This window comes from Suncus etruscus, chromosome 15, assembly GCF_024139225.1.
Source record: "Suncus etruscus isolate mSunEtr1 chromosome 15, mSunEtr1.pri.cur, whole genome shotgun sequence".
Lineage (NCBI taxonomy): Eukaryota > Metazoa > Chordata > Mammalia > Eulipotyphla > Soricidae > Suncus > Suncus etruscus.
Genome location: NC_064862.1, coordinates 85,110,485 through 85,175,072, shown reverse-complemented (window position 1 = coordinate 85,175,072; position 64,588 = coordinate 85,110,485). Strand labels below are relative to the sequence as shown.

At 47.4% G+C, this 64,588-nt stretch overlaps 2 protein-coding genes and 1 non-coding gene across 3 annotated transcripts; 1 reads left to right on the top strand and 2 right to left on the bottom strand.

The window, feature by feature from the left end:
- Nucleotides 1-20,858: 20,858 nt before the first annotated feature.
- LOC126031141 (zinc finger protein 883-like) lies at nt 20,859-37,286 on the top strand. The gene is made up of 4 exons (XM_049789425.1): nt 20,859-20,945; nt 22,099-22,225; nt 33,235-33,311; nt 35,426-37,286. The coding sequence occupies exons 1-4, from the start codon at nt 20,913-20,915 to the stop codon at nt 37,262-37,264; spliced, it is 2,076 nt and encodes a 691-aa protein (XP_049645382.1). The 5' UTR covers nt 20,859-20,912; the 3' UTR covers nt 37,265-37,286.
- Nucleotides 37,287-46,273: 8,987 nt separating this feature from the next.
- Nucleotides 46,274-47,695, bottom strand: LOC126030068 (zinc finger protein 85-like). The gene has a single exon (XM_049788268.1). The coding sequence runs from the start codon at nt 47,480-47,482 to the stop codon at nt 46,274-46,276; it is 1,209 nt and encodes a 402-aa protein (XP_049644225.1). The 5' UTR covers nt 47,483-47,695.
- Nucleotides 47,696-60,790: 13,095 nt separating this feature from the next.
- On the bottom strand, nt 60,791-60,916 carry LOC126031911 (small nucleolar RNA SNORA30/SNORA37 family). The gene has a single exon (XR_007503718.1). It is a non-coding gene; the product is annotated as a small nucleolar RNA SNORA30/SNORA37 family (small nucleolar RNA).
- Between the last annotated feature and the right edge of the window lie 3,672 nt (nt 60,917-64,588).

Below are 64,588 nucleotides of genomic sequence, written 5' to 3'. Positions count from 1 at the left end.
AAGAAACAAAACAGATACAAATACAATATGTGGCCCGCGGGCCATAGTTTGAGGACCACTGGCTGAGTTATCTGTACTTATTCTGTCCTTACTCCCTCACCTGCGGGTGGTCTCTGTACTCAATAAAAATGACCATCTGGGGGCCGGAGAGATAGCATGGAGGTAAGGCATTTGCCTTTCATGCAGGAGGTCATCGGTTCGAATCCCGGCGCCCCATATGGTCCCCCGTGCCTGCCAGGAGCAATTTCTGAGCCTGGAGCCAGGAATAACTCCTGAGCACTGCCGGGTGTGACCCAAAAACCACAAAAAAAAAAAAAAAAATGACCATCTGGCAGGCAACTGGCTCTCCATGAGAAAAAAAGTTTGCCAGATTGAATTTGTTTCACCCTCAGCCTGATCTGGATTAGTTTATGCAGTGACTCTGCTTCAGACTCTTTCACCTGGGGTTGGAGACACAGCACATAGTGTGATTTTATACTATCCAACTTCTAATACTTCTTGGTTTGGAAGCAACAGGCAGGCAGGGAACCGACACCCATGGCAATAATGTCTTGAGAAGCACTAAAACCCAGAGATGAGGGCCAGAGAGATAGCATGGAGGTAAAGCATTTGCCTTGTACGTAGAAGGACGGTGGTTTGAATCCCGGCATCTCATATGGTCCGGAGCCTGCCAGGAGTGATTTCTGAGTGTAGAGCCAGGAGGAACTCCTGAGTGCTGCCAGGTGTGACCCATAAACCAAAAATAATAAATAAATAAATAAATAAATAAAACCCAGAGATGAAATTGAAGTAAAGACCTTGACTTGGTGCCACAGCATGCCCAGAGAGCACTGAAAATACCCATACACCACTCAGAGAGAGGTTCCAGCAGAAACAAAGGCCAGGAGAGAGATATCAAAGACCATTAACTAGTCCAGCCCTTGCCCTGGAAATTACCCTACCAAAAGGAGAGGAATATCAAAGGTAAATTAAATACTTCACCTTGCCCATGGCAACCACCCTAGTAACAGGACTCTCACCCAAGGGGAAAGCCTGCATGAAGGCAGATTGGGAGAAACCCTAAAAAAGCCAACTCTGAACAAAGTGTTGACTGTGGCCATGGTGGCGGCAAAGGAGGCTCGAACCTGGGGACTTTTCAAACTTCAGTCCCTGGAATGTGTATTGTACTGTCATGGTCTCTCTCTCTCTCTCTCTCTCTCTCTCTCTCTCTCTCTCTCTCTCTCTCTCTCTCTCTCTCTCTCTCTCTCTCTCTCTCTCTCTCTCTCTCTCTCATGGACTCTCTTTCTCTCTCTCTCTTGGTCTCTCTCTCTCTCTCATGGTCATGGTCTCTCTCTCTCTACACACACACACACACACACACACACACACACACACTCTGTGGTGCTCAAAACTTACTCTTGGCTCTGCACTCAGGGAACACTACAGTCAAAGCTCAGGACCTTATATGGCCCGAGGCCTGATCCCATAACCCATGTGCAAGGCCAGTTTCCTCCTGCAGCCCAGCAATCCAAGCCTGCCTTTCCTTTCCAGCAAAGACAGCCAAGTCCTGGATCCCCCAGTCACTTCCCCGGAGCCAGAGCTGAAGAGAGCAAAGGGGGCAGATTCTCTCTAGGGCCGCAGCCTCTTCCCCCCAATACCCAGGAGCCACCCACCTGGGACCCCACCTGCACCATGTGGTTGCTTCTTTCTCTGTCTTTTCTGAAACTTCCTGCTTGAGATTGTTCAAGCCCAGGTTCTCCTCGATCACGTGCTTCCCCTCCCCACCCCGCAGCTAGTTCAGTTTTGGGGTGTCAGCACCGAACCCTCACCACGTGCATGACAAGCCCCCTGGGGTGCCCTATCCGGCCCTTTCTCGGTCTCTTCGGTCCATCGAGACGATCCTGGTTCATCCCCAGGAATCAATCAACAAGATCAAACTGTCATCTCTGGGGCTGTCACCCCCGGGGCTGTCACCCCCAAACCTCCACGGGGCGCCCCAGCCACTCACCTGGCCGAGATCCTGGAGTTCGGGGCCGCTCAGTGTGGCCCCTCGACGACCGGAGAGAGAATCGTCCCTCCAGACACCCCAGCGCCCGCCGGGACCCCCGACCCGCTCTTTGTTGGCTGCGAAAAGCGACCCAAGGGAACAAACCAGGAAAAGTGCTTGAAGGGGGTTCTGTGACTTCACAGAGCCGGCCAGCCCGTCTTAAAGGGCCAAACACCAGCTCCGCACCAGGCACTTCTTGGTTTGGAAGTTGAATTTTTGTTTCTTCTTGACTTGGATCAAGTGATCCAAAGTGCTGCGGTGTCCAGGCCAGGGAGAAATGGAGAGTGGGGGGCTGATTAGATAACATATGCAGTGCAGTAGAGATTTTTTTCTTTGTTCTTGCTATTTATTATTATTATTATTAATTATTATTATTATTATTGTTTGGTTGGTTTTTTGGGGGTAACACTGGCAGCGCTCAGGGGTTCCTCCTGGCTCTATTCTCAGAAATTGCTCCTGGCAGGCTACTTTTGAGCATTGCTGGTTGTGATCCAAAAACTTAAAAAGAAAACATGACAGGTCCGGAGAGATAGCGTGGAGGTAGAGTATTTGCCTTGCATGCAGAAGGACGGTAGTTTAAATCCCGGCATCCCATATGATCCCCAGAACCAGTCCTGGAACTGGTTAGGGATCCACCCTGGGTCAGCTGATTGCAAGGCCAGAGCACTTCCTGCTATACTAACTCCCTGACTTTGCCTTTTCTTCTTTATCTTTTTCCTTTTTGTTTTGGGGCCACACATGATGGTTTTCAGTGATTACTCCTGGATCTGAGCTTAGAAGTTATTCCTAGCAAAAATGAGGGGATCATTTGGATAAGGGATATTGAACTCTGGTGGGCAGTGTACAAGGTAAACACTCTAATTACTGTCCTATTTTCTTTTTTTTTTTTTTTTTTTGGTTTTTGGGCCACACCCTGTGACGCTCAGGGGTTACTCCTGGCTATGCGCTCAGAAGTTGCTCCTGGCTTGGGGGACCATATGGGATGCCGGGGGATCGAACCGCGGTCCGTCCTAGGCTAGCAGGCAAGGCAGGCACCTTACCTCCAGCGCCACCGCCCGGCCCCTACTGTCCTATTTTCCAGCCCCTTTTTGTTTGTTTGTTTTGGGGCCATATCTGGTGGCTCTCAGGGATTACTCCTGGCTCTGTGCTCAGAAATCGCTCTTGGCAGGCTCAGGGGACCATATGGGACACCGGGGATCGAATTCCTATCCGTCTCAGGTTGGCTGCATGCAAGGCAATGTCCTACTGCTGTGCTATGGCTCTGGCTCTCTCCAGCACATTTTTTATTTTTACTAGTAGGACAAGCAAATATTATGGATGTGGAGTGGCCTGAGTTGTGAGAATGTCTCTATTTCATCTATTCAGTCAACAAGCATGGAAGTAATAAATTAGTTGATTAATTAAAAAAAAAAACAAGCATGGAAGCGTAAATCTATTCCTCAGCAGAACATGAAGCACCAATTTAAACAAACATAAAACACATCCTCATTTGGATGTTGGTTAGAGCTTAGTGTGGGGCCTGTGAACACAGGAGTGAAGGTCAGGCGAGATCCCGCACAGAACAGAAAAGAAATGACCATATCTGCCACTAAAAATACCTCAGTAGATGAACTGGACTCATTGGGGTGGGACTTTAGTATAGAGGACCTCATCTTGCACAAGGCTGACCCAGGTTTGATTACTTGCACCCCAAGTGATCACAAATAATTCCAGGAGTAGTCCCTAAACTCCGTGGTCAAATTAATCTCTGAGCACTCCCATGTGTGGCCAAGAGCTTCCCCAAACTTACAAAAAGTAAATGACTTGTATTTGGGAAAATTTGGGGATGCACCCCACAGTGGACAGAGCTAATTCCTAGCTTTGTGCTCAGGGATGACCCTTGGAGGCTTAGATGATCAATATGGAGCCAGGATCAAACCTTGTGTCAAAGCAAAGGCAAATATCCAACACAATGTACTATCTTTCAAGACTGTAAAATGACTCGGTTTTATTTGTTGTTACTGTTGTTTGTTTTGTTTTTCTTTCGGGTCACACCCAGCAGTGCTCAGGGGTTACTCTTGCTCTATGCTCAGAAATCACTCCTGGCAGGCTCGGAAGACCAAATGGGATGCCGGGACTTGAACCACCATCCTTCTGCATGCAAGACAAATGCCTTACCTCCATGCTATCTCTCTAGCCCCTTGTTGTTGTTTTTTTGTTATGTTTTTTGGGCCATATCTGGCAGCCCTCAGGGGTTACTCCTGGCTCTGTGCTCAGAAGTTACTCCTGGTAAGCTCAGGGAACTATGTGGGATGCTGGAGATCGAACCCAAGTCCGTCCGGGTCAGCTGCATGCAAGGCAAACACCGTACTGCTGTGCTATTGCTCTGGCCCTGAAATGACATTTAAAACAATAAAGTTGGATTCATCTAAGAAATAAAGTCAGGGGCCGGTGAGGTGGCGCTAGAGGTAAGGTGTCTGCCTTGCAAGCACTAGCCAAGGAAGGACCATGGTTTGATCCCCTGGCGTCCCATATGATCCCCCCAAGCCAAGGGCAATTTCTGGGCACTTAGCAGGAGTAACCCCGAGCATCAAACGGGTGTGACCAAAAAATACAAAATAAATAAATAAATAAAGTCAGGGGCTGGTATGTTAGAACAATGGGGATGAGAATCTGCAAAGTTATATCCCCTGTTGAACCCTGACACATGACCCATATGTGGGGTCCCCAGGGCTGAGTCCCACATAGACAGCCTTAGGGGAGCTCTCACCTACTGGCCTCAGATACTGGTAGGTCTCCAGCATCACATCTCTGTAGAGCTTTCTCTGAGAAGAGTCCAGACATGGCCACTCCTCCAGGGAGAAATTCATGGCCACAGTGGGGAAGGTCACCACATTTTGAGCAGCATACACAGAAGCAGTTCAGGGCCCAGCCTGACCCTGGGCCCTGGGAGAAGTCTGAAGCCCCCAGGGTCCTAGAGGAACTTAGGGCCTCTTCTGAATGTTCTCCAAAGAAGCAGCCTCCACATCCTTCTCTCCATGTGCACCCCTAGATGAAGATCCCACGACTTCACGTTAGTGACCAGAATAGCCAACATGGCATGCAGACACTATTCTGGAGGTTCTTGGAGGTGCTACTTTGCACACAAATGTCCAAGGGCCAATCCCTGCTCTACCTGTCTCACTGAGCACGACTGGGAGTAACACCTGAGTACAGAGCCAGAAGAAGCTGAAAAAGCAATTCTGCGTGTGGCCCAAAACGCTAAACATACACCAGCCCTCCTGCCCCCAAAGCCCATCTTTGCACAGTGCAAGGTGGGGGGGGGGCAAGAAGGTAAATTCAGGGTCCAGTGAATGACTCAAACCTGTGTTATCAGCCTTCACAGTTCACTCCCAAACAAATTCCTCCTGGTGCAAGAACAAATAACCCGACTCTCAGAAACTATAATTTCTAGAAAGAAACTTTGCTCCTGTTTCCCAATTAGAACCACAAAGCCAAGGGACTACAGGCAAGGAGGATTTGAAAGTACAACTAGTTTACAGTGGAGAAATGTGGCTGCAGGGAGGAGGTGAGATTCTGCAGAGGGAAGGACAAAAGAGCTGAACTGCATGTCCTAGGGACAGAGCAACAGTGCCTGGAGGGTGCAGACAGGGTCAATTCCAGGGTCAATTCCAGGCACAGAGTCCCTTGATGTGACCAAGAGTGACTCCTGAGTGACCAGCCCAGAAGAAGCCCTGAGCACTGCCAATATGGCACAAAATTCAATACAAAACAATCAGAGATAGATAGTACAGCACAAAGTCATCAAAATTAAAACCAAACAAAATCCCACAGAGAGGGGCCGGAGCCGTGGTGCAAGTGGTAGGGCATTTGACTTCCACGAGACCAACCTAGGACAGACGAAGGTTCGATTCCCCAGTGTCCCATATGGTCCCCTAAGCCAGGGGTGATTGCTCAGTGCATAGCCAGGAGTAACCCCTGAGGGTCACTGGATGTGGCCCAAAAACAAACAAAAAAATTCCACAGGGAAATTCACATGCAGAAAAGGACACAGAAGTATTTTATGAGAAGAGTGGGAAGTTTGCCAGACTCCCATGGGGTGTCCAGAGTAAAGACAGGAAGGAGGCATAGGTGTGGACACCAGCCTTTATCTGGAAGCAGTAGAAAATACAAAAGAAATTTGTGCCAGACCCTCAAGTCAAGGGGGTGGGCGCTTGCCTTGGACTGGGCTGTCACAGGCTGTATCCCTGATACTCCATAAGGTCTCCAGGCCCCAGAAGGCATGACTCCTAAATGCAGAGCCAGGAGAATTCTCTTTCAGGTGTGGTGCCAAAAACTAGAAATCAATCAAAAGAAGTGAGGCAGGGATGATGCTTCATGGCAGAAATCCTGGGATCAAGGCCTCCTTCCTCACTGACATCGGGTCATATTATCAGTCTAGAATTGAAAGACAAGACTACACTATTGAAACAAAACAACAAAGTAAAGCTTTATTTCAGAGGACCACAGTCCCTGCTATCTTTGCCCTAAGAAGATATCTTTTATGGCCAAGCTGAGTGGGGTGGGGTGGAGTGGAGTGTTCTATCTACTTAAGGCCCTGAGAGAGCTGTGAGAGAGCCAAGAGATTTTTGCAAATGCAAATTTAGGCTTGTTACCCTTAAATCAACTCGATAGAGTCCCTTCTGCTCAAGGCTCCACACAAGGAGCTCAATGCTGGAAACTGCACCCTATAGGGCAGGGGTCTTCAAACTACGGCCCCCGCAGAGGAGTCTGATCCAGCCCCTCAGCAGTGAGCGCTGTTTGGTTGCCAAGATACCTGCCAGCATATTCACTCAGTGTATATCCAAATAGCAGGAACCATGCACTCAAAATGGTAACCATCTTTGGTAGCACTTATGCCTGTGAACAGACTTTTTCAAGAATGAAACCTCTGAAATCTCCAACCAGATCAAGATTAACTGATGCCCACTTGCATCACTTGTTACGGCTGGCAGTGACAAATATGGAACCGGACATTGACCATCTCTTTAGCCAAAAGCAGGCCCACAGTTCCCATTGAAATACTAGTGCATGATCTGTTTACTTTTAAATGGTTTTCATTTTATTTATATAAGATATGTGCAGTGTGAGTAGGAATTAGTAGCTCATATAGTCCGGCCCTCCAGCTCTCTAAGGGACCGTAATCCGGCCCCCACTTTAAAAAGTTTGAAGACGGCCCCGGAGAGATAGCACAGTGGTGTTTGCCTTGCAAACAGCCGATCCAGAACCAAAGGTGGTTGGTTCAAATCCCGGTGTCCCATATGGTCCCCCATGCCTGCCAGGAGCTATTTCTGAGCAGACAGCCAGGAGTAACCCCTGAGCACCGCTGGGTGTGACCTAAAAAAAAAAAAGTTTGAAGACTCCTGCTATAGGGTATTTATTAGACCTACCTGGGGTGACCCAAGAACACTGAGTCAGGAGTAAGGCCTGAGCACTACCTGCTGCGGCCCCAAGCCAAACACAAGACAACAAACAAGGACAAAAGTAGCTTCAAACTGGAGAGACCAGCATCCCGGCAGGGAACCACATCCCAGTCACAGATTTCTTCCTAAAGTATCTCTGGGTCCTAGTCCTAGTCTGGGATAGTCTTAGGGACCTGCATATGCTGTCCCCCCTCCCCTGTCCCTTTCTGAGCCCACAACTAGCCCCCTTACTTGGGTACAGAAAGTCATAAGGTGGGCCCAGAGAGATAGCACAGCGGCGTTTGCCTTGCAAGCAGCTGATCCAGCACCAAAGGTGGTTGGTTCGAATCCCGGTGTCCCATATGGTCCCCCGTGCCTGCCAGGAGTTATATCTGAGCAGACAGCCAGGAGTAACCCCTGAGCACCGCTGGGTATGGCCCAAAAACCAAAAAAACAAAACAAAACAAAACAAAAAAACAGAAAGTCGTAAGGTGAATCCCCATCATTTCCCCTTGGATTATTCCAGAGAGTAACAGCTAGGCCATTTTCAGGAAGCCCTGAAGGAAAGTCACAGCCCTGAAGAACAAAGAGGATCATAACCCCTGGCCCTGTTTGGCCCTGTTTGGCCCTGTTTGGCCCTGCACTAGGGCCAGAAACACCTTGATGGGCAGCACCTCCTGGCACCATCTCAGACCCAACATCGGAAATGAATCAGATGTTCCTTTCTCTCCTGGGGGCTGTGATGGGGACATAAGTTCTGGCCTCCTTCTACAGACCTGAGCACTGAATCCTCCCTGGGCCCCACACAGCCCCTGGAAGCCCAGGATAGGAGCTGACTCTGGGGCAGGAGCCCGCACACTTTTGCCCCTGCAGACTGGCAGTGGCTCTGCTACAGGGACTTGGGCACAAACCCTTTTGTCTGCCCATGCCCTCCCTGGGACCAGGGACAACTCAGATATAATGGACAAAGGCACCACCCACCTCCCTCCTAGAGGGTCCTGCTTGATTCTAACACCAATCAGCACATCTGAACCTGACATCCAACACCTGCTCCTTTGTGTTTTAGGGGCCAGAGCGATAGCACAGCGGTGGGGCGTTTGCCTTGCATGCGGTTGACCCAGGACCGACCTGGGTTCAATCCCATTCATCCCATATGGTCCCCCAAGCCAGGAGCGATTTCTGAGCACATAGTGAGGAATAACAACCCCTGAGCATCACTGGATGTGGCCCCAAAACAAAAACAAACAAAAAAAGAAGAAAAAAGTAAAGTGTGTTATACAGCAAAATTATCCTAATATCCCCAAAAACCAAAAAAAAATTATCCTAATATACCCAGAGCTTTTTTTTTTTTTTTTTTTTTGGTTTTTGGGTCACATCCTGCAGCACTCAAGGGTTACTCCTGGCTCTATGCCCAGAAATCGCCCCTGGCAGGCACAGGGGACCATATGGGATGCCTGGATTCAAACCACCATCCTTCTGCATGAAAGGCAAACGCCTTATCTCCATGCTATCTCTTCAGCCCCATCCCCAGTGCTTATGAAAGACCATGATGTGACCTGTGTCTGGCACTTGGAGCTTCTAGATAAAACCTACTTTTTACAATAAACAATTCTAGGGGGGAGGGACAATAGTACAGAGGGGAGGGTGTTTGCCCTGCAGATGGTTGATCCAAACTGTATACTTGGCTACATTCATTAGCCCTTGACTCCTGCTGGTTGTTGTCCAACTCTACCCTTGCAAATATAACAATTTTGCCACCGGATCACAGAGCAATGGAGAGTAGGAGGTGCTTTGCAACTTAACAGAAAGAAAATTTTTTTATCTGGAGGAAAAAATCCTATAGCCAGAACCAAATAATAGGAGAGCAGTGAGAGTACTTGCCTTACATAGGGTCCACTTGATTTGATCCCCTGCATCCTATAAGGGTCGGGTCCGGGGCCTGTCTGGAGTGATCTCTGGGTACAGAGCCAGGCATGGAGGCTGGAGCAACAGTACAGAGGGGAAAGTCACAGGCTAGCAGCCAAGCACCCTCGGCTACCCTGCTGATCCCAGGCAGACTTGCCTCTTTCTGTCCATCAAGAGGATTTTGGTACATCACAGGAATAAACATAACAAGATCCAACTGTCAGCAATCTCCTGTCTGGCCTGTCTCTGGGGCCACCACCTCTAAACTTTCCCAGGGTCCAACCACCGCTCACTTGGCCAAGACCCTGGAGCTGCAGGGCCCTCAGAGCGGCCCCTTGGCGACTGAAGAGAGACTGAAGAGGAAATCGTCCCTCCAGACCCTCCCTACACTCTTGGGACCTCCCCAAAACTGGCAGAGAATTGGGGGGGGGGGGGCGCGGTGTAGTCTCATACTGAGAAAAATACCAGCTCCTAGATGTCAAAGGACTTCAGGCCCCAGTCTTAAAGGGCCAGGCTCTTCTTGGACTAAAAGTGACTTTTATCCTTCTGGACTTGGATCAGTTGACTGGAACTGCCAGGTGTGCCCCAGTCATAGACAGAGGGTGAGTAGAAGGCTAAAGAGATGAGGAGTAGAAAAATTTTTAATTAAAAAGTTTAATTTTGGGGGCCAGAGAGATAGCATGGAGGTAAGGCATTTGCCTTTCATGCAGGAGGTCATCGGTTTGAATCCCGGCGTCCCATATGGTCCCCCGTGCCTGCCAGGAGCAATTTCTGAGCGTGAAGCCAGGAATAACCCCTGAGCACTGCCGGGTGTGACCCAAAAACCACACACACAAAAAAAATTAATTTTGCAAACCTAAACAGCCTCCTAGACTGTAGACAAGGAAGCTTTGAAAGTGTGGGCCTGGAGAGATAGCACAGCGGCGTTTGCCTTGCAAGCAGCCAATCCAGGACCAAAGGTGGTTGGTTCGAATCCCAGTGTCCCATATGGTCCCCCCTCCCCCCACCCTGTGCCTGCCAGGAGCTATTTCTGAGCAGACAGCCAGGAGTAACTCCTGAGCAACGCCGGGTGTGGCCCAAAAACCAAAAAAAAAAAAAAAAAAAAAGTGTAATAGGTTCAGTGAGGAGACATGTGGCTGCTGGGAGGAGGTGACACTGTAGAGTGAAGGACAAAAGAGCTGAACTGCCTGTCCTGGGGCTACACCAACAGTGCCAGGGAGGGCACAGACAGGGTCAACCTGGGTCAATCCCAGGCACACTAGGGTCCCCTAATGTGGCCAGAAAAGACTCCTGAGTGCACAGCCCAGAAGAAGCCCTGAGCAGTGCCAATGAGACACAAAATTGGGTGGATGGTGGGCCATCTCCACAGACGTTCACATAGTGGAGAATTGTGTTTCTGTGATGGAAAAAGTAGGAAAAAATAAACAACTTTTTCTTAGTCTTTCTTGTCATATGAGATAGTTTGGAGCAGTAGACTCCTTCTATTTCTCCTTCGAGAAATATCTACACTGGATCCTCACACCCATCTCTTACCAGGAAAGCCAAACTGGAGAGAAAGCTTACTTTTATTGTGTAGTGAGCACATCTTGCACAGCTGAGGATATTCTCCCGGCTATGCACAGTAGGATACTCTCCCTAGGGTACCCCCTGGGAAAATACAGGTGCACAGGATGTAATGGGTAAGCGTCCAAACCAGCACCAGACCTGCTGCATTTTTCTCTGTGCCCAATATGCATTTTTTGTTTTGCTTTTGGATCAGAACTCTCTACCCTGTGACAGCATTTAGTTCCTTTGTTTGGGCCCCACCAATCAGCTGGTATAGCTGCAAACCCTGAGGGTCCCTAAGGGGCCTGAAGGGACCTAGAGGAATGATTTTCTCTCCAGCTGTTAAGGGCCACTTTGCTCTCTCCCGCTTTGTGTGTGTGTGTGTGTGTGTGTGTGTGTGTGTGTGTGTGTGTGCATGTGCGTGTGTGTGTGAGAGAGAGAGAGAGAAAGAGAGAGAGAGAGAAAGAGAGAGAGAGAGAGAGAGAGAGAGAGAGAGAGAGAGAGAGAGAGAGAAACAGGCAGACAGACAGAGATAAAGAGAAAAAGCAAGCTCATATTTCTCCAAGGACAGACCAGTCTCCAATGCACATTCCAAAATGAAAGTTTGAAAGTCCCTAGGTCAGAGTGCAGATGCTGCCATCATGTCCCCAGGCAACAAGCGTCCTTGGTTCCAAATTGGCTTTTCTAGGGTTTCTCCCAACCTACCCCCTTAAGGCTTTCCACCTGGTGAGAGTCCTTTTGCTAGGGAGGTTGCCAAGGACAGGGTGGGGGTAATTGTTGGTCCTGGAGATTCCTCTTCTGGCCTTTGTTTCTGCTGGAGCCCCTCTGGGAGGGAAGAAGGTCCAGTACTCTCTGATCCAAGTCTTGTCTTCACCCCATCTCTGGGTTTTAATGCATCAAAATGCCCTGGGAATCCTTCCCTCCCGGCCCTGCCACCTTCTAAACCAAGTAGAGAACATTTTAGAAGGGGGATTGGTTAGCCCAGTGTGGCATGAGCTCCAAACACAGATCCAAACCGGGCAGGACCCATAGTACACTTCGAAGTCTGATGAGGATGGGAAGTGAGAAAGGCAGCAGGAGGGAAAAAGCAGAGTCTGGAATGCCTTTGTTTTTTTTTTGGGTTTTTTTGTTTGTTTGGTTGGTTTTTTTTTTTGGTTTTTGGGCCACACACGGGGGTGCTCAGGGGTTACTCCTGGCTGTCTGCTCAGAAATAGCTCCTGGCAGGCACGGGGGACCATATGGGACACCGGGATTTGAACCAACCACCTTTGGTCCTGGGTCGGCTGCTTGCAAGGCAAATGCCGCTGTGCTATCTCTCCGGGCCCTGGAATGCCTTTGTTTGCTTGTTTTTATGTCACACCCATCCATGCTGAGGGCTAACTCCTGAGTTTGGTATCTAGGATAACTCCAGGTGGCCTCAGATGTCTAACCCAATTTATAAGACAAATGGCCACTAATCTCCCTTGCACTATCTGGGATTCCAGAGCATGGTGCAGTGTGAGATCCAAAGTATGAGCACTTTTGCAGGGACACTGGCTGCCCAGGTTCAATTGTGCTGTGCAGGATCTGTCTAAAACAGGACTCAGGGAGCCCCAGGCCAGCAGGATAGATCTGGGGTGGTAGCCTGTGTTCGCCAGGCCCTGAGGTGACCCTGGTCCCTGGGAGGGTGTGCCCAGACCATCACTGGGTTAATTTGTGAACCAGAGAGGTAGGTCCCATTACACAGTTCAGGCCTGATCCTAGTAAAACAATAGAGACTACACCAAGCCAGTACCAAGAATGAGATTAGGAAAGTTCCCCTTTCCCCCAGTGGTCCCTTGGAGGGCAGAATGAACTAGAATAAGCAAACAGGGATCGTAAGACAGAATCATGGCATAATCTAACATCTGCCTTGCTTACATAAGAATAAGGAATAAGGATATGTACTTTAGTGTGTGGGTTGAAAATGTATAAATTGTGTGTCTACCCCATGTTCTGGCCTCCTATCTCTCTGACTTGCAGGGCCTTAGTCCTGAGTCTTAAAAAATTTATTTCTGGTGGTGCTAAGGGTACCATTTGGTATAGTGGGGATTGAACCTTGGGGGGCCATGTGCATGTAGGTGCACCCTACAGGCCCATTTGCACTGGCCATTTTAAAATTTTAGTAGTAGGACAAGCAAAAAAAATTTTTTTTTTTTAGGACAAGCAAATTTTATGGAAGTGGAGCAGGCTGAGTTGTGCAAATGTCTATTTTTATCAATTCAAAGAACAGGCATGGAAGTATTCATTTTTTTTTTCAAAACCTGTACTTCTTTACTTGAAGCAACAGCCCAAGATTGTGAAAAAACAACATGTATCAGAGAGTTGGGGCTCAGGCCTGCCTCATGGATACAACTTTTACTCCAAGAGGGAGGGTGCTCACTGCCCCGGGGCTGCAGGGAAGTATAAATTTATTCCTCTGCAGAAGTTGAAGTGCCAAACCCCCACCCCACCCCACCCCAGCCTGCCAGAAGTGATTCCTGGGCAGAGCCAGGAATAACCTCTGAGCAAAACCGGGTGTGGTCCAAAAGCTCAAAAATAAAAAATATAAAATAAATAAATAAAGAGAAAACACCTCAATAGGGCCAGAGTGATAAGTCAGCAGAGAGCACAAGCATTGCAGTTGGCCAGCTCTGTTTCAACCTCTGACATCATACTAGATCCCTGTGCCAGTGAAACCCCTAAAAATTGCCTGGTATGGCCCAAAACATAACAAAAGACCATTTATAGGCATATTTATCCCAAACATCAAGGAGTTCACTTTCAGTTTTTTTGTTTGTTTGTTTTTTAAATATCCTATTGGGGTCTCCACCAGGCAGTGCTTATGTTTACTCTGGTTGTGTGCTCCCTGATTGTACTTGGCAGGGCTCGGGGACCCACATACAGTGGCAGGATGAAACTCAGGCTTCCATCCCCACACACAGTGGGAAGAGATCTTCCCCTAGAATAAGAATCCAGCTGACAAATAAGGGAGTTTAAACACCCGAACTATGGAGGCCAGAGAGATAGCACAGCAGACAGGGTGTTTGCCTACCCAATCAAACCAACCCAGTTTCCATCCCTGGCGTCCCATATAGTTCTAGAGCCTGCCAGTAGCAATTTCTGAGCTCAGAGCCAGGAGTAACCCCTAAATACTGCTGGGTGTGGCCCAGAAACAACAACAACAACAAAAAAAAAAAAAAAAAAAAAAAGGAGAGAGAAGAGGAGGCTACTCCTGGCTCTATGCTCAGAAATCGCTCCTGGCAGGCTCAGGGCACCATATGGTCCCCTGAGCCAGCCAGGAGTGATTTCTGAGTGTAGAGCCAGGAGTAACCCCTGAGCGCTACCAGGTGTGACACCCCCCCCCAAAAAAAAAGTGACCTAAAAGAACAGAGTCCACAGCCTCTGCTGGAAACACTCCCTGACATGGGGCCTGCACACTCCTGTCCCCTTCTTGGCCCTCTGAGCTGACAGTCCTGCTAGGGGGAAAGGACTTCAGAGGTAGATCCCCAAGTTCTCCTGCCTGAATTATTCCTGAGGAGCAGCAGGAAGCCCTAGAAGAAAATCACAGCTGTGAGCACTAGAGATGAGCACAACCCCTTGCCCTGACAGGAAGTAACTGCACTGAGGCCTGAGAGCCCTGCTGAACTGTACCCCTGAGAACTAGCTCAGACTCACTCACATGGGGAGATGTGGCCAGGGTCTCCTTCCTCTCCAGGGGACTCAAAATTGAATTCAGGGCCAGAGAGATAGCATGGAGGTAAAGCGTTTGCCTTGCATGCACAAGGATGGTGGTTTGAATCCGGCATCCCATATGGTTCCCTGAGCCTGCCAGAAGTGATATCTGAGGGCCTGGAGAGATAGCACAGCGGCGTTTGCCTTGCAAGTAGCCGATCAGGACCAAAGGTGGTTGGTTCGAATCCCAGTGTCCCATATGGTCCCCCGTGCCTGCCAGGAGCTATTTCTGAGCTGACAGCCAGGAGTAACCCCTGAGCACCACCGGGTGTGGCCCAAAAAAAAAACCAAAAAAAAAAAAAAAAAAAAAAAGAAGTGATATCTGAGTGAAGAGCCAGGAGTAACCCCTGAGCGCTGCCGGGTGTGACCCAAACCCCCCCCCAAAAAAAAAAGTGGGTTCAGATCTGGGCTGAGCTGGTGTCAGGAGTGTTGTTCTTGCTCTACAGGGGGAAAACTGCTGCCCTGAAGATCAGAGTTGGAACAACAACATCCCATATGGTGCCTTGGAGTTATTCTGCCAAGAGTTATTCCTGAGCACGGAGCCAGGAGTAACCCTGGTTTGGCCAAACTGGGATTGGCCAAAAATCAAAACTAAACTCCCCCCTTAACTTCTAAGTTTTTTTTTTTTTTTTTTTTTTGGTTTTTGGGCCACACCCGGTAACACTCAGGGGTTACTCCTGGCTATGCGCTCAGAAGTCGCTCCTGGCTTGGGGGACCATATGGGACGCCGGGGGATCGAACCGCGGTCCGTCTCCTAGGCTAGCGCAGGTAAGGCAGGCACCTTACCTCCAGCGCCACCGCCCGGCCCCAACTTCTAAGTTTTGAAGCAGACAGGCAATAAAGCCTTGAGATAAATTAAAACCCAAATAGGGGATTAAACAAAAGACCTTTACCTGGGGCCACTGCAGGCCCAGAGAAGGCAGGACCCTCCCCGCTCTCAGAGAGGCTCCAGGAGGAACAAAGGCCAGGAGGGGAAGGTCAAAGACCTTCAACTATCCCCAACTGTTCTCTGGACAACCACCATAGCAACAGGACTCATACCCAAGTGGAAAGCCTAAAGAGGGCAGATGGTGGTGGTGGGGGGGAATATAGAACTGGGGATTTTTTCAAGCTTTCCAAGTTCCTTTCTGGAATTGGACTTCCCGCTGTGTGTTTGGAGAAGCCTGAACTCTAGAGCACAGTCCTGGTCTCTGTCTCTGTGTCTGTCTGTGTCTCTCTCTTTGTCTCTGTCTCAGTTTACTATATGGAGAAGGAATCTCTCCCCCTCCCTCCCTGTCCCTCCTTCCCCTCTCTTCCCCCTCTCTTCTTCCTTCTCTCTCCCTCCCCCTCTCTCCCTCCCCTTCTCTCTCCCCCTTCTCCCTCCCTCCCTCCCTCTCTTCTCTCTCCTCTCTCCTCTCTCTCTCCTCTTCCCTCTCTCTCCTCTCTTCTCTCTCTCCTCTCTCCTCTTCCCTCTCTCTCCTCTCTCCCTCTCCTCTCTCTTCTCTCTCTCTTCTTCCCTCTCTCTCCTCTCCTTTTCCCTCTCTCTCCTCTCTCCTCTCTTGTCTCTCTCCTCTCTCCTCTCTCTCCTCTCTCCTCTTCCCTCTCTCTCCTCTCTCCTCTTCCCTATCTCCTCTCTCCCTCTCCTCTCTCTTCTCTCTCCTCTCTCCTCTTCCCTCTCTCTTCTCTCTCCCTCTCTCTTCTCTCTCTTTCCTCTCTCTCTTCCCTCTCTCTCTCCTCCCTCCTCTTCCCTCTCCCTCCCCTCTCCCGCCCTCTCTCCCTCCATCCCCCTCCTCCTGGCAATGCTCAGAGGACTTCGTAAGATGCAAGGATTGAACTCCCTGAAGGCAGCTAAAGGGGCAGGTTCCCTTCTCTGGCTGCAGCCCCTTCGCCCCAATTCACACAACCCCCCCCCCCCATCAGCATCACTTGGTCTGTTCCTCCCTCCTTCCTCTCTGAAACTTCCAGCACGACTTTGTTCAAGCCCGTGTTCCCCCTCGACCGCGTCTTCCCCTTCGCACCCCAGCCTTGTTCAATTAGGGGTGCTGGGCCCCGGATCCCGCTCGCTCCCCACGCTGCCCTTAGGCCCTGGGAGCCCCGACTCGTAACTTTGCGCGTAACTTTTGTCCCATAAAATCGATCCTGGTTCACCCACGGGAATCCACGCAACGAGATCCGACTGTCCCGGCTCGGTCCGGCCCATCTCGGGGGACGCCGTACCCCCGAACCTCCCCGGGCGCCCCAACCGTTCACCTGGCCCAGACTCTGGAGCTGCTCCGGGGCGCTCAGAGCGGCCGAAGAGAAAATCGTCCCTCCAGAGCCTCCTAAAGCAGCGGGGACCCCCTCACCCGCTCTCAGGTCCAGGGCTTGGCTAAGGCGGCAGAAGGGACGAACGTGGAAACAGACCAAGAAAAAAAAATTAATTAAACTGACAGTTCCGTGACGTCACTGTGATGTCATGCTGGAGTCATAGAGGGTCAGGCTCTATTCTCTGTACCAGGCACTTCAGGGCCTGGTGAGTGAATTTTATCTACTTTTGTTTTGTTTTGTTTTGGGGCCACACCCGGCGGTGCTCAGGGGCTACTCCTGGGTGTCTGCTCAGAAATAGCTCCTGGCAGACTCGGGATTCGAACCAACCACCTTTGGTCCTGGATAGGCTGCTTGCAAGGCAAACACCCACCGCTGTGCTATCTCTCCGGGGCCCTTTATCTACTTTTTGATTTGGACCTAGAGAGATGGTGGATGGGACGACAGGGAGTTGATCCGATGACATGTGCAGTAGAGATTTTTCTTTTTTCTTTTTTGTTCTTTTCATTTATTTATTTTGATTTTTTTTGCCCCACAGCCAGGGGGTCTCAGATGTTATTCTTGTCTCTGTGCTCAGGAATTACTCCTGGCGATGGTCTGTAGATTCTATGAAAGTCAGGCATCGAATCCTGTTTGGTTACTTGTAAAGTAAACATCCTATTCGATGTGCTATTGTTCAGCCCACAGAATAGAGAATTTGTTTTATATAAAATATTTATTTAAGCATCATGATTATAAGCATGATTGTAGTTGGGGGTCAGTCATAAACAGAACACCCCCCATCACCAGTGCAACATTCCCACCAACAATGCCCCCCAAAAGAGAATGTTTTGTTTTTGTTTTTTGGGTCACACCCAGTAGCACTCAGAGGTTACTCCTGGCTCTATGCTCAGAAATCGCTCCTGGCAGACTTGGGGATACCGGGATTTGAACCACTGTCCTTGCAAGGCCTCCCAATAGAGAATTTTTTTTTTTTTTTTTTTTTTTGGTTTTTGGGCCACACCCGGTGACGCTCAGGGTGCGCTCAGAAGTCGCTCCTGGCTTGGGGGACCATATGGGACGCTGGGGGGATCGAACCACGGTCTGTCCTAGGCTAGCGCTGGCAAGGCAGACACCTTACCTCTAGCGCCACTGCACCGGCCCCCCAATAGAGAATTTTTTTTTTTTTTTTGGTTTTTGGGCCACACCCGGTAACGCTCAGGGGTTACTCCTGGCTATGTGCTCAGAAGTTGCTCCTGGCTTGGGGGACCATATGGGACGCCGGGGGATCGAACCGCGGTCCGTCCTAGGCTAGCGCTGGCAAGGCAGGCACCTTACCTTTAGCGCCACCGCCCGGCCCCCAATAGAGAATTTTTAAATAAAAATTGCATACTCCAGAAACCAGAGCCATAGCACATTGGGTAGGGCATTTGCTTGCACATGGCTGACTCGACTAAATCCTCAGCATCCCATAGAGTTCCTTGAGCCTGTCAGGAGTGATTTCTGAACACAGAAATAGGAGTGTGCCCCACCCCAAAAGCAAACAAAAAATAATTGCATATCCAGAGACACACTCAACAGTACTGCGGGGAGGGCATTTACTTTGCAAGTTGTTCAACCGAGTTTGATCCTTAGCATCACATCTATCCAGGAGCAAACAGAAAAACTTGATATAGTGTGGAATGCTTTTGACTTGCAAGGATATGAGCCAAGTTCCAACAATAGCACCCCAGAGGGTTTGGGGAGTCCACGTGGAAATGATCCTAAAGCACAGAGGCAGGACTCAATTTGTGCACTGCTATATGTGGCCCCTGAAACACCAATGTATGAATGTGAAACATCCCATACTTGGGAAGATGAGTGTCCAGTGATATTTGAGCATTTGGGCTGTGTTTGGAAGGTGGGGCTTGAGCTAGTCTAGTAGGGTGGGTGGAGTTTATGATGTTGATTTAAAAAAATTTCTACTTGTCATCTCTTTAGCCTTCCACTCGCCCTCTCTCTATGACACCGGGACACACATACACACACACACACACACACACACACACACACACACACACCACTCCCCAGCGACTCGGATCATCTGACACACACACACACACACACACACACACACACACACACACACACACACACACACACACACACCACTCCCCAGCGACTCGGATCATCTGAACCAAGTCCAAAAGGAAAATTTCACCTAGCAAGCCAAAATAAAAGTGTCTGGTCCTTTAAGAGTCAGGCCTAAAGTTGTTTGACGTCACACAGCCTCCATTTTTTTGCTTTGGGGCGAGAAGTGCTGGAAGTCCAACTGGCCACCAGAGCCTCTGAGACCCACAGTATTTAGGGGTTCCCCGATAGGGTCTGGAGGGACGATTTCCTCTTCAGCCTTCGAGGGGCCGCTCTGAGCACCCCCCCGGAGCTCCAGGATCTCGGCCAGGTGGGTGGTTGGGGCGCCCCGGGGAGGTTTGGAGGTGGCTGCCCCCAGAAACGGGCCGGACTGAGCGCCTGGACAGTTTGATCTTGTTGCTTTTATTGCTGCGAGTGAACCTGGATCGTCTGCATGGACAGAAGAGACCGAGACAGAGGCGAGTCGGCCAGATAGGGCACCCCGAGGCGCTTGGCTGCAGCTTGTGACTCTCCCCTCTGTCCTGTCGCTCCAGCCCCTGGAATATGGGGATTTTTCTAGAGTTTCATGTCTAGGGGCCACCCCCGGGGTGCTCAGGGCTGATGCCTGGCTCTGCTCTCAGAGATCTCTCCAGGCAGTCCCGGGGAATCATAGAAAGTGCCAGGGATCAAACTCAGGTGGACCCGTGCAAGGCAAAGGCCATAACTGCTCTATTATTGCATCCATGCTTCAGGACTTTTTTTTCCCCCCAGATAAATAATTTATCTTCTTCTTTTAAATTGCACAGCACCTCCCACTCTCCACCTCTCTGTGACTGGGTGACCCCTGGCTTTGGGGGTGAATACCTTGGGAAAAGGTGTTTTTGAGGAGGAGGAATTTTATGAGCAATTATTATTTTGGTAGGAAGACTTGTTCCGGGGCCGGGCGGTGGCGCTGGAGGTAAGGTGCCTGCCTTGCCTGCGCTAGCCTAGGACGGACCGCGGTTCGATCCCCCGGCGTCCCATATGGTCCCCATATGTTGCCAGGAGCAACTTCTGAGCGCATAGCCAGGAGTAACCCCTGAGCATCACAGGGTGTGGCCCAAAAACCAAAAAAAAAAAAAAAAAAAAAAAAAAAAAAAGACTTGTTCCACGTCCAGCAAGGCTCAAGGACACTTAAGTCTACCCCAGATATACAATTTGGATCAGCAGTCTACATGGCAAACAAGGCTCCCCACTGTACGATTGCCCCCTACCCCCAAGATGTATTTCTTGTAAATAGTATATTTTATTGTAGAAGCCCCAAGAGCCAGACACAGGTCACATCATGGTCTTGAGGAAGCATTGTGGATATTAATATTAATTTTGCTGTACAAAGGAACAGGTTCTGGATTCAGGATCCAGCAGGAAGGAGCTGGGCAGTGTTTGTGTCCACCATCTCTGAGTTGATCCTGGTCCCCAGGAGAGGCTCTGCCAGGCCATGCTCCCCTGATATGGTGGGAGGAGAGCAGAGGGTGTTTGCAGTTCCTACGGCAGAGCCATTTCCAGGCTAAGTGTGGGGCACAGTTCTAGCATCCTGCCTGCAGAGAACACTGGGTGCAGGGCTTCTGCTCCAGAGACAGGCACTGTCCTGGCTCCTAGGGGCTGTGTGAGGCCCAGGAGGATGCATATCTCAGGGATGTAGAGGGAAGTCAGCACTCCTGTCCCCATAACAGCCTCCAGGAAAGAAAGAAGCATCTGGCTGCATCTCCCCATGTGGGTCTGAGCTGGTGCCCAGGTGTAGGTGGGTGTTTCTGGCACCTCCAGTCAAGATCAGGGGGTGTGCCCCTCTTTGTTCCTCAAGGCTTGACTTTCCTCCAGGGCTTCCTGCAAAGAGCTTTGCTGCTACTCTTCCTGAATAATCCAGCCCAGAGAAGATGGAGCCAAACCATCTGATGTCCTGTCCCCAGGTAAGGGACTGAGTGAAGGCTCAGAAGGGGACAAGATGGGGTGACAGGGATGGATAGGGCCCTGAGGTGAAGAGATATTTCAGGAAGGAATCTTGGGCTAGGGTTTGACTCCTGACATGTGGTGCTGGTCTCAGCAGTTTGAGGCTGCTTTTGTCCTTTTTTATTCTCTTGTGTTTATTTTCGGGGACACACCAGGTGCTTCTCAGGCCTTACTCCTGACTCAGTGGTCATGGGTCACCCCAGGCAGGTTCTAAGGTGCTGTGTTCAGAGTCAGTTTGGTAATATGAACCTGGATATTGGTGAAGAATGAGTCCTTAATCCCAGGATTTCTGCCACGAGTCACCATTCCTGCCTCACCTTGAGAAAATCTCTTTGGGGCCGTAGAGATAGCATGGAGGTAAGGTGTTTGCCTTTCATGAAGAAGGACGGTGATTCGAATCTTGGCATCCCATGTGGTCCCCTGTGCCTGCCAGGGGCAATTTCTGAGCGTAGAGCCAGGAGTAACCCCTGAGCACTGCCGGATGTGACCCAAAAAACAAAAAGGAAAGAGAGAGAGAGAAAAGTTCTTTGATTTATTTCTAGTTTTTGCCACCACAACCAAAAAGGGTTAATCCCAACTCTGCTGTAGAAATCATACTTGCTGGGTTCAGGGACCATATGGGGTGTCGTGGGTTTAGCCTGCTGATAAAATCAAGCACAGGTTTGACTAAATCACTGGACCCTGACTTTCAAGTTCCTTGTGTCCTGGAGAGAGAATGCCTTTGGGGCAGATGGGCTGTTTAGCATTTTGGGTGAGAGCCAGAGTTGCTTTTTTTAGCTCCTTCGGGCTCTATACTCAGGAATTATTCCCAGCAAGTGCTCAGTGAGTCAGGTATTGTAGGGCTTGGTTTGGGATGTCTTTTTGCAAAGTGACACCTTCAAGGACCTTCTAGAACAGTCTCCATACATCATGTGGATGATCTGGCTGTTTATGATGAGATCTAGGGACCTTCCACTAGGGTTACGCTTAGAGAGAAGGACATGGATGCTGGTTTCAGCTGATGGCAGAGGATAGATGCCCTTAATCCCTCTAGGACCCATGGAGGGGTCTTGGCCTTTCCCAAGTTCTAGGGTGAGCCTGGACCCTGAATCCCTCCTGTGTGTGTTGGCCTAGGATGTGGTGACTTTCCTCGACGTGGCTGTGAGCTTCTCACCAGAGGAGTGGTCATACCTGGACCCCTCTCAGAGGATGCTCTACAGAGATGTGATGCTGGAGACATACAGGCATCTTCAGGCTGTAGGTAAGAGCTGCTCTAGGTCTTTGGATTTGGGACAAACACATGGGGTGGACCTCATATCCTCCAGGAATCTGTGTTCAACAGAGAATATGACTTCGCAGATCCCCAAAGTCAAATCCCTATTTATTTATTTATTTATTTATTTATTTTTGGTTTTGTTTTTGGGTCACACCCTGCAGTGCTCAGGGGTTACTCCTGACTCTGTGCTCAGAAATCGTTCCTGGCAAGTTCAAGGAGGAACATATAGGATACCGGGGATTGAACTTGGGTCTGTCCCAGGTCAGCCACGTGCAAGGCAAACGCCCTACCACTGTGCTATTGCTCCAAATCCTCCCTAATCCTTTTTTTTTTTTTTTTTTTTTTTTGGTTTTTGGGCCACACCCGGTGGTGCTCAGGGGTGGGGTTACTACTGGCTATCTGCTCAGATATAGCTCCTGGCAGGCACGGGGGGGGGGGGGGGGGGGGGGGGGGGGGGGGGGGGGACACGGACGGGGGGGGGGGACGGGGGGGGGGGACACGGACGGGGGGGGGGGACGGGGGGGGGGGGACGGGACCATATGGGACACCGGGATTCAAACCAACCACCTTTGGTCCTGGATTGGCTGCTTGCAAGGCAAACGCCACTGTGCTATCTCTCCAGGCCCTAATCCATTTTTTTTTTTGTTTTGTTTTGTTTTTGGGCCACACCCGTTTGACACTCAGAGGTTACTCCTGGCTATGTGCTCAGAAATCGCCCCTGGCTTGGGGGGACCATATGGGACGCCGGGGGATCGCTGTCCGTTCCTTGGCTAGCGCTTGTAAGGCAGACACCTTACCTCTAGCGCCACCTTCCCGGCCCCTAATCCATTTTTTTTTTAACTTTTAACTCTTGACTTTATTGCTTTGCTGAATCCAACATTATACTTTTTAATTGATGGTTCTTAGGCTATACTCAGCAGATCTCTGGGGTTACTCCTGGCTCTCCACTAAGAAACCACTCCTAGAGACTCGGGGAACCATATGGGGTACTGGGGATTGAACCCATGTTGGCCACATGCAAGGCAAATGCCTCACCTGCTGTACAATTCTCTGGCGCACAACTTTATAGTTTTTTAAATGTCATTTCACAGCCCTGAGAGATAGTAAAGTGTGTCTATTTTGCCTTGGTTGGTGTGAACCAGGTTAGATTTCTATTCCACATTGGTCCGCTAACCTGCCAGGGCTTATTCCTGAGCACAGAGCTAGGAATCAGCCCTGATCTTTGCAGGCTACATGCTCAAATTCTTCCAATTACAAGTCATTTAAATTTTTGTAGGTTTGGGGAAGCTCTTGGTCAGACGTGGGGGTGCTCATAGCTCACCCCGGTCACTGTGCTTAAGGACTACTTCTGGCATTGTTGTGGATCACTTGGGGGGCTAGTGATCAAATCTTTTTCAGCCTTGTACAAGGTAAAGTGCTCCCCTGTGTATTAATGTCCCAATCCCCAATGAGTCCAATATGAATGTGAGCAAGTGTGCCTTAAATTTTGTTCATGATTTTTTTAAAGGCCACATAGCATCAGGGCCTCTGATTTTCATGGGGGATAATGTGGTCCGGGGATCAAACTTGAGGCTTCGGCATACAAGGCAGGATTCTCAGTCTATTGTGCAGTGTCCTGGGCCGTACTTTGACATCTGATTGTTTCTCTTTGTGTTTGTTTTCCATTTTAATTTTCTTTCTTTTCTTTTCTTTTTTTTTTTTTTGGTTTTTGGGCCACAACTGGTGTTGCTCAGGGGTTACTCCTGGCTGTCTGCTCAGAAATAGCTCCTGGCAGGCACAGGGGACCGTGTGGGACACGAGGATTCGAACCAACCACCTTTGGTCCTGGATCGGCTGCTTGCAAGGCAAACGCCACTGCTATCTCTCCGGGCCCTCAATTTTAATTTTCAACAATGCTCAGGAGTAACTTTTGGCTCTGTGCTCAGAAATTGCTCCTGGTAGGCTCAGGGACCATATAGGATGCCAGGGATAAAACCAGGGTCAGCTGTGGGAAAGGCAAAGGTCCTGCCTGCTGTGCTGTGCTATCACTCTGGCCCTTTTGTTTCTTTGGGGGCTACACCCAGCATAATTGGAACTGACATCTGGCTCTGCACTTTGGATTCAACCTTTCAAGGCTTGATAGTGTTGGGGATACCTGAAGTGTCCCTGTGCAAGGCAAGTGCCTTCCCCACTGTACTATTATTCTAATCCCATGGGTTTGTTTTTTTTTGTTTGTTTGTTTGTTTTTTTGGCCACACCTGGCTGTGCTCAGGAGTTACTCCTGGCTATCTGCTCAGAAATAGCTCCTGGAAGGCACGGGGGACCATATGGGATGCCGGGATTCGAACCAACCACCTTAGGTCCTGAGGCAAACACCGCTGTGCTATCTCTCCGGCCCCCCATGATTTTTTTTTACTGTGTTTGTTTTTGGACCACTTCCAGTGTTACTCAATGCTTATTTCTTGCTATGCCCTCAGAAATTACTCCAGACATCCTTGGGGAGCCATCTAGGATAGATAGAATCATGTCTACTACATTCTTGATTCACTGTGTGCCAGGCAAACACCCTCCCATCTGGGCTATTGGTCCAGCCTCATCCAGCCCCTATATATTTTTTTATTTAAACCCATGGTTAAAAGGTTGTTTAAACTTTAGTTTTTTCTTTCACAGATAAAGTTGTTCATAATTGAGTTACAGTGAGTGCACCTTCATCATTTCTCGCCAACCATGTCAATAGTTTCCCTCATCTTCTTTGATGCCCTCTTCCCTCCGACCCACCCTTCCCTGCCTTTCTGAAGCTGGCATTTTACTTCTCTCTCTCTCTCTCTCTCTCTCTCTCTCTCTCTCTCTCTCTCTCTCTCTCTCCTTTTCCCTCTCTCACTCCCCCTCTCCCTCTTCCTCTTCCTCTCTCCCTTTTTCCCTCTCTCCCTCCCTCTCTCTCTCTCTCCCTTTTTCCCTCTCTCACTCCCCCCTCTCCCTCTTCCTCTTCCTCTTTCTCTCTCCCTTTTTCCCTCTCTTACTCCCGTCTCTCCCTCCCTCTCTCTCTCCCTTTTTCCCTCTCTCACTCCCCCCCTCTCCCTCTTCCTCTTCCTCTCTCTCTCTCTCCCTTTTTCCCTCTCTCACTCCCCCCTCTCCCTCTTCCTCTTCCTCTTTCTCTCTCCCTTTTTCCCTCTCTTACTCCCGTCTCTCCCTCCCTCTCTCTCTCCCTTTTTCCCTCTCTCACTCTCCCCTCTCCCTCTTCCTCTTCCTCTCTCTCTCTCCCTTTTTCCCTCTCTCCCTCCCCTCTCTCCCTCCCTCTCTCTCTCTCCCTTTTTCCCTCTCTCACTCCCCCTCTCCCTCTTCCTCTTCCTCTCTCTCTCTCCCTTTTTCCCTCTCTTACTCCCCTCTCTCCCTCCCCCTCTCTCTCTCCCTTTTTCCCTCTCTCACTCCCCCTCTTCCTCTTCCTCTCTCTCTCTCCCTTTTTCCCTCTCTTACTCCCCTCTCTCCCTCCCCCTCTCTCTCTCCCTTTTTCCCTCTCTCACTCCCCCCTCTCCCTCTTCCTCTTCCTCTTTCTCTCTCCCTTTTTCCCTCTCTTACTCCCGTCTCTCCCTCCCTCTCTCTTTCCCTTTTTCCCTCTCTCACTCCCCCCCTCTCCCTCTTCCTCTTCCTCTCTCTCTCTCCCTTTTTCCCTCTCTCACTCCCCCCTCTCCCTCTCCCTCTTCCTCTTCCTCTCTCTCTCTCTCACTCCCCCCTCTCCCTCTCCCTCTTCCTCTTCTTCTCTCTCTCTCTCTCTCTCTCTCTCCCCTTTTTGATACTGTAGTTTGCACTATAATTAAAACAAGGGGTGCCATGTATGTCCCTTTCATAGATGGCCAAAAGGCACATAAAAAAAAAAAAGCCCCAGGGCCCGGAGAGATAGCACAGCGGCGTTTGCCTTGCAAGCAGCCGATCCAGGACCAAAGGTGGTTGGTTCGAATCCCGGTGTCCCATATGGTCCTCCGTGCCTGCCAGGAGCTATTTCTGAGCAGATAGCCAGGAGTAACCCCTGAGCACCGCCGGGTGTGGCCCAAAAACCAAAAAAAAAAAAAAAAAAAAAAAAAAAAAAAAAAGCTCCAGGGGCCAGAGAGATAGCATGGAGGTAAGGTGGTTGCCTTTCATGCAGAAGGACGGTGGTTTGAATCCGGCATCCCATATGGTCCCCTGTGCCTGCAAGGGGCGACTTCTGAGCATAAAGCCAAGAGTAACCCCTGAGTTGCCAGGTGTGACCCAAAAGCAAACAAACAAACAAAAAAGCTCCACATCACTAATCATCAGGGAAATGCAAATCAAAGAACAAGAACAACCAGTGCTGGCATGGATGTAGGGAAAAAGGGACTCTCATTCACTACTGGTTGTAAAGCTATGTAGTTTGGGTTTTCTGGAAAACAATGGGATATTCCTTAAAAAACTGGAAATTAAGAGGGCCGGAAAGATGGCATGGAGGTAGGGCATTTACCTTGCATGCAGAAGGACGGTGGTTCGAATCCCAGCATCCTATATGGTCCCCAGGCCTGTCAGGTGCGATTTCTGAGTGTAGAGCCATGAGTAATCACTGAGTGCTGCTGGGTGTGACCCAAAAACAAAACAAAAAAGCCCCTGGAAATTAAGTTTCATTATGATCCAGCAATATCACTCATAAGGATATAACCTTGGAACATAAAAGCACAATTCAGAAATGTCCATGCAGCCCCTAAATTTAGGGGTTGTATTTTTGGCCCACACCAGGTGGCCTCAGGGGTTACTCCTGGTTCTAGACTCACAAATTGCTCCTGGAGGGCTTGAGGGATCATTTGATAGGCCTAGGATAGATCTTGGGTTGGCCAAGTCCAAGTCAAACTCCCTTCTCACTGTACTGTCACTCCAGCCTATATTTTAAGATGTTTTTACTCACCTCTAGAACAGCTCAGGGAAATATGAACATGCCGAGATTGAGGATGTAGGTCCTGTCTGAGTCCAGTGTTATACTATTGCTGACACCACTCTTATCCAGGTCCCTTAATTGAATTCTTTCATTGAAACCTGGCCTCAAGGGGCCGGGTAGGTGGCACTGGAGGTAAGGTGTCTGCCTTGCAAGCGCTAGCCAAGGAAGGACCTCGGTTCGATCCCCCGGCGTCCCATATGGTCCCCCCCAAGCCAGGGGCGATTTCTGAGCACATAGCCAGGAGTAACCCCTGAGCGTCAAACGGATGTGGCCCAAAAAACCAAAAAAAAAAAAAAAAAAAAAAAAAAAGAAACCTGGCCTCATCTGTGTGATAAACAATGTTTATATTGAGAGCAGAGATTCTATTCTTCATCTGATTTGTTCTGTGATTTGGCCACTTTTATTAGGGACCTATACAAGGCCTATATACCAGGGTGCTGTCCCTTTCACTGTTTCTTACCCAAAAACTGTCCCTCTGTGGTAGAGCATTGTGGGGTGAAACCTGCGCTGATCTTCTCGGTGGAAGGAGGAGCCCTGGGGAGGCTTAAGAGAGGCATATTCCACCCCCCAAAAAATTTAAAAATAGGGCCGGAGCAATAGTGCAGTGATAGGGCATTTGCCTTGCTTGTGGCTGACCCAGGACAGACCTCTGTTTGATCCCCGATATCCCATATGGTCCCCCAAGCCAGGAGCGATTTCTGAGTGCATAGCCAGGAGTAACCCCTGAGCATCACTGGGTGTGGCCTCCCCCCCCCAAATAAAAAAGAGAGAGGCATGTTTGAAGGTGAGTGTGAGATGAGCTCCCAGGCTCAGGCTTTGTGGCTATTGTGGAGCCTCATAGGCATGTGTGAAATGTGGGTGCTGGGCTTGGGGAGTCAGGCTCCTGGATCAGGGGTGTGGAACTTCTCCTGTTACCATTCACTACCCTTGATGCTGAGTCCCAGAATGACCTTGAGCTTTGCTGTCTGCCTTTGCTCTTTCTGGTTCTGCATCTAGGCATTTATTACAGATCCTGAGATTCTGAGCCTTCATCCCTCATCTGTGCTCTCAACTTGGCTGGATAGCTCAATGTCAGGATGCCCTTTTCGGTTAGCTGATTACCCTTTTGCCCGGTCTGTCTTCATGATTGCCTTTGCCATTGTATTACTGGGATTTTTGAGATCTCCCAAGTATGTCTTTTTCTTTTCCCCCCCAGCCAGTTTGGTAGTGTTTTCTTTTCCTTATTCAAAATATCTTTATTTAAACACCTTGATTACAAACATGATTATTGTTGGGTTTCAGTCATAAAAAGAACATTCCTGGGGCCAGAGAGATAGCATGGAGGTAAGGCATTTGCCTTGCATGCAGAAGGTCAGTGGTTCGAATCCCAGCATCCCATATGAGCGATTTCTGAGCATAGAGCCAAAAGTAACCCCTGAACGCTGCCAGGTGTGACCGGAAAAAAAAAAAAAAGAACACCCCCCTTCACCTGTGCAACATTCCCATCACCAATGTCCCCAATCTCCCTCCCCCCACCCCTCCACAATTTGTATTCGAGACAGGCATTCTACTTCTCTCACTCATTAACATTGTCACCATAGTTGTCAATGTAGTTATTTCTCTAATTGCACTTTCCACTCTTTGTATTGAGCTTCATATTATGAACTGGTTCTTCCAGCCCTCATCTCTATTACAATAATGTCTTTAATTTATTATTATTATTATTATTATTATTATTATTTGTTTTTTGGGTCACACCAGGCGGTGCTCAGGGGTCACTCCTGGCTCTACACTCAGAAATCACACCTGGAAAGCTCAGGGGACCATATGGGATGCCAGGATTCAAATCTCCATCCTTCTGAATGCAAGACAAATGCCTCACCTCCATGCCATCTCTCTGGTCCCATCTTTTATTTTTCTTAAAACCCATAGATGAGTGAGATTTTTCTGTTTCTATCTCTCTTTATCTGACTTATTTCACTCAGCATAATAGATTCCATGTAAATCCATGCATAGGAAAAATTTATGATTTCCTCTCTTCTGACAGCTGCATAATATTCCATTGTGTTTATATACCACAGTTTCTTTTACCATTTATCTATTGAAGGGCATCTTGTCTGTGTCCAGAGTCTGGCTATTGTAAATAGCATTGCAATGAATATAGGTATGAGTATGGGATTTTTGAATTGTATTTTTGTGTTCCTAGGGTATATCCCTAGGAGTGGTATAGCTGGATTATATGGGAGATCAATTTCTAGTTTTTTGAGGAATCTCCATATTGTTTTCTCATTCCCACCAGCAGTGAATGAGAGTTCCTTTCTCTTCACATCCCCACCAGCACTGATCTTGTTTGTGATGTGTGCCAGTCTCTGTGGGATGAGATGGTACCTCATAGTTGTTTTGATTTGCATCTCTGATCTAATCTAATCCCTGATGATTAGTGATGTGGAGCATTTTTTTAATGTTCCTTTGGGCCATTTGTATTTCTCCTTTGAGGAAGTGTCTGTTCATTTCTTCTCCCCATTTTTTGATGGAGTTAGATGTTTTTTTCTTGTTAAGTTCTGTCAGTACCTTGTATATTTTCAATATTAGCTCTTTATCTGATGGGTATTAGGTGAAAAGTTTCTCCCATTCTGTGGGTGGCTTTTGTATCCTAGGCACTATTTCCTTTGAGGTGCAGAAGCTTCTCAGCTTAAGATAGTCCCATCTGTTTATCTTTGCTTCCATTTGTTTGAAAAGTGCTGTTTCCTCCTTGAAGATACCTTTAGTCTCAATGTCATGGAGTGTTTTACCTACATGCTGTTTATATACCTTATGGTTTCAGGTCTGATATCAAAGTCTTTAATCCATTTGGATTTGACCTTTGTGCATGGTGCTAGATGGAGGTCTGAGTTCAGTTTTTTGCAAGTGGCTGACCAGTTGTGCCAATGCCACTTGTTGAAGAGGCTTTCCTTGTCCCATTTTGGATTTCTTGCCCCTTTATCAAAACCCTTTATCAAAAATTAATTGATTATGTGTCTGGGGAACATTCTCTGAATACTCAAATCTATTCCACTGATCTGAGGGTCTGTCTTTATTGCAATACCATGCTGTTTTAATGACTATAACTTTGTAATACAATTTACAAGTTTGGGAAAGTGATGCGCCTCCCATACTCCTTTTTTAAAATTAATTAATTAATTAATTAATTTTTGGTTTTTGGGTCACACCTGGCATCACTCAGGGGCTACTCCTGGCTCTACACTCAGAAATCACCCCTGGCAGGCTCGGGGGACCATATGGGAAGCCGAGATTCGAACCAATGACCTTCTGCATGAAAGACAAACACCCACCCTCCATGCTATCTCTCCGGCTCCAAGTTCTTTTTTTTTCTTTAAAAATTTATTTCTGGGGGCCCGGAGAGATAGCGCAGCGGCGTTTGCCTTGCAAGCAGCCAATCGAGGACCAAAGGTGGTTGGTTCGAATCCCGGTGTCCCATATGGTCCCCCGTGCCTGCCAGGGGCTATTTCTGAGCAGACAGCCAGGAGGAACCCCTGAGCGCTGCCGGGTGTGACCCAAAAACTAAAAAAAAAAAAAAAAAAAAAAAATTTATTTCTGGGCCCGGAGAGATAGCACAGCAGTGTTTGCCTTGCAAGCAGCCGATCCAGGACCTAAGGTGGTTGGTTCGAATCCTGGTGTCCCATATGGTCCCCCATGCCTGCCAGGAGCTATTTCTGAGCAGACAGCCAGGAGTAACCCCTGAGCACCGCTGGGTGTGGCTCAAAAACAAAAACAAAAAAACAAAAAAAAACAAAAAAAAAATAAAAATTTATTTCTCTTGGCCCAGCGGAACCCTCCCCTGACTCGGAGGGGGGAGGCTCGGACCACGGTAGATCCCATACTCCTTTTCCCAAAGTTTGCTCTAGCAATTCTCGGGTGTTTATTGTTCCAAATGATTTCCAGAAGTGTTTGATCCACTTCTTTGAAGAATATCATGGGTATCTTTAGAGAGATTGCATTAAATATGTACAATGCTTTGGAGAGTGTTGCCATTTTAATGTTAATTCTACCAAACCATGAGCAGGGTATGTGTCTCCATTTCTGTGTCTAAAACTAATCTGGTATACTCAGGGACCCATTGTGAGCTGGTGATAAAACCTTTGTGCACTCTTTGGAATGTAAATGCCTTTCCATTTATTATACTATGGATACAGTTTGATTCTTTTGTTTTCGTTTTGGTTTTGGTTTTTGGTCTGCACCCATTTGACACTCAGGGTTTACTCATGGCTATGCACTCAGAAATCGCCCCTGGCTTGGGGGGACCATATGGGACACCACACAAGAGGCTCAAACTGCGATTAGTTCAAGGCTAGCGCTTGCAAGGCAAACACCTTACCTCTAGCACCACCTCTCTGGCCCCTAAAGTTTGATTCTTGAGAACACTAAGGAATTTTTTCTTTGTTTTCCATTGGGGGTAACCCAGTGATTTTCCGAGATTACTCTTGCCTCTACATTCAGAAATTACTCCTGGCAGTACCTTACGGAGTACCATATTTTCTGGGGTATAAGACGACCCCTAATTTTACAGTTAAAACATAGGGTTAGGCCTATATTTGCTGTATAAGACAGAATGTTCCTGTGCTGCAACTGTATCTTCCACAGTGAGCCAATCACAACAAGCAAAGGTTCAGAGGTTATACTGTAATAGACTTCCTCTCTGACTCTGGCCAATCTGAGCAGGCTTTTGACAGTGTACATTCAGGTCCAGAACATTGTCTCATTTGCATGCATCAAAAGCCTGCTTGGATTGGCTGAGTTAGAGAGGCGGTCCGAGCAGCCCTGCAGTGATTGGTGCAGGATTGAGTTGGAAAATTTGTTTGGTGGCAATATTCAGACAATTTTCATTTAGCGGCATATAGAAACATTTTTCAGGATATACTCGGCATATAAGACGACCCCCGATTTTCGGTTGACTTTTTTTGTTTCAAAAGTGGTCTATACGCCGGAAAATACGGTATAAAGGAAGTTAGGAATTGAACTTGGGTCAGCCACATGCAAGACAAATACCTTCTGTGCTCTGCTTTCTCACTGATTCACCCAGAAATTTTGTTTTTGTCTGTATGATGAAACCATTCACAAGAGAGGTCAGGCCAGTACAGCATTAATGTTAATGTTGTCAGGATCTTCACTATGATCCTCCTAACCCATGTTCCCTTTTAGTTCCTGAAAAAAGTCTCTAGTCACTATGTTATTCAACCAGGTTTAACTCAACTAAAATTTTTTTGGTTATTTTTTTGGGGAGTCATTCCTAATAGTTCTCTAGTTAGTCCTATATCAGTGCTCAAAATTATTGCTGGCATTCTCAGGGGACCATATGAATATCAGGAATCCCACCAGGGTTGACTGTGTCTTAGGCTAACACCCAACACACTGTGCTATGGCCTCCAGCCCATCATTCAAATATTTTAATGTTTGTTTGTTTTTATTCTTGTACTACACACCTGGCCACACTCAGAGGTCTTCCTTGGTCTGTTCTCATAAATTACTCTTGGCATACTAGGGGACCATTTTGGCAGAAGAGGAGACCATATGGGGCGCCAGGTTTGAACTTGGATCATCTTCGTGCAAATCAAATGCCCTCCTCGCTGTGCTATTGTTCCAGCCTCTCAAAAGATTCTTTTTGTTTGTTTGTTTTTGTTTTTTGGGTCACACCCGGCAGCGCTCAGGGGTTCCTCCTGGCTCTACACTCAGAAATCACTCCTGGCAGGCTTGAGGGACCATATGGAATGCTGGGATTTGAACCACTATCCTTCTGCATCTAAGGCAAATGCCCTAGTGCTGTGCTATCTCTATGGCCCCTCTCAACAGATTCTTTTTTTTGTTTTTTTTTGTTTTGTTTTGTTTTTTTGGGCCACACCCATTTGATGCTCAGCGGTTACTCCTGACTAAGCGCTCAGAAATTGCCCCTGGCTTGGGGGGACCATATGGGATGCCAGAGGATCGAACCGCAGTCGAGATCTTTCCTTGGCTAGCGATTGCAAGGCAGACACTTTACCTCTAGTGCCACCTCGCCAGCCCCTCAACCGATTCTTACATTGCATATTTGTTTTGATTTTAGAATGCAGACAACTGGTTCAGGATTCGGCCTTTCAGCAATATACTTGTGGAACAGGACCTCCAAATTGGAGTGAAACGGTAAGATTTCCAAGTCCCCAATGAATATATATAAATATAATGGTTATGGGGTCAATCCCTGCAGCACTCAGGTATTACTCCTGGCTCTGTGCTCAGTAATCACTTTGGGCAAGCTCAGGGGACCTTCTGGGATGCCGTGGATTGAATCCTGGGAGGCTGCATACAAGGGAAACGACTTACCTACTGTGATATCATTCTGGCCTTCACATCAAGATTTTTACCTGGTGGTACAATATCTCAGTGCCACAATAACACAGGATTTGAATTTGGGGCTCTGGGTTCCATCCTCTTTATGTTATCTGTGGTCTCTACACTACTGGGAGGATCCAGAGCCCAGTTTTAGAGAAGTCTCCCATTAACCTCATCTCAGTTGCTGAGGTCAATTCAATAAGATTTCTTTTTTTTTGGGGGGGGGTTGGTTTTTGGGTCACACCCGGCACCACACAGGGCTTACTCCTGGCTCTATGCTCAGAAATCACTCCTGGCAGGCTCAGGGGACCATATGGGATGTCGGAATTCAAACCACCGTCCTTCTGCATGCAAGGCAAACACCTTGCCTCCATGCTAACTCTCCGGCCCCAATAAGATTTCTTTATTTTGTTTGTTTTATTTTTGTTTTGTTTTTGGGCCACACCTGTTTGATGCTCAGGGGTTACTCCTGGCTAAGTGCTCAGAAATTGCCCCTGGCTTGGGGGGACCATATGGGATGCTGGGGGTTCGAACCTTGGTCCTTCCTTGGCTAGCGCTTGCAAGGCAGACACCTTACCTCTAGCGCCACCTCGCCGGCCCCCCCAATAAGATTTCTAATTTAAAGATAGTATTTTGCTGAGCAAAGAGATTCTTGTGATGTGCATGGAAAAGAGGCTAGGGAGGGAAGAAATACTGTGGTTTATATTTGATAAAATGTTAGGTCGAGTGTTTAAAGTCATTCATTTTTTTGGCTGGATTCATATTGAAACTTTCCTACTGTGCTTGGAGATGGAAACCCGGGTTTCATCCTTGTGACTCTATGTGTGTTCCCAAGCCCAACAAGTTTGATCAGAGAGCACACAGCTAGAATAAATGAGCACTGCATGGTTGAAGAACCATATTAAAAAGAAATAAAGGAAAGTGAAGTCATTGACGTTTGGAAGGAATCTGCCTATAGAGTAGCTTTTTTTTGGGGTGGCCACTCCTGGAGATATTCAGTGGTTGCTATGGTTCAGGGACCCTTTGGGATGTTGGCGATTGGAACCTGTTCACTGCATCAATGAAATATGGACATTCCTATAGTTTTGGCCATTCCACATTCTTAAAAGTTGCTGGTTCTGGGGCCCGGAGAGATAGCACAGCGGCGTTTGCCTTGCAAGCAGCCAATCCAGGACCAAAGGTGGTTGGTTCGAATCCCGGTGTCTCATATGGTCCCCTGTGCCTGCCAGGAGCTATTTCTGAGCAGACAGCCAGGAGTAACCCCTGAGCATCGCCAGGTGTGGCACCCCCCAAAAAAAATGTTGAAAAAAAAAAGTTGCTGGTTCTGGGGCCAGAGCTGTGGCGCAAGTGGTAGGGCATTTGCCTTGCACATGCAGACCTAGGACAGACTATGTTTTGATCCTCTGGCATTCCATATGGTCCCCGAAGCCAGGAGCGATTTCTGAGCATATAACCAGGAGTAACTCCTGAGTGTCACCAGGTGCGGCCCAAAAAACAAAAAAAAAAGAAAACATGACAGACATAAGAAAGATACCTGGTCAGGGTGTACTGTGCCTCATGGACTCTGCCCTGACTGCAAAACAACAGATGCTCACTGATCTCTTGCTATAATTTTCCCTATCTGTGGTAACTACTGTAAAAATGTCAGAATGACTTCGGGGAGAATGGAAAATGCCAGAGAGATTGTACTTGGGGATCTGGTAATTTGTCGTTTCAGGTGCAGAAATCACCTTTCCTGCCCCTCTTTTTAGACTATTACCTACCTAATCTCATTTCTTTACTGGATGTCTGCTTGTCGCCACAGATATCCACATATGTGGAGAATTTTGTTTTTGTGGTTGCAATCACACTTTGGGCCTGGTTGTATACAAGATGGCTGTCAAGGGAGAGAAAAGTAATTTGACTAACCCTCTCCTGTTCCACAGGGAAGCAGCCAGCCCCAGCGGGACGGGAATGATCCTGTGCTGTGGGACACAGTCTCGACAGAACTCGCCTACTCTCACTTTGATAGTAGTGAGGACTCGGGAGGCATGTATTCAAGCGGGGTCCAGATTCAAGAGAGTGTCCTCTTCTCGGAGCCACCAACCGGTGGACACAGCACCCTAGTCTCTGCGCCACTCAATTCCTGGCAAAAGACCACTTTGCTTGGACCACCCTGGGTTGAGCAAGCTGCAGTGTTTGCTTCAAGCCCTTCACAGCAACACACTACCAAGCACCTTCTTCATGGATTGGTGCCACCCAAGTGTAAGCAATGTGTGGGTGACTTCCCGTGTGCTCAGCACCTTGATACACCCTCGGACACCTCCAGGGCACAGGATCCCTCTGACTGTCAGCAAGATGGAAATGCTCTGAGACAACTGTCACCACTGAGTGACCCTAAGGAAGTCCAGACACGAAAGAAACAGTTTACATGTCAGGTCTACGGGAAGGCCATAGCTGGATCCTCAAACTTTACAAGGCCCACGAGTATTCATAAGGTAAAGAAGCCTTATGCATGTCAGCAATGTGGGAAGGCCTTCACTCGACCCATACAACTTTCAGAGCACATGAATGTTCATACCGGAGAGAGGAGTTATAGGTGTCCAGTGTGTGGGAAAGCTTTCACTCAGTCCGCCTACCTTAAGAGGCACATGAATATTCATACGGCAGAGGAGAAGCCTTATTCATGCGAGAGGTGTGGGAAGGCCTTTACTCAATCCTCCAACTTTATTAAGCACATGCATATTCATACAGGAGAGAAGCCTTATTCCTGTCTGGAGTGTGGCAAAGCTTTCGCTCTCTCCTCCTACCTTAGGAGTCACATGAAAATTCACGCTGGCACAAAGAAGCCTTGTCAGGTGTGTGGGAAGACCTTTATTCATTCCTCAAACCTGAAAAAGCATATGACTATTCATACTGGAGAGAAGCCTTATACATGTCACGAATGTGGCAAAGCTTTCGCTCAGTCCTCAAACCTTACTGTCCATATGAGAGTTCACACTGGCGAGAAGCCGTATTTGTGTCAGGAGTGTGGGAAGGCCTTCACTCAGTTTTCAAGCCTTAGTAGCCACTTGAACATTCATACTGGAGAGAAGCCTTTTGCATGTCAGGAGTGTGGGAAGGCCTTCACTCTGTCAGTATACCTTATCAGCCACATGAATATTCATACGAGAGAGAGGAGTTATAAGTGTCAGGTGTGTGGGAAGGTCTTTACTCAATCCTCAAACCTTAATATGCACTTGAAGATTCATACTGGAGAGAAACCTTATTCGTGTCAGGAGTGTGGGAAGTCCTTTAATCAATCTGCCTACTTTAAAAAGCACATGAGCATTCATACGGGTGAGAAACCTTTTTTATGTCAGAAATGTGGGAAGGCCTTTGCTGTCTCGAAATACCTCAGGAGGCACATGAAGACGCATAGTGGAGAGAAGCCTTATACATGTCAGGAGTGTGGGAAAACCTTTTCTCAGTACTCACACCTCGCTGGCCACAGGAAGATTCATACCGGAGAAAAGCCATATTCATGTCAGGAGTGTGGGAAGACCTTTAGTCACTCCTCCAACGTTAAAAAACACATGAATATTCATACTGGAGAGAAGCCTTTTTCCTGTCAAGAGTGTGGGAAGGCCTTCGCTCAGTCCTCAAACCTTTCTGTGCACATGAATATTCATACCAGAAAGAAGCCTTATTCATGTCAGGAATGTGGGAAGATCTTTAGTCATTCCTCAAATGTTAAAAAGCACATGCATATTCATACGGGAGAGAAGTCTTATTCATGTCAGTAATGTGAGAATTTAGCATACTCAGACTTTTTTTTTTTTTTTTTTTTTTTTTGGTTTTTGGGCCACACCCAGTAACGCTCAGGGGTTACTCCTGGCTATGTGCTCAGAAGTTGCTCCTGGCTTGGGGGACCATATGGGACACCGGGGGAATCGAACCGCGGTCCGTCCAAGGCTAGCGCAGGCAAGGCAGGCACCTTACCTTTAGCGCCACCGCCCTGCCCCATACTCAGACATTTCTAACTACAAGAAAATTTATACAGGAGAGAAGGTTTATATGTGTCATGAGTGTAGAAAGGCCTTCAATCTTTTATCCCTTTCTAGCTACTTGAATATTCATACTGGAAAGAAGTATAAACCTCACACATGTTCAAAATGGGGAAAGCCTTGGGCACTTGCTCAGTACTCACTGGTCACAGAGAGTTCTAGAAGCCCTAGAGGTATCATGAATGTGGTAGTTTTCACTGTACCCTCAACCTAATTGTGGGGTTCATTCTCACATGCAATCCTCTGATACCAGCTAGGGTCACCATAGTCACCCTGAGTGAAATAAGTTCAGCCTCTGGAATTGCTGGTGCTGTGGAGAAAGTTCCATGGCCTGCAGGATAAGGGCCTACACCATGATTGTTTTCCCTGGCCTACTAGGCCAGTCTCCCACCCTTTGCAATTCCCTTGTCTGCTAATAGAAATAAGACTTCTTAGGTTTGGAAGCCTGCAGGATTGGGGTTGGGGACCAAATAAAAAAACAAAAACAGCCCATGGCTTGGGGCTGTCAGGTCAAATCACTGTGTCTGTGTCATATTTTGGTCCAACTTGGGCCTTGTTCTTAGGGGTCTATGTGATGAACAACCATAATGCTGCAGTGGATCATTTTTTTTTGTGTGGGACCAGTCCAGTAGTGTTTAGAGGTTACTCTTGACTCTTCACTCAAGAGTTACCTCTGATGGTCCTCTAAGGACCCTCTGGGATACCGGGTATTAAATCCCAGATTGGCTTCTTGCAACTCAAGTGCCCTCACCACTATATTACTGCTCAGTTTCCAGCACAAAGCAATGGGAAAAATTACAACCCCACCCTTATTTTTTCAGGCTTTCCTGTCCATATTAGACAGTTCTGCACAGAGGACCCTTTGTGAGAAGGAATGTGGGGGCCCGGAGAGATAGCACAGCGGCGTTTGCTTTGCAAGCATCCGATCCAGGACCAAAGGTGGTTGGTTTGAATCCCGGTGTCCCATATGGTCCCCCGTGCCTGCCAGGAGCTATTTCTGAGCAGACAGCCAGGAGTAACCCCTGAGCACCGCTGGGTGTGGCCCAAAAACCAAAAAAAAAAAAAAAAAAAAAAAAAAAAAAAAAAAAAGAAGGAATGTGGAAAGGTCTTCACTGGATTCTCATATATTCAGGGTATCTATACAAGAGAAATCTTTATATTTTTACCTGTGTAAAGAACTCCTTACACGTAATTGATATTTTTAAAAATACGTAATTTTTTGTTTGTTTTGGGATCACACCTGGTGGCACTTAGGGGTTACTTCTAGCTCTGTACTCAGAAATTGCTCCTAGCAGGCACGAAGGACCATTTGGGATGCCGGGATTCAAACCACCATCCGTCCTGGATCAACTGTGTGCAAGGCAAATGCCCTACCACTGTGCTATCTCTCTGGCCCCAGAAAAAATAAAGAGACATAATTTTTAATTTACCTTTTTTGGGGCACAGCGACAAGGCATTTGCCTTCCACACAGTTGACCTGGGACAGATCCCGGTTTGGTTCCTGGCATGCCATATGGTCCTGCGAGCCTGCCAGGAGGGATTTCTGAGCGTAGAGCCAGAGGTAATCCCTGAGCACTCCCGGGTGTGGCTCAGAAAAATAACTTTTTTACCTGTTTAAAAAAAGAGGTAATTTGGAGGCCCAATTTTGGTTGTTTTGCACATCCTGAGGTACTCAGGCACTACTTAAGGCTCATCAGAGAGGAATTGTTCCTAGAAATGTTCTGGACCCTATGAAATGCTGAGGATCAAACCTGGGTGAGCCATTTGCACAGCAAATGCCCTCCTGAAAGTACTATTGTGCAGACACTTGGAGTATGCAAATTGGTTTTTGGGCCACCCCAGATGGTGCTCGAGGATTATTGCCGGCTCTGCACTGACCCTGGCAGGGTCAGGGAAACTATAGGATGCTGAGGCTCAAATTGGGTCCGCCATGTGCAAGCAATGCTCTCTACCTGCTTTGCTATAGCTCTGGAACCTGGAGTATGCAAGTTTTACTTAAAAATTCTTTACTCAGGCCCAGAGAGATAGCACCGCGGCATTTGCCTTGCAAGCAGCCAATCCAGGACCTAAGGTGGTTGGTTCGAATCCCAGTGTCCCATATGGTCCCCCGTGCCTGCCAAGAGCTATTTCTGGGCAGACAGCCAGGAGTAACTCCTGAGCACTGCTGGGTGTGGCCCAAAAAACAAACAAACAAAAAAATTCTTTACTCATGTGGTTGCAGCAGTAGCACAACAGATAAGAGGTTTGCTTTACCCCTGACTACCCAGGGTTTAATACCAGACATCCCATAGAATCTTCTGACCATCACCAGAAGTAATTCCTGAGCCCAGAGGCAGGATAAACTCCACTGAGTTCCACTGTTTGTGTCCTAAATCTAAATAAATATCATGTAAAATAAATCTAAACAATCTAAATATATTTAAATATATGTAAATGTATATAAACAAATTTATATAAATATATGTAAACATATGCCCTAAATTTAAATAAATAAATAAATGTATGTAAAATCAAAAAACAAAAAACCCACACATTTCTACTGCACATGTCATCTGAGCACCGCCGGGTGTGGCCCCCCCCCCCAAAAAAAAAAAGCAAAAATTCACCTTCCAGGCCAGGAAATGCCTGGTGCAGAGCTGGAGCCAGGCTTTTTTTTTTTTTTTTTATGGTTTTTGGGCCACACCTAGCGGTTACTCCTGGCTGTCTGCTCAGAAATAGCTCCTGGCAGGCACGGGGTACCATATGGGACACCGGGATTCGAACCAACCACCTTTGGTCCTGGATCGGCTGCTTGCAAGGCAAACGCCACTGTGCTATCTCTCCAGGCCCAAGCCAGGCTCTTTAAGACTGGCTGGAATTCTTAGTGGTGTCATAGAACCAATGTGATCTCATAAACCTTTGTCTCTGAGAGTAAGTGAGGGATTCCCCACGGGCACAGTGCATCTGGAAGGAAGATTTTCTCTCAGGTCATCAAGTGACCACTCTGAGCGCCCCAGATCTACAGGGTCTCAGCCAGGTGAGTGGAGGGATGGGAGGTTCAAGGCAGGACGAACTGAGTGCGTGGACACTTTGAATTGTTGCACTTATTCCTGTGGATTAACCAGGGTTATCTTGGTGGACAGAAGGGATTTAGAAAGAGGTAAATCAGGCTTGGAAATGATCAGCCCTAGGGCTCTTTTTCTTTGTTTTGGGGCCACACCCAAAGGTGCTCAGGGTTACTCCTGGCTCTACACTCAGAAATCTCTCTTGGCAGGCTCCAGGGATCATACAGGATGATGGTTCAGTCCCTACCCACTGGGCTATCTATTGCTCAGGCTCCTGAATAAGGTAAATTTTAAAAAATGAAAAAATTCATTGAATGAACTAGATAACATGGCTGTAGAGCCCATGCTTTGCGTTTAGTTGATGAGATCTTCATTCCAGTTTCCCTGTATGGCTCTCCATTCTTTTTTTTTTTGTTTGTTTGGTTTTTGGGCCATACCCGGTGGTGCTCAGGGGTTACTCCTGGCTGTCTGCTCAGAAATATCTCCTGGCAGGCACGGGGGGACCATATGGGACACCGGGATTTGAACCAACCATCTTTGGTGCTGGATCGGCTGCTTGCAAGGCAAACGCCGCTGTGCTATCTCTCCAGGCCCTGGCTCTCCATTCTTGAAAGAATGAATCTGAGTGCACAGACCAGAGTAAATAAATATTGAACCTCACAGAAGCTTGCAACCCCCATGACAGCAACCCTCCCCTCCCATCTCTTGGTCTGGCAAGCACCACTGGAAGGAGCCCATATAGAAGCATCCATTTCTTGTGGCCACAGTGATATAAATGAGACAAGAAAAAGTCTAAAAGAAAGTTGAGGGGCTAGGGCAGGAGCAATAGTATAGCAGAAGGGCAAGGCCTTGTGTGTAATTGACCTAGATTGATTCCCAGCATCCGATAGTGATCCCCAAGCCTTCCAAGTGTGATTCCTGAGTGCAGTGATGGAAGTAACCCCAGAGCTGCGCCTACTGTGTCCCCAAATTACACACACAATTAAAATAAAGATGAGGGGCTGAGTGAACGGATTGAGGCTGGAGTGCTCGCTGTGCAATGGTTTGACCTCAAACTACAAGAAACTTCAGCCTGAGCCCCACAACCTCCTGGGCTGATTCTGAGACAGGAGCCCTGCACAGTCTCTGAAGGCTGTCAGCAACGTGCCCACTGTATTCTGCCTGGAAATGGCTCTGACTCAGGGACTCAGGGAAAACAACCCTCGGACATCCTCTTGCTATATGCTTCCTGAGACAGCTTCGAAGGAACTGTGAGTGAAAAGCAAGAGTAAGCTGTGAACACAGCTAGGTATGATCCAAGAATAGAATACCAATTAAATATGAGCCCAAGAAAATGCAGCCTTAAGATCCCAGGGTACCCCAGGGCAGGTTCAGAGCCAGGAGAAATTCTTCAGCAGTACAGATGTGCCTCACTATACAGGTAACATGTTTTCTATACAAGTTAAAAAAAAAAAATACAAATGAACTGTTTTTCTCTTCTGTATAGATTCCCTGCATAAGGAGGGTGTGAGGATCCAGTGAGGGATCCACATTCCTTCCCACAAATGGTCCTCTGTGCAAAACTGTCTTATATGGACAGGAAGGCCTGAAAAATGGGGGAGGGGGTTTCCAGTCTTTCTCATTGCTTCATGCTGGGGACTAACAGTAAGACAGCAAGGAAGACATTTGATTTGCAGGAGGCCTACCTAGATCTGATCACCGGAATCCCATAGAGTCCCTATCAGATCCAAACTGCCAGAGAGGGGCCCATGCTGCTGGAGTCTTCATGGGCCTTGCAGGCAAGACTCTGACAAATACCACAGTTTTATTTATTAGAGAAGCCCAGGGGCCTCTGACAAATTCCTAGGCCAGGGCTGAGATAAAGAGGGAGAAAGAGCTGGGTTTGGTACCATCCAATTGTCTCTTCCAACAGCCAACTGTCTCTTCTTTCAACTGCCAACCCTGTGGAGGGTTTTATAGACTCAATAGTTGATCATGATTAAGGTATTATATAAAGGGTCAGTGTCTTATTAAAAGGAGTAGATCCCTACGGGGGGGGGAGGCCGCTAGAAAAAAGTGGGGGGTAGATCCCTTTTATAGCTAGCTGGTGCTGGACTGTGGAACTAGAAATCCCCTTTCGTATTTAAAGTTTTTTAGGGTAGCTAATTCTAGGTAGTTTGACGATGTCTTCAGACGTGTGCAAAGTAATTAGGACATGGTTGTTTTCCGTAGTTAAGTGCTTCAGCTCATGACATCATCAGATCTGTGCAGGAGGATCATAAATTAGCACATTCCAGGACCCAGTTGCAAGTCCTATTTTGTTTCAGTTTTTTACTCCATTGTCAAGGGATAAGAAAGGGAAAATGGGAACTTTGTTTAGTAAAAGTGTCAAGAATTACATTTACAGCAATGGGAAATTATTAAAAAAATTTTTAAATTCATTTCTACACCTGAGCTGTTACTGAATGCTGCATCTCATCCAGCCGCCAGGTATGCGGCTTTCCGGTGCTCAGTCCTCTGTGTTCATCTTTTATGGGACACAGAGGAGGTGCTCTGTGTCCCTCTAGCTATTCTATTAATCACTACATCCCAGCCAGCTGCTCTTGGAGAAGCCCCCTCTACCTGCTCTCAATGTAGATCACAATTAAGAAATCACAGTCAGGGCCCGGAGAGATAGCACCGCGGCATTTGCCTTGCAAGGAGCCGATCCAGGACCAAAGGTGGTTGGTTCGAATCCCGGTGTCCCATATGGTCCCTCGAGCCTGCCAGGAGCGATTTCTAAGCAGACAGCCAGGAGTAACCCCTGAGCACCGCCGGGTGTGGCCCAAAAAACAAAACAAACAAACAAAAAAAAAGAAATCACAGTCACTCACTACAAATGACAAATGTAAAATGATTGTTGGCACTTCAAAGTCTAGCTTTATTAAGCATACACTGTTAAACTTTGAGGGTTTTACTCTTTTTCTCTTACGTTTTTTAATTTCCATTTGGTGTATGTTAAAAGAGAGGTAGTCTTATATGGCGAATATAGCCCAAACCCTATATTTTAACAGGAAAAGTAGGGGGTTGTCTTATACGCCCAGTCATTTTATATGCTGGAAAATACAATGATTTAGGATTATGTGGGGTATTTTTGTTTTGGATTTTTTTGTTTTTGGTGCTCAGGGAATACTCCTGGCTCTATGCTCTGAATCATTCCTGGCAAGCTCGGGGGACCATATGGGATGATATGGGATGCCGGGAAATGAACCGGTGTCTGTCCTGTGTTGACTGCATGCAAGGCAAATGCCCTACTGCTGTGCTATTACTCCAGCCCCACCCTTTATTTTTCATATTCTCTTCCTGCTAACAACATATCAAGGGTAATTTTGATTCCAGATAGCCTGCCAGATTTTCCCAAGTTGAATACTTTAGCTTTCACCTCATCATTTAGCCATTCACCACTTGCAGGTACTGGGATGGACTCAGGCAAACTTTGGCCAGAAAGCCCTATGGGAGTCCATAGTGCGTTTTTGCTCAAACCTGATAGATACTCAGAACAGTATGGAGATGTTATCCCATATGCTATGCAAGCATCTTTAAATCTACTCAGGGAGGGGCCAGAGAGATAGCGTGGAGGTAGGGCATTTACTTTGCATGCAGAAAGAGGTGGTTCAAATCCTGGCATCCCATATAGTCCCCCGAGCCTGCCAGGAGCGATTTCTGAGCTTAGATCCAGGAGTAACCCCTGAGCACTGCCGGGTGTGACCCAAAAACAACAAAAAAAAAAAAAATCTACTCAGGGAGTTTATTTTTAATCCTTAGTAGGTAGGTAGTTCATGGGGCCTATTTCTTTTGGTCTCTCATTCTGATCTCACTGGGTTTGGATTATTTAGTTCCAAATCTGACTATGAGCAGGTACTCATAGACTCAACATCTGTGGTACTATGGATTATCTCAGGTCTGGGAAATGCATTTTTTGGATATCTTTATTTATGCTAATTACTCTATCTGGATTTTTCTTTTTCCTTTTTTTTGGTTTTTCAGGCCACACCCGTTTGATGCTCAGGGGTTACTCCTGGCTAAGCATTCAGAAATTGCCCCTGGCTTGGGGGGACCATAAGGGACGCCGGGGGAATCTAATCGCGGTCGCAATCTCTCCTTGGCTAGCACTTGCAAGGCAGACACCTTACCTCTAGCGCTGGCCCCTCTATCTGGATTTTTCTTATTCATATATTATGCCCTGGTCTCTACTGGGAATATTCCTCTCCCTTGTTGTAGTGCCACAACAGCAGAATTTTTCACCTGATTTGATTCTATGGATACAGGATAGGCGTTTTTGAATAGTAGGCTTTTATGGGTATTGGAATAGCTCTTGTAAGAATGGCAATGGAGGGGCCAGAGATAGGATGGAGGTAAGGTGTTTTGCCTTTCATACAGAAGGTTGGTGGTTTCAATCCCAGCATCTCATATGGTCCCCTGTGCCTGCCAGGGGCGATTTAATATTCATTAATAATGATCCCAGACTGGGATCAGGGCCAAAACACAAAATGGGAACAATGTCTGAACGCAGTGGAAAATCATGTATAACCAAACAAACATACCTGCTAAAATTTCAAATTTTTTGGCTCATCACTGGTCCTAACTTTCCAGGCACCATTTATCAGATCTGAACTGCCAGAGACAGACCTACACTCCTTGAGTTCTCAGAGCCTTGCAGGCAAGACTCAGACAAACATCACATTTTTATTTATTAGAGAAGCCCAGGATTCTCTGACAAACCCCTAGGCCAGGAGAGAGGTAAAGAGGGAGAGAGAGCTGGGTTTGGTACCATTCAACAGTCTCTTCCAACTGCCAGCCCTGGGGAGGGTTTTATAGGCTCAACAGCCAATCACAACTAGGGTCTTATTTAAAGGGGTGGTGTCTTATTAAAAGGGGCAGACCACTTTCATGACTGGCTAGTGCTGGACCTAGGACTAGAGGTCTCTAGAAGACCACAAGAGGTAATTCTTGAGTGAAGAGTCGAGAGTAAACTTCGAACACTGCTGGGATGGCTCCAAGGCAAAGAAAAAAAAATTTACTGCAGCACTGTGGCTGTTTACCACATAAGACACCTTAGAATCAGTGACCAAGAACAAGATCCAGAGTTGGAGCAATGTGAGACAGACAACACAGTGGCTTGACCTGATAGCTCCAAGCCATGGGCTGTTTTTGATTATTTGGTCTCCAATCCCAATCGTGCAAGATCAGGATCTAAGAACCCTTATTTCTATTAGCAGATAAGAGAATTTCAAAGGCTAGGACACTGGCCTGGTTGTGGCCAGGGCAACAATTGTGGTGCAGGCCCCTATCCTGTAGGGTCTTGAGGCCTTGGACGTTTCTCCACAGCACAAGTAATTCCAGAGGCTGAACTTGTTTCACTCAGGGTGACTATTGTGACCCAGTAATTCTAACCTCACAGGTTAGAATGAACCTCACAATTAGGTTGAGGCTGCATTAAAATGTACCACATTCATGACACTTCTTAGGACTTCAACAACTCTCACCAGTGAATCCTGAGCAAGTACCCAAGGCTTTCCCCATTCTGAACATATGTGGGGCATATGTTCTCTCCATTATGCATATTCATGTAGCTAGAAAGAATTCAAGGCCTTCCCACACTCCTGATATGTATAAAACCTCTCTCATGTATACATTTCCTTGTAGATAAAAATGTGTAAACATTGAGCAAAGCTAAATTCCCACTTTACTGACATGAATAAGACATCTTTCCGGTATGAATCTTCATGTGCTTCCTAAGGTATGAGGACTTCATGAAAGCTTTTCCACACTCCTGACATATATAACACTTCTCTCCAGAATGAATTTTCAAGTGGCTAGTAAGGCTCGAATGTTGAGTGAAGGACTTCCCACACTCTTGACATAAATAAGGCTTCTCGCCAGTATGAATATTCATATGCTTTTTAAGGTTTGAGGAATGAATAAAGGTCTTCCCACATACCTGACAAGGCTTCTTTTCTCCAGTATGAATATTCATGTGACTCCTCAGGTAGGAGGATAGAGCGAAAGCTTTGCCGCACTCCTGACATGAATAAGGCTTCTCCCCTGTATGAATATTCATGTGCTTAATAAAGTTGGAGGATTGAGTAAAGGCCTTTCCACATTTCTGACATGAATAAGGCTTCTCTCCAGTATGAATATTCATGTGTCTCCTAAGGTATGAGGATTGAGCGAAAGCTTTCCCACACACGGGACACCTAAAAGTCCTCTCTCCAGTATGAATATTCATGTGCTGTGAGAGATATGCAGAGCGAGTGAAAGCTCTCCCACACTCCTGACATGCAAAAGGCTTCTCTCCGGTATGAACTTTCAAGTGGCTATTAAGGCTTGCAAACTGAGTGAAGGCCTTCCCACACTCCTGACACAAATACGGCTTCTCGCCAGTGTGTATCCTCATATGCATAGTAAGGTTTGAGGATTCAGCGAAAGCTTTGCCACACTCTCGACATGAATAAGGCTTCTCTCCTGTATGAGTATTCATATGTTTTTTAAGATTCGAGGAACGAATAAAGGTCTTCCCACACACCTGACATGAACAAGGCTTCTCTCCTGTATGAATGCTCATGTGACTCTTAAGGTATGAGGATAGAGCAAAAGCTTTCCCACATTCCTGACATGAATAAGGCTTCTCTCCTGTATGAATATGCATGTGCTTAATAAAGTTGGAGGATTGAGTAAAGGCCTTCCCACACTCCTGACATGAATAAGGCCTCTTCTCTACAGTATGACTATTCATGTGTCCCTTAAGGTATGAGGACTGAGTAAAAGCTTTCCCACACACGGGACACTTATAACTCCCTCCAGTATGAATATTCATGTGCTGTTTAAGGTATGCAGTCTGAGTGAAGGCCTTCCCGCACTGCTGACATGTATAAGGCTTCTTTACACTATGCATGTTCACGTGCTTTGTAAAGTTTGAGGATGCAACTACGGTCTTCCTATATTCCTGACATGTATGATGTTTCTTTCGTGTTTGCACTACCTTAGGTTCACTCAGTTGCGACAATTTTCTCAGAGCTTGTCCACTTAGATGACAGTCAGAGAGATCCTGTGCATTGGAAGCGTCCAGGGGTGCATCATGGTGCCGAACACACGGGAAGGCACCCACACATTGTTTACCCTTGGGTAGCACCACTCCATGAATAATGTGCTTTTGAGTCTGTCCCTGTGAGGGGATTGAAAGAAACATTGCAGCTTGTTCAGCCCAGGGTGGCCCAACTGAAGTGGTCTTTTTCCAGGAATTGGGTGTAGCAGACTTTGGGACACTGTGTCCAGTGGTTGGCAACTCCATAGTAAGGACACTCTCTTCACTTTGGCCCCCTCCTGAAAATATGGCCCCTGAGTCTTCACTACGATCAGGGTTAGAGCAGGACAGTTCTGTCCAGACTGTGTCCCACAGCACAGGATCATTCCCGTCCCACTGGGGCTGGCTGCTTCCCTGTGGAATAGGAGAGGGTTAGTCAAATTACTTTTCTCTCCCTTGACAGTCATCTTGTATACAACCAGGCCCAAAGTGTGATTGCAACCACAAAAATCAAAATTCTCCACATAAGTGGATATCTGTAGAGACAAGCAGACATCCAGTAAAAATAAAATGGGCTTAGGTAAGTAAAAGTCTGAACAGAGTGGCAAGAAAACCACTGGGTAAAGGTTCCATGTTCTCTCTGGCATCTTCCCTCCCCCAGAAGTCATTCTGACATTTTGTGCAGTAGCTGCCATAGATGGGGAAAATCGTAGCAACAGATCAGCGAATATCTGTTATTGTCCATTTTCCTCCACTTCTTTAGCTGCTATAATAATAAATACTGTACTTCAAGAACAGTCAGGACAGAGTCCATGAGAAAGAGAGCACTCTGTTCTCAGGCTTTTTTTCTGATGTATGTCATGTTTTCTTTACTTTGGGGGGGGGGGTTTGGGCCACACCCGGTGTCTCTCGGATTACTCCTGGCTATGCACTCAGAAATCGCTCCTGGCTTGGGGGACCAAGTGGGACACCGGGGGATGGTCCATCCTAGGCTAGCGCGTGCAAGGCAGATGCCTTACCGCTTGTACCATGGCTCTGGCCTTGTTTTCTTTACCTTTTTGAGTTTTGTGTCAAACCCAGCAATGCTCAGGGGTTATTTCTAGCTCTCCACTCAGTTGTTATTCTAAGTACTGCTTAAGGGTACCTATGAGATGCTAGGGATTCACCCTGAGTTGGCTAGTGAAAGGCAATTGGACTTTGTGCTCTATTTGTTCCCTTGCCCCCTCTTCTTTTCCTTCCTTCCTTCCTTCCTTCCTTCCTTCCTTCCTTCCTTCCTTCCTTCCTTCCTTCCTTCCTTCCTTCCTTCCTTCCTTCCTTCCTTCCTCCCTCCCTCCCTCCCTCCCTCCCTCCCTCCCTCTTCTTTTTGTTTTGTTTTGTTTTTGGGTCACACCTGGCAGTGCTCAGAGGTCACTCCTGGCTCTGTGCTCAGAATTCACTCCTGGTGGGTTTAGGTGACCATATGGGATGCCAGGAATTGAACCTGGATCTATCCAGGGTTGGCCACATGCAAGGCAAACTCCCTACCGCTGTACTATCACTCTGGTCCTCTTCTTTTTTTTTTTTTTATTTTTTGAACACAACTGTTTTTTTCTTTATATTTAATATGCATCATGGGGCTACTTTCAGCTGAGTTTAGGGGTCATTTCTGGTGATTCTTTTTTTTTTTGGGGGGGGGGGTCACACCCGGCAGTGCTCAGGGGTTACTCCTGGCTGTCTGCTCAGAAATAGCTCCTGGCAGGCACGGGGGACCATATGGGACACCGGGATTCGAACCAACCACCTTTGGTCCTGGATCGGCTGCTTGCAAGGCAAACGCCGCTGTGCTATCTCTCCAGGCCCATTTCTGGTGATTCTTAGGGAATCATTTGGGATACAGGGATTGAATCCTGGTCAGCCATGTTCAAGGTGAATGCCCTACATCCTGTGCTATTGTTCAGGCCCACTTTTTATTTTTATTAGTAGAACAAGCAAATTTTATGGATGTGAAGTGACCAGAGCTGTAGGCATATCTCTAGTTCCTCGATTCAGTGAATAGGCATAGAAGAATAAATGTATCCCTCCACATAATCTGAAGCACCAATTGTAAACAAATATGAAGCATCTTCCTTTGGGGAGTGGCTAGAGATCAGTGTGGGGCCTATGAATGCATGAGTGAAGGCTAGCGAAATCCCCCAAACACTGAAAGGAAATGGATATATCTGCCATTTAAATACCTCAGTAGGACTGGAGCCATAGGACAGCATAGAGGGGTGGATGCAGTGCAGCGGCCAGCCTGGTTTCAATCCCTAGCATCCCATAAGGATCCTGAGCCAGAACAACCCTTGAATATTGCAAGAGTGGCCCCAAACAGAATAAAAAGCTCCACTATAGGCAGATTTCTCCCAAACATCAATGACTTCACTTTCCTTTATTACTTTTTGTTTGTTTGTTTGTTTGTTTTTTGGGTCACACCCGGCAGTGCTCAGGGGTTACTCCTGGCTCTATGCTTGGAAATAGCTCCTGGCAGGCTCGGGGGACCATATGGGATGCTGGGATTCAAACCACCGACCTCCTGCATGCAAGGCAAATGCCTTACCTCTATGCTATCTATCTAGCCCCACTTTATTACTCTTTTTATATGGTTCCACACCAGGCAGTACCTTTGTTTACTCTGGCTATGTTTTCCCTGATCATGCTTGATGGGGATCAGGGTACACATATAGTGGTGAGGATGAAACCCAAGTTTTCATTGGAAAGGTCTCAATACCGATCCAGTCAAAAAATTAACAACTTTAAACACTGGACCTGGGCCCGGAGAGATAGCACAGCGGTGTTTGCCTTGCAATCAGCCGATCCAGGACCTAAGGTGGTTGGTTCGAATCCCAGTGTCCCATATGGTCCCTCGTGCCTGCCAGGAGCTATTTCTGAGTAGACAGCCAGGAGTAACCCCTGAGCAAACCCGGGTGTGGCCCAAAAACAAAACAAACAAACAAAAAAAAAAACCCAAAACAACAAAAAAACACTCGACCTAACGTTTTATCAAAATAAAATTCACAGTTATTTCTTCCCTCCCTAGATTCTTTTCCACGCAAATCACAGAAACTCTCTGGTTGAAAAAACTACTATTGGGGCCGGAGAGATAGCATGGAGGTAAGGCGTTTGCCTTTCATGCAGAAGGTCATTGGTTCGAACCCCGGCATCCCATATGGTCTCCCGAGCCTGCCAGGAGTGATTTCTGAGCATAGAGCCAGGAGTAACCCCTGAGCGCTGCCGGGTGTGACCCCCCCCAAAAATACTATTTATATCTTTAGATTAGAAAACTTATTGAATTGACATTAGCAGTACTATAGAGACAACAGATGGAACAAAGGTGCTGAAACTCAGGGCCCCATTACAAATTCTATGTACTTGTGGCACTGAGCTATCCTGCCACCAAGTAAAAATCTTGATTTAAAGACTGGAGCAATAGCATAGCAGGTAGGGCACTGCCTTGTATGCAGTTTACCCAGATTCAATTCCCTGCATCGCATTGGGTCCCCTGAGCCTGCCCAGAGTGATTATTGATGGCAGAACCAGGAGTTACACTTGAGTGCTGCAGTGAATGGCCCAAAAATCAATATATACGTATATATTCATTGGGAACTTGCAAATCTTACCGTCTCACTCCAATTTGGAATAAATTGATGAAAGGCCGAATCCTCAACTGGTGGTCTGCAACCTAAAATTAAACCAGATATGCAATGTAAAAATCTGTTGAGAGGTTGGAACAATTGCACAGTGAGGAGGACATTTGGCTTGCATACGGGTGACCCGAGTTCAATTCCTGGCATTCCATATGGTCCCCTAGCATGCCAAGATTAATTGCTGAGCACAAACCAAGAAAGACCTCTGAGAGTGGCCAGCTGTGCAGCACAAACAAACAAACATTAAAATATTTAGATGATGGTCCAGGGGTTATAGCTGCCTTGTCCAGACACTTCAGGGAGTTCTCTGGGTCCCTCAGGAAAGTGGGTGCAGGTTTCGGTGAAGGAAGGAGACACACTCAGATGTGGATCATAATTGTGTGTCTGTTTATTGAATGCTACAGAGATGTATTTAAACATGAATTTTACATGTGAAAGACTGCCTACACCTGCTTCTTTGCAAGGTTAAAAATTGCACTTTCGGGGCCCGGAGAGATAGCACAGCGGCGTTTGCCCTGCAAGCAGCCGATCCAGGACCAAAGGTGGTTGGTTCGAATCCCGGTGTCCCATATGGTCCCCCGTGCCTGCCAGGAGCTATTTCTGAGCAGACAGCCAGGAGTAACCCCTGAGCAATGCTGGGTGTGGCCCAAAAAAACAAACAAACAAAAAAATTGCACTTTCGGGGCTGGAGAAATAGCATGAAGGTAAGGCATTTGCCTTGCATGCAGAAGGTCAGTGGTTCGAATCCTGGCATCCCATATAGTCCCCTGAGCCTGCCAGGAGCGATTTCTGAGCATAGAGCCAGGAGTAACCCCTGAGTACTGCTGGGTGTGACCCAAAAACCAAGAAAAACAAAAAACAAAAATTGCACTTTCTTGTTAGCAACAAGCTTATCAGTACATACTGTTTGATCTATATGTTTCTTTACAAAAGATAATTCACAGGCCTTTAGTGTGGGTTACAAATCTTCTGAATAATAAGTTCCAATTAAAAGACAGGGGTGGGGCCGGAGAGATAGCACAGCGGCTTTTGCTTTGCAAGCAGCCAGCCCAGGACCTAAGGTGGTTGGTTCGAATTCCAGCGTCCCATATGGTCCCCTGTGCCTGCCAGGAGCTATTTCTGAGCAGATAGCCAGGAGTATCCCCTGAGCACTGCCAGGTGTGACCCAAGAACCAAAAAAATAAAGAAATAAAATAAAAGACAGAGGGGAGTTGAGCCAGAGGCTTCTCTGGTATCTAAGGGCAAACTTTAACATATCAAAGTTTTTGTTTTGTTTTGTTTTGTTTTTTGTTTTTGGGCCACACCCGGCAGTGCTCAGGGGTTACTCCTGGCTGTTTGCTTAGAAATAGCTCCTGGCAGGCACGGGGGACCATATGGGACACCGGGATTCGAACCAACCACCTTTGGTCCTGGATCGGCTGCTTGCAAGGCAAACGCCGCTGTGCTATCTCTCCGGGCCCTCAAAGTTTTTTACTCCTAGGCTGGACCTTGGATGTCAATTCTGATATAAATTAAAAGATTATCAAGTTTGCCAGGTGTTCCTACAAAGGGCTCTTTTTGTCTGAGCAGAATATTTTGTTGTTGTTGTTTTGTTTTATTTTTAGGTTACACCTGGCAGCGCTCAGGGGTTACTTCTGGCTCTATGCTCAGAAATCGCCCCTGGCATGCACAGGGGACCATATGGGATGCCAGGATTTGAAGCACCATCCTTCTGCCTGGAAGGCAGACGCCTTACCTCCAGGCTATCTCTCTGGCCCCTGAGCAGAATATCTTTCAAAAGACTAACTTTACTTTAAGAATTACAAAGTTGGGGCCGGGCGGTGGCGCTGGAGGTAAGGTGCCTGCCTTGCCTGCGCTAGCCTAGGATGGACCGCGGTTCGATCCCCCGGCGTCCCATATGGTCCCCCAAGAAGCCAGGAGCAACTTCTGAGCGCATAGCCAGGAGTAACCCCTGAGCGTCACAGGGTGTGGCCCAAAAACCAAAAAAAAAAAAAAAAAAAAAGAATTACAAAGTTATTTTTTTGTTTCTCTTGATGCTGATTTTCCCTGGTAAAGTGATATTTAATCAAGGCCATATTTGTACGTACTAATTTTTGACATCTGGAAGTAAATGTTCAACTATATACACAGCACAGCAGCAGGGAGATTCCTATTAGGCCAAATATATGTTTGCAACTAGTCTTTGAAACTATTACTAAGCTTGAGAAATACCACCCTCACTTTTCAAGGAAGCGACCTCTCTTTGAGGCTTTTTTCTCAGCCATCCGCACTGGGGGAGCCCAGTGGGCCTTCTGATTTTAACTTTCCTTAAATTATGGCGGCAGTACATAGCAGTGTGTTGGGTGTTAGCCTATCACACAACCGACCCTGGTGTGCTTCGTGATATTCCATATGGTCTTGAGCATGCCAGGAATAATATTGAACATTGATCCAAGATTAACCTGAGCACTGCTAGACATGGCCCAAAAAACAAAAACAAAAATTAGTTGAATTAAACCTGGCTTAATAACATAGTGACTATATGTTGTTGTCAGGTACTAAAAGGGAACATAGGTTACGATGATCACAATGAAGACCTTGGTGAAATCAACTTTAATGCTGTACTGTGCCTCCCTTGTGAATGGTTTAATCATATAGACAAAAAATATTTCTGAATGAGCGATAGCACAGCGGTAAGGCATTTGCCTTGCACGCAGCCAACACAGAAAAGACCACGGTTCGAATCCCGGTATCCCATATGGTACCCTGAGCCTGCCAGGAGCAATTTCTGAGCACAGAGACAGGAGTAACTCTGTGTGCCATGGGTGTGACCCAAAAATAAAAAAAAAATTTTCTGAATGCACCAGAGAGGAAGCACAGCAGGGAAGGTATTTGCCTCACATGTGGCTGCCAAGAGTAACTTCTGAGTATAGAGGAAAGAATAATCCCTGAAAAATCACTGGGTTGCTCCTAATGGAAAACAAAAAAAAAGTCCTTAGTATTCTTTTTGTTTGTTTGTTTGCTTTGGATCACATCCCGCAGCGTTCAGAGGATACTCCTGCCTCTATGTTCAGAAATCGCTCCTGGCAGGCTCGGGGAACCATATGGGATGCCGGGATTCGAACCACCATCCTTCTGCATGCAAAGCAAATGCCTTACCTCCATGCTATCTCTCCAGTCCCAAGTCCTTAGTATTCTCAACAATCAGGCCTGATCCATAGTATACCAAAGAGTATACTAAAGAGTTGCACAGAGGTTCGATCATTAGCTCATAATGAATCCCTGAGCACACCAGGATTGGTTTCAGAAGTTATGGGACAAGGAGTGTCCCCAAACACTACCAAGGTGGCCTCAAAGATGAGGGGAAAAAAAAGAAGAAGCTCTTGAGTGATCTCAAAATCTCTGGTATTACAATGGCAAAGACAACCATGGAGCCTAGGGATATACCCTAGAAACATAAAAATACAATACAAAAATCCCTTCCTCACACCTATATTCGTTGCAGCACTATTTACAATAGCCAGACTCTGGAAACAGCCAAAATGCCCTTCAACAGATGAATGGCTAAAGAAGCTGTGGTACATATACACAATAGAATATTATGCAGCCATCAGGAGAGAGGAAGTCATGAAATTTTCCTCTACATGGATGTACATGGAATCTATTATGCTGAGTGAAGTAAGTCAGAGGGAAAGAGAAAAACGCAGATTGGTCTCACTTATTTATGGGTTTGAAGAGAAATAAAAGACATTTTTGCAATAATTCCCAGAGACAAAAAAGAAGAGGCATGGAAGGTCTAGCTCACTACATGAAGCTCACCAGAAAGAGTGATGAGTGTTGTTAGAGAAATAACTACATTGAAAACTATCATAACAATGTTGGGCCCGGAGAGATAGCACAGCGGTGTTTGCCTTGCAAGCGGCTGATCCAGGACCAAACGTGGTTGGTTCGAATGCCGGTGTCCCATATAGTCCCCCGTGCCTGCCAGGAGCTATTTCTGAGCAGACAGCCAGGAGGAACCCCTGAGCACCGCCGGGTGTGGCCCAAAAACCAAAACCAAAACAAAACAATGTGAAAGAACGAGGGAAGTAGAAATCGGTCTAGAGTACAGGCCAGAGTGGGTGGAGAGGAGGGAAATCTGTGACTTTGGTGATGGGAATGTTGCACTGGTGAAGGGGGGTGTTCATTGAATGACCGAAACCCAACTACAATCATATCTGTAATCAAGCTGTTTAAATAAAGATAAAAAAAAAAAGAAAAAGAAAAGACAACCATGGAGATAGATTGGGCAGTGGGATATCCTTACATCAGGCTATCTAGCCAAGCTGAGATCACAGATGAGGGATGAAGATCTCAGATAAATGCCTAGATGGGGAACCAGAATGAGCAAAGACAAGACAGCAAAGTTCCAGATCATTTTGGTATTCAGCATCAAGGGCAGTGAATGGGAGCAGAAGAGGCTCCATATGCATAATCCAGGAGACTGACTTGCCACGCCCAGCACCATATCTTACATATGTCCATGAAACACCACATATGCTACAAGACCTGAGCCTGAGAGCTCATCCCACACTCACCTTCAAACACGTCTTTCTTCAGCCTTCCCAGGGCTGCTCCTTCCAGCCAGAAGATCAGCGCAGGTTTCACCCCACAATGCCCTGCCCCAGAGGGACAATTCTTGGGTAAGAGACAGGGGAAGGGACAATACCCACATGTATAGGCTGGATCCATAATCAAAGCAGCCAAATCACAGAAGAGATGAAGAGCAGAATCTCTGCTTTCCATATGAACATTGGTTATAGCAGATAAAACCAGATTTCAATAAAAGAATTCAATTAAGCGGCCTGGATAATACAGTGGAAGAGCAATAGTACAACACTGGGCTCATACAGGGCCAACGATATCTATCTTGATATTTTCTCTGATGTGTTCTAGAAGTGAGGCCACCAATTGTGGCCCCAAAACCCTCCCCGCTAAATCGGGTGGGGGGGGGGCTTCAAAAGCCTTTTTGAATTTTGTGTGTGCATGAGAGAGAGAGTGAGAGTGAGAGAGAAGAGAGATAGAGAGTGTTCCTAGGGCATATCCCTAGGCGTGGTATTGCTGGATTATAATAAATCTATTTTTGGTTTCTGAGCCACAACTGGTGGCACTAAGGGGTTACTCCAGGCTCTGTGTGGAAAAAACTCGCTCCTGGCAGGTTCAAGGAACCATATGGGATGCTGAGAATTGAACCCAGATCTGTCCCAGGTCAGTGGTGTGCAAGGCAAATGCCCTTCCTACCGCTGTGCTATCACTTCAGCCCCTCATAATGAATCTTAATTTCCAGTGTTTTAAGGAATATCCAATTGTTTTCCAGAAAGCCTGGACTAGATGGCTTTCCAAGCAGCGATGAATGAGAGTTCCTTTTTCTCTACATCCATGCCAGCATTGGTTGTTCTTGTTCTTTGTGATGAGTGCCATTTTTTGTGGAATGAGATGATGCCTTTTTTGTTGTTTTGATTTGCATCTCCCTGATGATTACTGATGTGGAGCATTTTTTCTTTTTCCTTTTTTTTTTTTTTTTAATTTTGGGTCACACCTGGTGGTGCTCAGGGGTTACTCCTCGATATGTGCTTAGAAATTGCTCCTGGCTCAGGGGTCTATATGGGACGCCAGGGATCAAACCCATATGGGATTCCTGGGTCAGCCACTTGCAAGGCAAATGCCCTACCACTGCGCTATTGCTCTGGCCCTGGAGAATTTTTTCATGTGCCTTTTGGCTATCTATGACAGGGACAAGCATGGCACCCCATGGTTTTTTGTTTTTGGTTTTTTGGTTTGTTTTTTTTTGGTTTTTGGGCCACACCCATTTGACGCTCAGGGGTTACTCCTGGCTATGTGCTTAGAAATCGCCCCTGGCTTGGGGGGACCATATGGGACGCCGGGGGATCGAACCGAGGTCCGTCCTATGCTAGCGCTTGCAAGGTAGACACCTTACCTCTAGCGCCACCCCCACACCCTATGTTTTAACTGTAGTAGAAACCACACTGTCAAAACAGAGAGAGAGAGAGAGAGAGAGCGAGAGTGAGAGAGAGAGAGAGAAAGAGAGAGAGAGAGAGAGAGAGAGAGAGAGAGAGAGAGAGAGAGAGAGAGAGAGAGAGAGAGAGAAAGAGAGAGAGTAGTGGTAAAATGCCAAAAATGCCAGCCCCAGAACAGGCAGGGAAGGAAGGATGGGTGGGAGGGAAGAGGGCATCAAGGAAGATGAGGGGAAACTGTTGACATGATTGACAGGAAATAGTGAAGGTTATTGTGCATAATAATTGAGTTGACTGTAACTCAATTATAAACAACTTTATCTGTGAAAGAAAAAACTGAAGTATGAACAACCTTGTAACCATGGGTTTAAATAAAAAAGATGGGGGCTGGATGTGGCTGGGATTAATAGCACAGAGAGGAAGGTGTTTGCCTGGCGCACAGATAATAAGGCACGCAGTGGACAGGGTTTTCCAGATGGTTCCCGGAGGAAGCCAGGAGTAATTTCTGAAGACATAGCAAGGAATAACCATTGAGTGACAATGGAAGTGATACCCAAAACAAACACACTATAAAACCAAGGGATTAGAATGGTAGTACAGTGAGGAGGGCACTTTGTTTGCACAGGGACATCCTTGGCTTGATCCTCAACACTACCAATCCCTGAGAGAGCTAGAGTGCAGAGCCAGATGTCAGTCCCAGTCAGGCTAGGTTAGCACCAAAAGAAATAAAACATAAAGGGCCAGAGTGATGGCACAGTAGGCAGGGCCTTTGCCTTTCACATGATTGACACAGGTTCTATCCCAGCATCTCATATGGTCCCCTGATTCTGCCAGGAGCAATTTCTGAGAACAAAGCACTGAGCACCACTGGTGTGACTCAAAAACAAACATAAAAAGGAAACAAAGAGAAGTCAAAGTATGGCCCAGGACACAGCACAACAGACTGAGAATCCTGCCTTGTATGCAGGAGCCTCAGGTTTGATTCCCCGGATGCTGTGTGGCCTTTAAAAAATCATGAACAGGGCCCGGAGAGATAGCACAGCGGTGTTTGCCTTGCAAGCAGCCAATCCAGGACCAAAGGTAGTTGGTTTGAATCCCGGTGTCCCATATGGTCCCCTGTGCCTGCCAGGAGCTATTTTCTGAGCAGACAGCCAGGAGTAACTCCTGAGCACAGCCGGATGTGACCCAAAAACAAAAAAAAAAAAAAAAAAAATCATGAACAAAATTTAAGACACACTTGCTCACATTCACATTGGACTCTTTGGGGGTTGGGACTTTAATACATAGGAGAGCACTTTACCTTGTACAAGGCTGAGCAAGGTTTGATCACTAGCATCCCAAGTGATCCACAAACAATGCCAGGAGTAGTCAGTCCCTAAGCAGAGTGGCTGGAGTAAGCTATGAGCACGCCCATGTCTGGCCAAGAGCTTCCCCAAACCTACAAAAATTAAATGATTTGTATTTGGGAGAATTTGGGGATATAACCCTCAGAGGTCGGGGCTGACTCCTAGCTCTGTGCTCAGGAATAAATCCTAGCAGGTTCGGAAACTAATGTGGAACAGGGATTTATCCTTCTTCACACCAACCAAGGCAAATACCAGACACACTTTACTATCTCTCAGGACTGTGAAATGACATTTAAAACTATAAAGTAGTGTGCCGGAACAATAGCACAGCAGGTAAGGCATTTTTCTTGCACTTGGCTGACACAGGTTTAATCCCCAGCATCCCATATGGTCCCCTGAGCCTTCAGGAGTGTTTTCTTTGTGGAGAGCCAGAAGTAGCCCCAGAGAGCTGCTGGTGTGGCCCAAAAACACCAATAAAAAGTATAATGTTGGATTCGGCTAAGCAATGAAGACAGGGGCAGAGGGTTAAAAAAGAAATGGAGAAAAATTTGACCTTGGGGAATCTGCAAAGTCCAAAGTCCAAAATGTCCTAGGTCTCTAGGGCAGCTCTTACCTACTGCCTGAAGGTGCCTGTATGTCTCCAGCATCACTTCTCTGTAGAGCATCCTCTGAGAGGCATTCAGGTACAGCCACTCCTCTGGGGAGAAGATCAAGGCCACATCGAGGAAGGTCACCGTGTCCTAGGCAATACATACAGGAATGGTTCAGGCAAACCTTGAGAAAGGCCAGGACTCCTCCTTGGGTCCTAAAGGGTTTCAGGCTATCAGGAGGAATCAGCATCCATGTCCTTTTCTCTAAGGGCAACCCTAGTGGAAGGTCCCTAGATATCAACATAGATAGCCAGATCTTCATCCACATGATGTTCTAGAAGGTTCTTGGAGGTGTTACTTGGCACAGACATCCCAGGCCTATTCCTGATTCAGTGAGCACTAATGGGAATAACACTGAGTTCAGAGCCAAAAGGAGCTGAAAAAAAAAAAAAAAAACTCTGGCTATGTATCAAAATGCTAAACACAAAAGCCCATCCTGCCCAAAAGGCTATCTCTGCCAGGACACAAGGGACTAGAAAGTAATTTAAGGGTCCAGTGATTTAATCAAACCTGTGCTTGATGGGTCCGGAGAGATAGCACAGCGGCGTTTGCCTTGCAAGCAGCCGATCCAGGACCAAAGGTGGTTGGTTCGAATCCCGGTGTCCCATATGATCCCCCGTGCCTGCCAGGAGCTATTTCTGAGCAGACAGCCAGGAGTAACCCCTGAGCAATGCTGGGTGTGGCCCAAAAACCAAAAAAAAAAAACAAACAAAAACAAACAAACAAACCTGTGCTTGACTTTTTTGTTTGTTTGTTTTTTGGATTACACCTGGTGGGACTCAGGGGTTACTCCTAGTTCTTCACTCAGAGGTCGCTCCTGGCAGGCTCGGGGGACCATATGGGATGCCAGGAATCGAACAACCATCCCTCCTGGATCAGCCGCAGGTAGGGCATTTGCCTTGCTGGACTTTTGGTACCAAAATTAGAAATAAATCAGGGGCCGGAGAGATAGCATGGAGTAGGGCATTTGCCTTGCATGCAGAAGAATGTTGGTTCAAATCTCAGCATCCCATATGATCCCCTGAGCCTGCCAGAAGCGATTTCTGAGCGTAGAGCCAGGAGTAACCCCTGAGTGCTGCCAGGTGTGACCCAAAAACAAAACAAAACAAAACAAAAATTAGAAATAAATCAAAGTGCTTTTCCCCAGGTGAGGCAGAAATGAGGCAGAAATCTAGGATCAAGGTCTCCTTCCTCACCAACATCTGGGTCCATATTACCAGAAGCTCAACCCTATAAATGGCAACTTATAGGGTCTTAGACCTGCCTGGTGTGGCCCCAACGCCAAACACAAGACAATAAAAAAGGACAAAGTCATTTTAAACTGGGGCCAGAGTAGCAGCACAGCAATAGGGCGTTTGCCTTGCACGTGGCTGACCCAGGATGGATGCGGGTTCAATCCCTGGCATCCCATATGGTCCCCTGAGTGTGCCATGAGCGATTTCTAAGTGCAGAGCCAGGAGTAACCCCTGAGCATGGCCAGGTGTGGCCCCAAATAACAAACAAATAAAAAAGTAGTCTCTTTTTTTCTCTCTGTCCCACTGAGTGGCTGCCACTGGCACACTGCCAGGGTAGGATGCAACCAAGGGGTTTTTCTCTTAGCACCAGCTACCAAATCCTGGCCCCACAATCAGGGGAGGACCTGTGAAAGTGCTAAAAAAAAAAAAAAAGGGCCCGAAGAGATAGCACAGTGGTGTTTGCCTTGCAAGCAGCCGATCCAGGACCAAAGGTGGTTGGTTCGAATCCCGGTGTCCCATATGGTCCCCGTGCCTGCCAGGAGATATTTCTGAGCAGGTAGCCAGGAGTAACCCCTGAGCAATGCCGGGTGTGGCCCCCAAAAAACAAACAAACAAAAAAAAGTAGTCTTGGAGCCGAAGAGATAGCACAGTGGTAGGGCGTTTGCCTTGCAAGCGGCCGGTCCAGGACCAATGATGGTTTGAATCCTGGCATCCCATATGGTTCCCCCATGCCTGCCAGGAGCATTTCTGAGCACAGAGTCAGGAGTAACCCCTGAGTGCCGCAGGGTGTGGCCCAAAACCTCCCACAAAAATGTAGTCTTAAACTGCAGGCTAGCACCATGCCAGAAATCAAACCCTGGCCCAAGATTCCTTCCTGAAGTATCTCTTCACCTCAGGGACTTGGGGAGCTGTACATACCTGTCACCCCACCTTGTCCCCTTCTGAGCCTTCACTCAGCCCCTTACCTGGGACATCAGAGGGTTTGACTCCATCTTCTCTGGGCTGGATTATTCAGGAAGAGCAGCAGCAAAGCCTTTTGCAGAAAGCTTGGAGGAAAGTCACAGCTATGAGCAACAAAGAGGAATACAACCCCCAGCCCTGATTGAAGATGTCTGCACAAGGGCCAAAAACTCCATTACGGGCCTCACCCTGGGCACCAGCTTTGGCCCACATGGGGAGATGCAACCAGATGCTCCTTTCTCTCCTTGGGGCTATTATGGTGACAGTAGTGCAGACCTCCCTCTTCAATCTTGAAACCCGAATCCCCTTGGGCCCCACACAGCTCCTGGGAGTCTGGACAGTGCCTAACTCTGGAGCAGGAGCCCAGCACACAACATCCCCTGCAGCAGGTAGTAGAGCTGCCTCCTACACTCAGCCTGGAAATGGCTCTGCCACAGGGACAGGGGGACACGCTTCTACTGCCCACCCACCTTTTCACTGAGGACATGGCCTGGAGGAGCCCTCCTGGGGACCAGGATCAACTCAGACTGTGGACAAAAGTATCACCCAGCTCCTTCCTGTTGGGTCCTGAATCCAGCACTTGCTCCTTTGTATAGCAAAATTATCCTAATATCCATAGCGCTTATTCAGGGCTATAATGTGACCTCTGTCTGGCACTTGGAGCTTCTAGAATAAAATAGACTATTTATAATAAGTATTATCTTCCAGGGAGGGAACAATAGTACAGTGGGGAGTGTGTTTGCCATGCAGGCTGCTGATCCAAACTGTATACTTGGGCTACACTTATGTGCCCTTTAGCCCCACTGGACTTGAACCAACTCTCTAGCAAAATAACTATGTCGGGGGCAGAATGATAGCACACCGGTAGGGCGTTGTTTGCCTTGCATGCGGCCAACCCAGGACAGACCCGGGTTCGATTCCCGGCATCCCATAAGGTCCCCAGAGCCTGCCAGGAGTGATTTCTTTTTTTTTTTTTCAGGAGTGATTTCTGAGTGAAAAGCAAGAATAACCCCTGAGCACTGTCAGATGTGGCCCCCCAAAAGACAACCAATTTCGCATAAAATTCCCTCTTCTCAAAAAAAAAGTCTTTCCCAAAATATTCAACCCAAAACCAGGGGTCACCCAGTCACAGAGAGATGGAGAGCAAGAGGTGGTGCTGTGCAACTAAACAGAAAAAGAACTATTATTTATGGGAGGGGGGGATAAAAGAACCCCAAAGTCAGGACCAAAATTAATAATACAAGAGTGGTGAGGACACTTGCCTTACACAGGGTCCACCGAGGTCGATCCCCAGCAGCCTATACGGTTCCCCTGGAACTGCCCGGAGTTATCTCTGGACGCAGAACCAACCATCAGCCCTGAGCACCCCGGGGGTGACCCCTAGACATGAAACTCTAGAAAAATTCGGATGTTTATATTTATGGGGCTGGAGTGACAGGACAGAGGGGAGTGTCACAGGCTGCAGCCAAGCGTCCAAGGGCTGCCTGATCCCCGGCCTGACTCGCCTCTTCTGTCCATCCAGACGAGTCTGGTTCAGCCCCAGGTATCAACGCAAGAAGATCAAACTGTCCCGCGCTGGGACTGTCCCATCTTGGGGGGCCAGCATCCCCAAACCTCCCCGGGGCGCCCCCGCCGCTCACCTGGCCGAGTTCCTGGAGCTCCGGGCGCTCAGAGCAGCCCCTCGACGCTCGGAGAGGAAATCGTCCCTCCAGACCCTCTCGGGGACCCCCAAAAACTTTGGATCTCAGAGGCGGCCTTAGCCAGTCGGTGCTTCCAGCTTTTCTCTGCCCCAAACAAAAATGGCAGCTGCGTGACGTCAAACGACTGTCAGCCGTAGTCTTAAGGGGCCAGTCTCCAGCTATTTAGCAGGACCGTTGTGGCCTGGAAGGTGAATTTTTTCCTTTTGGACTTGGATCTGGCGAGCCCAACTACTGGGGATTCCTTGTGTCATTAGAGAGAGGGAGAGTGAAAGGCTAAAGAGATGAGAAATAGAATTTTTTTAAAATTAACATTGTAAATTGCACCCACACCAAGACCAGCTCCAGCCCCACACTCCAAACATAAATCAACAGTGCTCAGAAATCATTGGCACACACACACACACACACACACACACACACACACACACACACACACACACACACACACACACGGCTTCTGGTCTACTTGACTTATTTCTTTTACACACACACACACACACACACACACACACACGTTTCTCTTACAAACACATATTTGTTTCCTGGAGCCAGGGTTTAACACACACACACACACACACACACACACACACACACACAGAGAGAAAAAATCACTGGGCACTTATTTTCCCATGTTAGTGACGTTTTGCATTCATGCATTTGTTTTAGGGACCACATACAGTAGTGCTCAGATTTATTCCTTTTACTATGCTCTAAAATCATCCCCTGCTGGGCTCAGAGAACCCTAAGGATGGAACTTGGCTCAGCTACTTGCAAATCAAAAGCCTTCCAGTCTATAAAGTTTCTGACCCAAGATATCAGTGGACATGGCATTGAACTTGTATTTGTAGCATCAAATGCTTATGAGCTCACGGTTACATGAGTGAACTGGACTCATACCTAAGACACTTGTTCTGGAGGCTCAGGATTTGGTGATGAAAGGTGAAGTCTACGTGGGAACAATATTTGAGCATGTTTGTAGCCATAGCCATTGGGGCCTTTGATCTCCAGCTCAATGGTTAATTCTTTGTTTGTTTGTTTGTTGGATTTGAGGCCATATCCAGTGGTTCTACACTCAGAAATCTCTCCTGGCAGGCTCAGGAGATCATATGGAATCCCGGGGATCAAACACTGTCAGCTATATGCAAGGTAAATGCCCATCCCGCTATGCTATCACTCAGGTTCCAGTGGTTAATTCTTTTTTTTTTTGGAGTCACACCCGGCGGTGCTCAGGGGTGACTCCTGGCTGTCTGTTCAAAAATAGCTCCTGGCAGGCACGAGGGACCATATGGGACACTGGGATTCGAACCAACCACCTTTGGTCCTGGATAGGCTGCTTGCAAGGCAAACGCCGCTGTGCTATCTGTCCGGGCCCCAGTGGTTAATTCTTGCAGTACTTGCAGGACAGAGCAATGCTGGGGACAGGGATAGAAC

Bases quoted from the DNA above. Each gene is read 5' to 3' on its own strand.
- LOC126031141 (XM_049789425.1), top strand. From the start codon at position 20,913: ATGGAGCCAAACCATCTGATGTCCTGTCCCCAG. The intron at 20,946-22,098 runs GTAAGGGACTGA...GTGTTGGCCTAG, and splicing joins ATCTGATGTCCTGTCCCCAG to GATGTGGTGACTTTCCTCGA. The intron at 22,226-33,234 runs GTAAGAGCTGCT...TTTTGATTTTAG, and splicing joins CAGGCATCTTCAGGCTGTAG to AATGCAGACAACTGGTTCAG.
- LOC126030068 (XM_049788268.1), bottom strand. From the start codon at position 47,482: ATGCATAGTGTAAAGAAGCCTTATACATGTCAGCAGTGCGGGAAGGCC.